The following is a 68,173-nucleotide window of genomic DNA, read 5'->3' on the forward strand; positions in this document are numbered from 1 at the left end:
CACAAACGCTGTTCTTGTAGTTCAAACCATACAATGGTACAAAGAACCAGTGTTGGAGGATGGGGGGGGAGGTGTGATTGGTTGGTTTTTGTTTTTTTAATTCCATCCCATTTACCATCTGGTGTTGGTTGTAGGCATTTTTAAACAAGAAATCATACACTGCACTTGTTATTTAGGTTATTTCCTGCTTCAGTTCTTTCTTAAATCTTGGATAAATATCTTCTGGTCCTGATGAACCTGTTTGTAAACTTTTTCTGAACTTCAGTTGAATGAAGAATCACTGAGATAATATTTATGGGGAAAAAACTGTGTTTGTGTGGTGGGAAGAAAGCACATTTCTGATGAGAGAATTTTCTGAACTCCTCTGCATTCATTGTGAACAAAAATTCATTTATCTGCTCTGGTCTTATCTTCTGAATGCCTCTTTTGTGCCTTTATAGAAAGCTTTTGGCTTTTGATGGTTCTGTAAAAGGTTTTAATATTACTTTTTTTATCTTTAGTAACTTTGTTCTTTAAACTCTTTGGCCTACCTTGTGTTTCTAACGTGACAGAGCTCATTCTCCATTATTTTCTTCATTTGAACACAATGCCAACTTTTTAAAGGTCACCTTCTCCCTTCTGAAACCTGGTCTAGAGCACATGGAACTGATCAAAGCAATGATGCAGTGAGTTAAGGTGAAGCCACTGCGGTCAGTGAAAGTTGCAGTGTTAATGAGATGTCCAGACAGGAGGGGAGGGCTGGGGGATAGTCAGTAATTGAGCTCAAGAGGACTCAGAAGTTCAAAATCTCTTTTTTGCCTCTCTATGGCAGCTCCTGCTTAGAAATCTGAACAAACTGCTGTTGCTTTTTGTTGTCCTGAATACAGTATGGAAAAAATGGCAATTTAAATGACCAGAATTGCATCAAAAAGTCTTTATTCAGTTTTTCCTCCTAATGGACCTAAGACCCTCAAAATTGGGCTATCCATTTTGGTCAAAAAAGAAAAAATATTTAAACTGTCGAGTGACATTAATGTCAAGCTTAGAAAGATGCCATACATTGCAACTGTAACACAATAGAGTGAAGGGATACAGATTTTGCCATACAATAATCTTGTATCAAGGAGAAAATGCAAATAAAACAGTGCTATGCTGTACTATTACTAATTATGTTAAGACTTGTTACTCGATATGCTGAAAAGCCTTAAAGCAGAGCACACACAATAAAAATCAACACAAAGTTCAGTTCAGCTGAGACAAATTTAAAAAACAATTCCTTTTTGCTTTTAATTCCAAAACTCTAGCAAGAGCATTTAAGAATAAAGTAGGATTTTTTTCAAGGAACAAAGTTTGACGAATCTGCAAAATGAAAACAAGCAGCTTGATGTGAAATGGCACCTGTATCTGCAGCATCTACTCTATTTTGACTCCCCTTAGGAATATATAGAGTAACATCAAGATTTTCTTTTCAAATATTTTAAAACTTGGAAATATGTACTTGCACATGCTTAGCGTAGATGGGGTGTAGCTTCACTTAAGAAAAAGAAAACAGAGTAACCAGCAATACTTCTTATACAAGCAGGGTTTGAGAGCTTGGTCTGTTACAGCCAAGAGTTGCAGTCAATTATTTCTCTGTGAACACCAATTGGCATAAAAATGCTCCATAACTCTGCTGCATACAGGGGATTTCCCGCTTTTAATTCTTTTTCCTATCACAGCTTCAGGCTGGCCTGTAAAATTCACTTCAATGTATTGTTAGGTGTGATGGGATTTACATAGATTTGAAAATCCCCTTACAATAGAGCCTGGGTGATAATTAGGTTATGTGACTCTTTGTCAATTGCCTTTATTACTTGAGAAATAGCACAGAATTTTTTATGGATCACAACTGAAATTAGATGAAACTTTGGAATTGCAGCAGTGGCATAAGATGGTGGCTATACTGTCATATAAAACACTTGTACACTCACATTATTTGTGCTCTTTTCCATCAATGTGAAACCTTTGCTTTTATAGTTCTGCTTTTTATGGCTCCTTGTAGTTTCATAGGCATAGCAGTCTCTGAGGTCATTGTTTTTAACAAAATCACTATTGATTGGTGGTGAGAGGAACAAAACAATGAAAAAATGCCATTGGGCAGCTGATGTAAAAGTATTTTTTTTGCTCCTATTACTGATGCTGTCAGGAACTAGGTCGTATTAAATATGTGGTGCCAAGTCCCCCATCGGTCATCATGGAGCTGCAGAAACTTACTGATGCCTCAAATGTCTAGAAATAAAACAAAACACTTTTGAGACAATTTTAATACAGGAAATAATAAAAAAGCTTGTCTTTAATTGGAGGCCTCCAGGGGCAGGTATGGAAAAATGCACAGACCACATAGGGCGAATACAGTTTTAAAAGTTTAGCAAATTAGCATAATTGACAAGAATTCCCAATTAGAAGCACAAGTAATGAGGTAATTCTCCCCCTTGGTTCCACCTCTTCTGGAGCCCCCCTTTCTTGCTTCTAGCTGTACTATTTTTTATGAGAAAGTGTCTTGGGAGAGTAGCTCGTCTGTGGTTCCCAGAGGAAGAAGCAAGATAGGACTGGGGCCTTTAGAAAGTATTTTCTTTCTTTCTATCTATCAGCACTGGAGTTAGCTAGGATCTATATAACTATACTGTGATATTCTACAGAGCTACAAATATATATGAAGAAAATATAAAAGCAAAAATCAGTTTGGCATCATTACAGCCTGTGGTGGGACCTTTGCTCTGCAAATCCCATAGTGTATAGCAGTGTTGTGATTAATACTGTAGGGAATTAGCGCAAAAAACTTCAGTGTAAGACACCATGGAAGGAGAGTGTGATAGCTACTTTAAACAAAACCAATCTCACTCCCTTGCACTTGGATTTCATCCTTTGCCAAGACATATACCCATGTGGCTTGGCCTGGACAAGGAGTGCTGGCTATTGCATCCTCATCTCTCTTGTATCTTTTGTGACTAGCAGCAATCAAGCATATTTTGAATGTTCATGCCCCACAGGTGTGGATGGCGTCTGGATTTATTTCAGCTCATTATTTTGCTTCAGACCTTGTAAATCTTGGTCAAAATTTTTGTGTTTCCTGGTTCTTTTTGCCTAACCTTTTCTTCATCTCTTGTCCTCTAACCATTAGGCTGGTGGCCATTCAAATGAAATCACAGAGATAGTGCTCTCTAGCAATTCATGTGTGTCACTTTCACGCTCACATTTCCATTCGTGCTTTTTCCATAGCAGTCGATATTTGTTAGAAATTCCCACTGTCTAGCTCTAGGCATCAGCTATTTCTCAGGGAATAGCAGAGCTGGAGAAACATGGCACCCCACCCAAACCTTTCCTAAGAAGGGATGCAGAGGAACTAGGGATTACAAAACCCCCGAACAACTAAGTCAGTTAAGGATTTTTCAAGCAGGAATTACCTGAAGGGCTACCACTCTGAAACTATCCTCTCGGTGTCAGTACCACTGTTGTTTAGCTTTTCTGCCAGAAACACATTCATGTTTCTACCTGCCTTTTTTTCTATTTTTAGAATAATTCTGATCAGGGCTGGGATAATTTTCCTGACACACAGACAGCTTAGTTCTGCTTCTCCCCCATGACTTCACCACCTCTCTAGCCTCTTGTAAAAATGCTGTCTCTTCCAAAATGCTGCTGTTAAATGTACATTACTTTGAAGTCCTGACTTCTGGATTTCTACCTCTCTTACAAGATTCTCTGTCTCTCCTGTCCAGGGCCTTCTCTCTCCTAACACAATTTGTAAAGTAACACTTTCTAGAAGCACAAGGAAATAATGTTTTTTAAATACAATTAAATGAACCTTTTAAGCATATTTTAAACTATATAGAGCTAAAACCTTCACCAGAACTAAACTTCACAGCTTACTGGCTCCAGCTCAGGTTACTTTTACTTCCTAGCTCTTGCAATTTCAGAAGCTGTCAGCTTGAAATCTCAGTTTGAGCTCTCTGCTGAGTTTGCTGGCCAAGTTCCCCTAAGGGTGATTGTAAGTGATGGAACAATTAATCAAAAATTTGCAAAGAAACAAAAATCAAGCAATTCAGAATGAAAATGAATACAACTGTGTATAAAATTTTCCATGTGTAGTTCCTAGGGAATCTAGACGCATTCAGATCCTGTAATAAGATACTTAATCATCAAGTGAGGTTTAAATATTTTTAAAAATCAAATAATATTTTCATCCCATATTCGTCCTTAGCTAAGCAGTTCTTGTTTTGGGAAAGCAATTGCAAAAAGCTAAAGTCAGCTCTAGTACACATTCCCAGAGCAGAAAATTAAAAACAGCAGTTATATAGAGCTATTTCTTCTAGGATCTAATCAACAAAATTAATTCTTTTAAAGGATAAAGGGGACACCATCAAGTGTGCTACTACATGCATGATTTTGATGTGTTCTGACCAGAAAAAAACCATGCAAATAGCAGCTTGGACCTGGGAATCTTAACCTGGAACCCTCTGTCTCTAAACATGAGATTTTTTAAAACAGTTTTTCTTTCAGCCTTTGTGACAAGAGAACACACTCAGAATAGAAGGCACCTGCTATTTCATTTACTGTATTATACATTGGGCTTATTTGAAAGACTGATTTATATTTATATCACTCCTCTTTAAACCTCAGCCACAGTAGAGTTCATCCTCAGGTTTCATGCAATTCTTTAATTAATATTTTTCACTCTATTGCTAAACAGATATGGATGTTATGAATTAGCTTGATTAATGGAACACAGATACTGGTCATCTTTTCTTCCATAGCTCAGCTGATACTAATATATGTAGCTTTCACATCATCAAACAGCCACAATTTCACCAGGGCTTTTTAAGCTGGAAAACTTAGGACTGCATGGTTATAACAGTTTAACAAAGGTACTCCTTTCAGTGACCTTTATAGCAAAGATGCTGCCTTCTGCCCTGGTTCTTGGCCATGTGCAGTCCTGCTGTTTCTTGGCACAGGTATTATGTGTTGATTTGACCATAGGAAATGTTTTGGCCTTTGGCTGTGTTAGACTTAAGCTGCAAAAGAGACCTCATAAAAGCCATGTGGGGCCAATACCTTAGGCAAAGCTTCCTAAGCCTTTCTACTGCTAGGATGTCAAAACTTTTTGAAAATCACCTATCAAGCCAGCAGAGTCTGCAGACAGAAATGAAGAATTCCTGTACTCCAAAAGCTGCTAGGTTATATTGTTTTGGGGTTCCAAAATTGCATAAGTCTGACATAAGTTTGTGCAGCAGCCTAAGGAACAGCTCTGCTCCTGCCCCTATCTGTAGATTACCAGAAAATGTTTTTCTATTGACTTTCTTATGCAGTAGAAATCCTGTTACAGTCACGTGATTCTTCTCCCAAACCAAAATAAAAGCAAGGCGATGGACCCCATTCATTTTTCAGCTGGTTCAGCTACCTGAGCCAGCTTAGCAGATAGTTTACAAAAGCTGTCCTGGCAGAAAGAGGAGCAGGGATAAGCACTTGAGGATTTAGTAGGCTGAGGTGTGGGGAGTCAGCTCTTTCACTAGGATAAAAATGCTTATTTTGGACAAAAGAAGCAGAGCCTTTGAAATGGTGGTTTTCATGCTTCAGTGTGGCAGTTCTGTTTCTGTATTGTTTGCTCTTCTGTCCATTCTTTCTGAATAACTTCAAAAACAAACATCTATGTGAATTATCATTGATGAGCATTCAGATGTCATGACTGTTACGATGACATTTCTGTCAGTTTTAATGGACACCTGTAAGTGAGGGCTTAGGGCCTCAGCTTAAAAAACACAGGCAGAGGTCTCCAATTTTTCAGCTGGCAGGATTTCACTTGGTTCCCTTCAGGTCTTTGGCTGGGGTGCCTATGAGCAAAGCAGGGGTATCAGTTGTGGCACTTTGCAGGGATGCTGCAGAGTGAGTCAGCTGCAGGTCAGGAAGAACTTTTTCACTAAGACTTATGAAACAGAATGCAAACAACTAATCGGTGTCAACAATTGTTTCGTTGATGCTCTGAGCAGTGAGAAGGTGAAATCTGCCAGATTGCTACAGACTCAGCTGTAATGCCTTCAGTCAGAAACTAGCAACTAGGAAATTAAATGTGTGCTGGAGAGTCTCATCAAACTCCACCCGAAAAAAGCATTTAAGTCTGCTGTAATCTCAAGCAGGGAACAGAGATGCTTGTGACCAGGGTGATAGTAGCTCCTCTTGCTGCTATACTCTGCTATTCCTTCATTCATGATGTGTCTCTGTATTTGGTCTTTGAATGTCTTCCCATGCAAAGCAGTAAACAAAACAAGTGGAAACTAAACTCAGGCTTGCAACAACACCCCCTGTAACACAGCAATGATGGTGACGCAAAACAAGAACTGTAAAAAATGTGATACAGAGCTGTATCTAAACTTTGTTTAATACATTTAAAAGGCCAATATATGCAATGGAGATTATACAACAAGGTAAACTTATGCTTTATTTCATTAGAAGAAATGCTGCATCTTAACTCTTCTTGGTTATGAAAAATCTGGGAGCCTTGGGGTTAAATCTGATGCAAAGCCACTTTTATGAGAGAGTCCAACAAGAAGATTTTCTGCTTCCAAAATACCCAACATTCTCAGGAAAAATTGGAATCAGAAGGTCATATTTTTTTCCTAAACTATAAAGAAACATCCAAACTTGTCTTAGTAAATTGTTTTTTAAAACAAGACTTCACATTTCTTTAAAATCAGGAAAGCTATGATGCTTAGTTTGCCCTTAGTGCTAACAGACCTTAGTGACACTGAATATTTTTGGGTTATTCCAGCAGATGAGAAGCAGTAGTTGGAAAGTGTTCTGACAACTGCTTTTGCTTCCCATTGGCAGCCCAGTAGGCTCCAAATGGGGGAGGCTGAGCCATGAGCCTTGTGACTGTTATTTTTTTCAGCCTTTTCCCCAACATTGAATTCTTTAGGGAAACTTATTTCATCATCTTGAGATCTCCTTTTTTTTGCAAGCCAAGAATCCTCTGAGTGGAAACCTGCACCTGGCTATTCACTTGAATGCTGGGGGAGGGAGAATCCATTTGCTCACTATGTTGTTCTCCATCCTGGACACATCCTCCCCTTGTGATATATTTGCTCTGACAGATGTGACCATCAAAAAGATAATTTGACTAAGCCGACTTAACTTCATCCCAGAGGTATCCATCCACAGCTAAAGCTCCTACTCTGCCCTTCCAAGGCTCTAATACAGAACACTTTTATCTATTTCCCTAGTAATTTTATTAGTCTTCATTAAAGAATTTTCCTTTCCTGATCCTTGCTGGTTTGCTGTCTGTAACTGAAAAATCTCTTATGCTAGCAAAGCCACAAACAGTTCGCTCCTAGTGGACATTAATAAGGGATCCAAATATTATATAACAAATACAGATATTTTAAAAAATAGTGTGATAGCTCACACTTGCAAATTATTGGTCCAGATAGTCTATAACTCAGTGACTGAATGCTGTGACAATATCTCACCTGGTGTCTCACAAGTTCTCCCAAACACCTGTCTAATATTCTCCCATCAAATTAACTTGGCTGCTGCAGAACGGTGGCTGAATGGCCTCATTCCCTCAGGATGCTCATGGGAGTGCTGGCCAGATGAGATAGTGAGCCTTGGCCTGACTTGTTCTTACAGTTTTCTGAAAGACTGGCTTTTACAATGCTGGATCGTCTTATTTATTACTCCTAGCGCAAGTTTGGGGTGTTTTGCTCTGTTCTAGAATGCTGATGGTCAAAATAAAAGTTGAGACAGCATAAAAGAAGGTGTGAGACTGCAGTGATGGAATGCTGTGTTTATACCTGAAGGAAATTTCCACTGGTGCCACATGTGTTTGTGAACTTTGAAACACAGCACTGAGGTGGGAGCTATTTCCATGCTTGGAGAGCTGGGGTTTTTTCCCCTGCAGAAAAAGCAAAATTAAAAGCTGTTTTTCTCCAGGTGATTTCTCTGCTCTGTACAGGGAGAAGAAATTTCCCTGATTTATTTAAAGAAAATCACCTGGCATGCCCATGTGCTTAGGTTTCCATCTTACTGGGGAAGTGAATTACCAGTCATCAATCCAGATGACGGATGGAAAAGAGTTTTCTTCTTATGCTTGCGTGAGCCTCTCCATTTCCAAGTCCATGAGCAGTTTATCTGCCCAGCAGATATGTGTTTGATTTACAGGCACTACTCCAAGAGTAGGAGGGAGTGAGGTTTCCACAGAGCAGGGCTCTCAACTGCGATGTTGTATTGCTGAAAACATCCTCCTGAAAAAACCCCAGTGAAATCGCCTGAGCCCCTCTGTGTAGGGGAGGAAAGTAACTTATAGCCAGTAACTAACAACTGTGATTTCTTTGCTTCTCAATGCTTCCATTATCCAAATTTACTTGCCAAATAACTGATACGAATAATGCTTGGTCTGTAGATTTTCCCAATCATTTCCAGTAATAAAGTCACTCAATTTTTAGCTCTTATTAAATACAGAGGTTGCATGGCATTCACATTCTCTCTCCAGTTGCACATAACTTTTAGAAATAGGCTGCCATTTCTAAGGTTTCTGATTACAAAACCTATTGTGCCCATCTATTCTGCTTGAAAGTAAATGTGTAACATTTGCTCCCTCTCTAGTTTGTAGTCAGGAACATTCCCAGTGTGCCATTGCCTTTGTGGGATCTCTAAGGAGCACCAACATTGCTGAGCAGAGAGCTTTAAACATTCTGAAAGATTATTCTTAAAATGTGTTTAACTGTATTTGACCATCTGGCTTCAAATGAAGGATACTATCAGAGATAAGCTGGTAGATAACTGAGCAAGGGGAAAAGAATACTGAAGTGATAATTAGCTGCTCTACTTGGAAAAGAAAAACAGAATGAACACATGCTAAGCAAAATTAGAGAATTTCTGATTCCTGCCGACCCAGCACATTGACGCAAACACCTTTGTTTCTGCCCTTTGTATTTCCAAGTTCTTCAAGGATCTCCAAGTTTTCCTACAAAATTGCAGCAGTTACTGAAGTGGGAGCTGAAGTCACAACTGCCCTGCCTCGCAGCCAGTCCCGAGCAGCTGCTGCAGTGCAGGCTGCAGGGGCTGCAGTCCCAGTCCAGCTGGGAGCATCCCTCTGCCTGAGCTTTCCGAGGTGCCTCATTTCTCACCACCTGCCTTTTCTTCAAGTCTTTAAGCAAAAGGACTTCTCCTCATATAATGCTGCATGATATTGAAGTTAAATGAATTGAAGTTATTGAATTTAAAGGACTTTATGCCACTTGAGGCATAAAACCCACTAAATGTTAAAAAATTATTTCAAGCACACAGGCATAAGTGAACCTAAAACATCAAATGCACATCAGAGAGGACATTTTGTCTAAAGTCTGTACTTTTAAAAGAAAATTAAGTCAGGTCTGTTTCTACATGGCTGAACTTCTATGTGATAAGATAGACTTTTTTTCAGTGTACAGTAAACTTTCCAGTCTGTGTACACGAGTGATTAAAATATCTACAGTATGATGAAATGTGATCTCATATCCTATTTGAGTGGCCAAGTTAAATTAGAGGCAATTAGGACTAATTTGGCTTCTTCCTGAAATCATAAATGTGCAGATGAAAGCTCTGATTAGAGGACAGGGAGTGTAGCTTTATTTGATTTTTGGCTTTGAATGGCTAATGTGTTCTTACCTTTGAAGATCTGAATTACTGAAATAACAGCAAAGTAATAAAAACATCAAAGTTAAATTGATTTTTAAAGATTAAATGGTTGAATTAAAGTGAAGAGGTATGGATTTTGCAAGCAACTTGCAAAATCTATTGGTGCTTCAAAATATCTGAATAGTAACCCTTTTGTAATTATGCTCAGTGGCATAAAATGCATGAAACAGAAAATTCCTGAAGTTTCAGGTCTTGCTCTTACAACCTGAGGAAGCAAAATAACTCTCCATTTTTAACAGGGATCTCTATAAATAAATAAGAAATTCCTTCTAGTCCTATGTCCCTGAGATTAATTGTATTTTATCCTGAAGAACACTTTCAGTCTAACTTTTTTGAGCTCTAGACTTCATGACTCTAAATTTTCAAGTGTTTGTTCATGAAACAAAATACAGACATTCCTTTATGTCTCATTTTGAATATAGATTTATAGCCTTTTAAAATAATTGTTTTTATGCTTCAAAGGCAAGTTACTCACATGTTCCCAAATAGACAATATTTGTGTATGTATACTTGTATATGTGACACTATGCCCGAGTCCTGCAGCCAGAACACAATGACATCTTGTACATGTCATCTAACCAGAGACCACAAAAAGAATGTCATATTTATAAATTAAGTCTGGCTCTTCACTGTGGAAAAAATCTGTTGTAGAAAAAAACCCCCAAACAAAACACTTACAAAGAATGTCATGGTGCAGTATCTGAGTTAAATGGCAACTTTCTGCCTTCTGAGCAGGTTAGCTGTTTAAGGTGAAAACATTTCTTTATATATTTTTTTTTTTCCAGAAACAGATTAACTGAAATTGCCCAACCCTTAGGTCTCCAGGCATTCAAATGGACTGCTGGTCTTTCTCAGAAAAGTTTGACTTGTGTCTTACCTGTCACCTCTGCCCAAGAGAACTGATGAAGAGATATATAACAAAAAATTGTGAAGACAGTCTGGCTTCAAATGCCTTTGGCATCTGGCATAAGAATACGTCTTTGTTAGACAAACTAAGAAGCAAATATAATTTATTTTTCAAAAAGAAAAAGTGCTCAATAACCCAAGCATTGTTTTAACAGGCAGGCCATGGAGCAGTGCCACAGCTTCAGAAGGCACCAGTTTGGTCCATGTTCCTTCATTACTAAAACAAGGCTGAACGTGGTCAGACTGGTGCCAGGTCTTTTAGGGAGGTTATTAATTGTGCCCAGAGACTTACCTCAGCCTAAATAGGTTCAAAACACTTATTAAACTTTCTATTTGTGATTTACCATCTCATCTGAGTTAAGAACAGTCTCCATTTATGGTAGTACATTCAGGTCATTGTAAAGGAAAGAATGTAAGGTTAGGACTGAAAGATAGGTACCTAAGCCAGTTATTTTACTTCTATGTGAATAATAAAATATGATGTTAAATATAATTTGCCTATGTCCCCTCTTTAGAAGGCAATCTAGTTTCCTTGACATTTCCTTGTAACTTTGGGGAAAGTGTCATCTTCTGAAAACTCAGAGTATGTCTTCATATGACCTTGTCATCTCAGTTTGGTCATTTTCATGATGTTTTATCTGAGCTGATTCTGACAGTTTCTGCACATGGAACCACTAGATCCATTGTTTCAGTATTTGTTTGTTCTGCTTCAGAGTAAAATTTGTGCTAACTGTAAGTCAGACACACATACCCAGTGGGTTGTGCTCGTAGATTGTTATTGCTTACTACTACATTGTACCTTCATCAGAAGCTTCCTGAGCTACTGAGCCTTCATTCATAAAATTTTCTGCAGTATTATTACTGACTGGCTGGGTAGGAGCACCAAAACCTGTATTGCTGAGTGGTATTTTGGCAAGTTGCTTTTCTCAAGTGTAACATGTTTATGTTGTCTTTTTCTGTGCCTGAGCTATTTTTAATATAAGTGTAGTAAACAGATGAGAAAATATTTATTTTCTGCCCTAATCTTTCTTAGGATCCAGAATCTTCCACCTCCTGGTCCAGCAGCATCTGCCCTGCATTTAGTCATGCTGATTTGGAAATGAATAATGTGGAAGAGAACAAAATAAACATTGCATAGATACAGAGGAAGAGGAGATGGATAAGTTGTGGATATTTCAGACAGAACACCAGTGCCTTTGAGAGGCTTGAGGTCTTTTTCCTTCGAGGTGTGATTTAATTTGTGTCATGTTACCTGAGCAGTAATGAGTCTCCTAAGGGTTAAGCACAGGGTCAAAAAATACATAAGGGATTCATACAAGGCTTAGAGTAAGTGATCCCTGAATTGGATTTGAGTGCTCGGTTAATTCCCTTCCTTTATTTTTATTTCCAACTTATGCATTTGATGCCAAAAACATGTAAGGCATGAGTAATTTTGTTTCTTAAAAATGGACCCTGAATGATCTGACTGTCTGATCTTTGCAGTGCCTTTGAGAAGCTCATACAGAAACTAGGGGTTACTTGAGATGCTTGTTGCATCATTTATCTGCGAGGAGAGCCCTAGTGCAAAAATAATGTGAACACACACTTTTTTGTTGTCTGTTGTCTTCTGGGAGTGTAAGAAGCTCTCTCTGTGTGTGTGTGTGTATGTACAGCAGATGCATAGCCCAGTCCAATTCTGAACTGTGTGTGTGAATTGCAAATATATCTCCAGAGAACAAGGAAACTTGGAAAGAATGAGGTCATTGTGCATAATAAATCCCCCATATGCTTCTCTTCTTCCCTACAGCCCACAAGAGAAACATTTCAGAAAGGGTTACTATATAATTTACATTCCTATTGTCAAAACTGGGAAATGAAGCACAGATATGGTATGAGGAATGGGTTGTTCATTTTCAGTGGAAGTAAAAAAAACTGAGATACAACTGGCTGGAAAACAAAGTTGAGGTTCATTAAATCAACTGTATTTAAAGGGGGTGAGTTCAGAGATAAGAACAAAAGAAAACTTACATACAATATATTTTTTTACTACCATTCCTAGCATCTGTGCGATATCATAGATGTTAAATTAGCCACACGAGGGCCCTCCTGTTCTTTACTTGAACAAATTTTTTTTTTCAAAACTGTGAAAGCTGCAGGGAAAAAGACCAAATTTTATATTCCTGCAACAAGAGTATTGGATATACTGCCCTGGTCCACAGGGCATAATCCGCTTGCAAGTAAATATCATTTAAAGCATGGTGTTAGCACAGTAACTTAATGCTTCTCTTTTTCGTACAAAAAGTCATTGAAATACTGTCACAAGCTCAGCTAGTTTTTGATCAGATAGGAAGCAGGGAGGACTCCAGGCTGTGAAAAATCTCTCGTGTAGCTGGGCACTGAGCATGGGCTGGTGTTTAGTCATGAGAGAACAGTAATTACAGACGGACATTTGTACGTCTGGCCCCGTGCCGGTGCAAGGATTAACCGCACGCTGACATCTGCAGCTCCGCAGCCTGGCCAGCCTGTGTTGTGGCTAAGCAACAGCCTGTTAGAGGAAGTCTGAGGAAGAGCTCTGCATGTTGGCAGCTCCTCCAGGATTTCTACTTATGAGAGGCAGATGGTCCCTGGGGTGCTGAGAGCAGCTTACTGGAGTATCTGATTGCAGTCCTGCAGTCAGGCTTGAAACAGCCTTAGGAAGTGGATGAGAAATAATAGCCTCATTTGACCAGCAATCTGAGCAGCTGGATTCAGAGGGATTAACACACTCGGGTCTAGAGTTGTGATCCAAATCTTTTGGCTGTTGCCTCCCAGCAGCAGCCTGGTCCTGGCACCACCTAAACTCACTGTTGCCTCTCCACTCTATCTGCAGTTCCAGAAATGCTGTAGGCTGTACAAATATCCTCAGTGGCCTCTGCCTGAAAAGCTAGACTCTGTAAAACCAGTAGAGGGGCATCTCTGACATCCCAAAGGGATTTTCAGATCAGAATCGTACACCCTGCTTAATGATTAACATTTTGCAACTCAGTTTTGGCCTCTGATAGTCTGCTGCTTCTCAAAGAAGACACAGAGAGGGTAGCAGGAGGGACAGCATTTGTCAGGAACTTCTCTAACAAGCAGCTTAGAGGCTCTTAGTTTTGCACTGGAGAGAGTTTAGCGCATACAAACCAAATAGGGCATTTGGTTTTAGGGCAACAAAAAGGTTTCAGAACTGCTCTGATTAGTTATATAGAAATTGATATTCGGATCCTCATAAAGAGCAGTTGAATATTTCCTGCTCAACATTTGAGCAGGAGCAGTTGTGGACTACATTTTAATCCTTCATGTTAGCCCAGTGGCTACTAAGAACACTTGTCTGTGTATAGAGGAGAGTTGAGTTCCCTTCCATCAGTCTCTTGATTTTCTCTTCCTACAGACATACCCTAATGCAAGGCTAACTTTTGCTCTTGCTGATTTTCCTTCTTGACATAGCATTTATTCTTAAAACTGTCACCATGTGAGTAAGAACATAAAATTCAGAACTTAAAGATAAGAAGGAATTTGGTTCTGCAGGCAGAGGTTAAAGCAGTCCTTTGGGGTTTGGCTTAAAGTACCACTTGGCTCTGCTTTGTTAAAGGCTGTAAAAAAATGAATTATGATACTGCCTCAGCTGAGATTGAACAGGAATGACGATCACTTTTCCCAAACAGCTTGCTGGAAGTTTTTGCTAGGGAAAGGAGTGTTTGGTTGAATATGAAACCTCTGAAGAGGGAAGAAGCTCATATGCAGTCCTGTCTTCCTTATATTGGCTGTTGGTTGGCTTCAGGGAGTTTCCTGCTCAGTGGTTTTTTGTATCCCTAACTTTTAGAGAATTCGTGTTTCTCTTGTCTTATACAGGAATGCTAGGTGTCCAGCTAAGGATTTAGAGTTCTCTTGAGGTACTTCTCAATATAGTTCAGCTTCGAAGCTTTTAGGCCTTGCAATGGTTCAAGTCATTATCTTATGGGTATAGCTGTTACGTAGAGGTTTTTTTACATAAGCACTGCATGGTTTCTGGACACTTACCTAAGAGCTGGCTTGTAATTCCCACTCTTGGTTTTGCTAAACAGAATTAGAATTATCCTCTCTTTTACAAGAATTTTCTTCATGTTACAGTGCACTTAAAAAATTTAATTCCTGAAAGATCAGAATTTGTAACACTGTCATTTCTAAATGCCTTTTTGCAGAAAAGGAGCTCATTCATTTTTAAGTGATTAGTGTGTTAAATACAGGCTGCCCCAATAGCTTCCAAATATTGTCGAAGGACTTTTATTCTGCTAATCTTGCCATCAGAAAAATCTACCATCTTTGCCTGAATCAAAAAGATGCATACTCTGAATCTTTTCATTCACCCTCCTTGTCAGGTAGCATAATTTTCACTTGTCGAAACTTGATTAGGGATCCTCTCCCTTTTCCATGTCAGCGCTTCAAAGTCCTTGCTTTCTGTAACTGTTTTCCTTGCATTAGCCAAAGCCTTAAACCACTTTTCTTCTTCATCTTCTCAGTTTCTGGTTTGCCTTAATGAGACTATTTTATTTATTGTTGCACTAAACATCCAACTCCAATCCTGCACCTTTTCCAAGACATTTGTTTTTTTAGCTTGTCTTTCATTATGTTGTATTCCTGCCTCCTAGTTGCTCAGTTGAGGTTGACCTGCTTTAGCAGTACTATTAGTCTTCCGAGGCAATCAGGCTTGGGCATAGTGTGACTGTAATGGAGGCTGTGGAGAAAAAAAGGTACGGGCAGGAGAGAATAGAAATGCTCCCTGTCTTATTTAAAGTGATATATTATGTTTCCTTTGCTGCTTCTTCTGTTCTGACTTCATGACATAAGCAATATTATTTGCTCCTAAGTGTTCATCTGGGGCAGTTTTATAGTGCTGAATCAAAATAGCCATTTTCACTGCCATACTTTTTTCTCTCAATAAACACATTTAGGGTTTCTGGCCACAGTCTTCTATAAAATGACCTGACTGCAAGTTTTAATGATGTGACGAGCTTTGTGCTTCTGAGTTATGAGGAATGGTTATTGTATAACATTCTGTTGGCTGGAGCCTAATTTTGACATTTAAGCTGCTTTTCAGAGTACTGCAATAAGAGCACCTGAAATCCTTACTTAATTTAACATAGTCTGTTACTTATGTTTTTAGTGCTGTGGGATATTCTAGCTGTCTGGATAAACCTGAGGTCCATGAAACTGCAAACCAGTTGGTGCTTGGACCACCTGCTGTTTGTGGTATGCCACACAAGCATTTATTTCCTTCTGCATCAGCTGCTTACGCACAAAACTGTAGGAAAATAAAGCTGAAAAAGGGTTTGGCAAGTTACAGAGTCTGCTGCTCTCCCACAACATTCCTGACTGTCTCTTAAAGACTTCCTGTGATGGAGATCATTTCAAAGTCATTTATTCCAGTTCTTTAGTATTCTTAGTATGAAGAAGTCTTTTGAAAGTTCAACTAGCTCTTCATTCACCTCAGGTGAATAATTTCTTGTCCTCCCTGGTACAACTATGGACAATAGGCCACTCCATTCCATTTTGAAGTGTGATAGGATGTCCGAAGACTGGAGACTCTGAAAAGACCTCAGTCTTTTCTTAGAAGAAATGATCCTACTTCTTTCTTAGGTCATGTTTTCTCATCATCTTTGGGATATTTACCCCCCCACACACACATTCTGCTCTTGACTGTAAGGGGCATTGCTGTCCCTGTAAGAGGAGAGAGTGGTAGGAAGGATCTCTTAGGGCAATACTGCCAGGCATTTTCATTGCCAACTTGATCACATTGATCTGAATGTGGGCTCATGTTCAGCTTGTGACCCAGTGTCACCCATAGGCAGCCTATGCCTACCTAGTTGGTTTGCAACCAGTGAAATCCATTTAAGTGCAAAAGCTTGCACTCATCCCAGGTCTTCAAAATCATAATTGAAAGCAGTAATGTTTTTCTTTCCAGGCTTTGCCATCTACAGATTTGTTATCCATTTTGTGTCTCTTTCTTCCTATTGATTATACAGGACATGCAGCTCAGCCATAGCTGTCCAAATTGGAGATTCCTAAAGTCAGGTAAGGCAACTCTCCCCTGAAAGATGGACAGTCGAGTTTAACCCTCCCAGGAGTAACTGAGAGCACGACTATAGCTGAACAAGTCAATGTAATGAGTACATGCCTGACCATTCCCTCCAAAAACAGTCAGGCAAAAGAGCAACATGTCAAAGTCAGCTGATGCTCTGCACTCTGTCAAGTGGAGGCAAACACTGGGATGGATCAGAGAAAATGCACTTTATTTCTTGCATAAAGTAGTCTTGAAAAGGGCAGGGACGAGGTGGGTGGCTGAGGAGATATTACAGCCCATTCGTTGTGCAGGTCAAGGGGGGAATTTCAGATTCCTCAGGAATGGCAGGGCAACAACTGCTGCTCTCATGTTGTTGTAGGGGCACTGGTAGTACCGTGTCAGACACTACAGCCTGCACTGGTTCAGTGAAAACGTAGCCTCTCCTCCCTGTGTTTCATTTCTCCAAACATGACATGGAGTTTCAGATTTCCAGCATAAATATTACATGACACTCAGAAATTATTTATAATCAGTGTATTTGAATTCAGAACCAGCTGTAAAAATAAATAAAAATAAATTTCCAGTGCTTCAGAGGCCATTTTACTTGTAGCAAATACAGATTAAATATGCATTTTGCCAATTTATCACCTCTCAAAAAACATAAGGAAAGATTGATAAATGAAATTATAAGATCCAAGCACGATATAAAATTGCCTGAGGTCTGATGACTTGTAACTGTGTATAAGTAATCAAAAGGGTGGGTGCCAAGATAAAGACTCTCACAAGGCCTCCACTTGAAAATAGCCATTTTTCAGTCTTATATTGATATGGGCCTTTGTAAAGATGACACTTTGCATAATTTGGAAGGAAGGAATTAACCAGCAAACTTTATGTTGTCAAGCTGTTCTTTTGACTATACAAATTCCTTGAGAGGGGGAAGGAAGAAGCTCAAGGAAAACAGTAAAAATTACATTTGTCTGTCTATTTAAATTCGCTACCATTCTGCCAAGGTCAGCAGGTACTGTTCCAGACTGGGAACAAGTGAGCCATGGTGCTGCAAAAACATTTAAATGCCTTAAAACCACCAAGGGCATCAAAATAGACCCTGGGGAAAACTCCTTGTATATAAGAACATCCTTTTAGACTGTGACGAAGTTGGTCACGTCTGTGGGGAGAGCACAAGTAAGAAGGGAAAAATAGGGACTGCAAGGAATAGCTTTGGGCTATTAGAGGCTGTGTAGGGCTACAAGAAGAAAAGCATGATGCAGAGTGCAGAAATAGTTTTAGATGGTTCCTGGTAAATATTGTATGTGTTCTGGTCATTTTCGTTCAAAGGTAGTTTTATGGATTTTCTGAGTATTCAGAGGAAAAGAGTCAGGAGGAACATTGACAGTTTGGGCTCTTTGTTTCATGTAAACAACCAAGACACAGTTTGCTCCATATCTTCTTGAAGAGGACTTACTGCAAGGCATTTTTTAAATTCTATCGGGATACAGTTGTTTGCAAAAATTAAAAAATACTGCTGTCAAAGCACTACCCATTAAAGCTGGAAATGCACTTCTGTTCTGGAGTCATATTCTGAGTTCATTCATCTTTGGGCACAACATTAACAGTTGGTGCCATCCTGAAGGTTTCTGGAGGAAAATGTTGTATTTGAAACTACTCTGGAAAATGGCACAAAAACTCCCAAGGGAGAAAAATGATCTCACAGTTTGGAGAAGGATCTGCATGCAAAGCTGAATTTCAGGGGAACTCTAGTTTTCATATTTAAAGTCTTGCATGGCTGAGGATGTGTACAGAGCACTTGGAGTAGTTCCAAACTGATTTCGTACAGAGAATTCATATTTCAAAATACTATCCTGTATATACTGTTCCATGCTGTGATCATCCTTTATGTAACCATCTCAAATGATGGTTCAGCTTTTATGAAGCAATTGAGAATCTCTGTTCTGCCACCAGTAATATATCTGGCCTCATTCTAGAGAAGTGTCCTCGTCATATAAAACCAGAGGCTCAGTGCCCTTCAGGAGAGACAGGACAAATGCAGAGACAGACCAGAGGGGGGAAATAACATCCAGGTTCATTGAAAACACATCTTCTGAAGGGAGCCTGAATACATTTTTAAACTAGATAAAAGTAAAAGCAGTTTAATTGCAAAGGTGTTCTGTAAAAAGAAATAAAATAAGAGAATAATTCAGATTAAGGGGGCCCTCGAGAGGTTTCTCATCCAACCTCTCCCTCAAAGCAGGGGCAATGAATTCAGACTAAGTTGCTCGGGATTTTGAACAGTCAGATCTAAAAACCTTCAAGGGGGGATAGTCTCATCCAGTCCATAATAATCTTCACAGTAAAAATATTGTCCTGCTGTACATCCAGAACCTCCCTGGTTCCTGTGTCTCTTTAATTTATGACCACTGCCTCCTGCCAAGCACCTCAGTAAAGATCCTGACTCCATCTTCTCTATAAGTTCCCCGTAGGTATTTAAAGGCTGCTATTAAGTCCTGTCCAAGCATCAACTAGCTGTTCTCTCCATCCAAGATACATAAGACTGGAAAAAATCCCCAAATGGGTTGGCAGTGGAAGGCTCAGCTTCAGCAGAAGTTCAAGTAATGAGGTTTGAGAAGGTGAATGTGGACACCCTCCTCTGTCATTGGAGGTTGCTAAGAATAAATCAGAAACATGTATGGTTATCCATCCACAGGGTGGGAATGCCAGGGGATGCTCAATGAACCCTCAAGGTGCCTTCCAGCCTTGTTTTCTGCTGTTTTGATTTCATTCTAGAAGAGCATGTGAGCACAAGCTCTAGTGGCAGCTTAGGGCCACAGAGCTACATACATCACAAGACTGAGCCCTAGGTGCATAATAAATCTCAGCACTTATTAATATTTCAGGAAGTTAGGAATGCCTGAAAAATACCAGGGAAATACAGTTATAATGGAAATAATGTTGTAGCCTGAATTACTGCAGTGGTAGCAGATGTCCATTCTGCCTATGTCTAGTCACCTGAGATAAACTGAATACAGTGCCTTTTGTTTTTTTAAAGGTCAAGGAACAGGTTTGCCAATAATGGACCTTTAAAAAAATCTGTCCCCTCTATCAGTTGACTTTAACTCTTTGTATTTAGTAATTTATTTTTAATATTGTCTTTATGACTAAATAGCTATGTGGAATAGATTGCTAATGATATTACTATAAGGTATAGTTTTACTATAGCTACAATAGGTGCAGAAACCAGGAATTAGAAAGGTTGTGAAGTGTGATGTTACTAAAACGAAGAGAAGTGAGATTTTTTTGATATCATGCTGCTCCGAACTATGCAGGAATGGGAATAGTTCCCCAGAAATCAGTGAGCCAAATTCTCAGACATTTCCCTTTGCCACTTAGGTTTTCCAGATGCAGGTGCAAAAGCCCTTGAAGTGCACCAAATTAGTGGCTGCTTCAGGGAATTTTACCTTTCAGTTGGTCTGTGCAAGGATGCTTGTCAAAGACAGCTGAGGGTTAGGGGGTAAGCCAGCCCTGAGCAGCCTAACACATCACCCACCCCACTCTCCACCAGCTAGCCTGTGTATATGTCTGAAAGCAGCATGCAGCAAAAAAAAAAAAAGCCAGGCTCTGTGTGTCTTCAGACAGCAGGGACCCCTTTCTGACCTATTCAGTGTGAAACTTTGTTCATGCACTCTATTTTTGAAAGCCTTCCTTGTTCTTTTCACATCTCCATTGTAGTCTTACAAAAGAAATGTGTTTCCTTCAACAAGGTTTTGATACCCAGCGAAAGAACACCCACCTATCCTCTGTGTTCATTTCTGCTCTGCTGCCACAACCTGCTGATTGCAGAGAGAGCATTTTGCTTCCATTGTATTTTAAATAAAATGATAGGCTGGCTACATAGGCAATCCATTAGCCTTACGCAGCCTAGTCGCTGCTAATTATAGGCTTTAGACTTCAGAAAGCTGGGTCAAAATTCTCCATTTTTCAGTGGAAAGCTATGTCATTGAAATGCTCTCTTCTGTGCACCACTCATTCACAGTTCTGCTGCTCAAAACTCAGCAGTGACTCTTCTGTGGTAAGTGAGCATCTTCTTTTTCAGTTTGTGCTCAGAACAGAACCTAAAGCAAAAACCTCATGAAGCAGAGTTCACTCTGCAGACGAGTGATTTGTTTCACAGTATGTTGGTGTGAAGTGGAAAACACCTTGTAAAGTTGAAGCTCTTAATGTTATCTAAGAGATGGAGCTGTGAAGGAGAAAGTGAGGTGGTGGAGTCAGTTTAGAAATAATGTTTATTTCAGTGTTTGAGGGTTTTTCCAGAGCAAAGCTTGAGTTTGGGAGCAGAGCCAGCAAGGGATGTTTATTGCAAATGTAAGCTTTTCAAATGGAAATGGAAATTTTATGTAAAACTGTTTAGTCAACTGTCGCTTTGTGTTAAGGTTAAAAAAAAATACAAGCACAAGGTTTTGCTTTTTAAAAATAATTTCTACCATGTAGTTCAAGGAATTGATCTGTAAAACCCTTGATGCTGCAGGTTTATCTTTTCGTGGTCTGTTGTGAATGCACCAGCCAAGGCCCTGGTTTTCCCACTTGCACACAGGGGATCCCAATCCCCCAGACGAGGGAGGGAGCCAGAGTGCACAGCCCCTGCCACCCACCCTTCCTCCAGAACGTCTGTGGAGGGAGCCTGTGCTTGTAGGAAGGATGGATCCCCTTGGCTGGCTGTGTTTGGCCAGGGAAAGTCCTTCTGACCACTGCCCTGACCAGAGCAGCTCCTAGAGCAGCTTGGGGAGCATCAAGGAGGCTCTGGTTTACACGGGACATGGATGCAGCACAGACAGCACCACTGTCTGCATCTGCCTCTCACCTCGATTCCTCCTAAGGCATGTGGCAATCACAAGGGAAGGAAAAGAGAATGCAGCACAGGGAAGCCCTGCTTTCTCCTAAGGAAACCTGAAGTCAGAATTTCTAGGACAGTCTTGAAGCTTTTATTATTGTTGTTGTTGTTGTTGGGATTATTATTTTTTACTGATAATTTTCATGTAGCATTATCCTAAACCACAAATGATTCAAGATAACAGAAGTTGTCCTTTCCTGGCAATATATAATAAAACACTTCTATCAGTGTTTTAACTGATAGAAGCAAATAATAGGAAAATTTGCTGAAGAGAATGAAGGATTCAAGTGAAATCCAGAGTACTGAAGCCATGAGAATTTTGATGGGCTGATTCTGTGTGAAACTGACTGCAGAACTTGGCAGACAAGAACTAAAGTCACTGTCGTGGCATCTTGTAATCTGTTTCTTGTTTGTTTGGGTGTTTTTCCCTTTATAATAGAACAGTAATTTTATGATAAAATGAAAAGAGGATCTCCTTACTCAGGCATTTAAGTGACAATGTTAAGGAATTTGGGTCAGATATCTGCACTATTGCCTAAACACAGTGACTTTATATCCATGTTAGACTTGGCTTCCTACTAAATTCCTCTTAGACTATTATTTGATAATGAAAGTTCAAAATAATGATAGAAGAGCGTTACAGTGAAGTAGGAGCTCAAACCTCATTCAATTTCAGTAGAACACTGCACAAGGATTTAATATTGGAAATCTTATAAGCTTCTAAGTTGGTTGGAGAATTTTAGTGATCAGTTTTTGAAGACATTGTAGCACTGCTTTTGTGGATACCTTTCTAAAATGTTCTAAAAACGGTATGTTCTCTGTTGGAGCTGAGTCAGAAAAAAATAAAATCAGAATGTAATGTGGCCATACTGTATCTGTATAAAATCCAGTCCTCTCATACATAAATTTCTAAACTTTGTGGGAAAGAAACCATCCAGGCTGTGGCAGACTGAGTGTCTAGCATGCTCTCTTCTTATGAAACAACTGATAAGTTTAAATTTTTCACTAGATCAGTGCCTCTACCTTAAGCAGTGTTTCTTTGATGGTGCCATATAAATACCAGAAGATTGAAAAAGGATGGTTTATATATGTCACTGCAGAGATAAACAGAACAGTGTTAAGGTGACTTCTCTTTATGAGTCAGTTTTAGAGTGACAACTATTTGAAAGTAATTTAACGTCGTTTCATTAAAGGTTAATGGTGTTTCTATTTTATGAGAGTTGAATACCACACAGATTTTGCTAGAAATACAATTCTAACTTTCATTTCCTTTAATTGTTCTTCTGCAGCAATTTCCTGTGAAACTATTAAGTCATAAGATAGCTTTTATTGAACAGAAGTCTGCATTAAAGCAAGCCTAACACAATTAAATTGAAAGGGTTATTTATTACCTAATGTGTCATTGTCTTTACTAAAAGTAGATTTTCATTTGTGCATTAAATTATTACTACTAAAGTTCAAAACAAGCATTATCTCACAATTTAGAAACACAGAACACTATTTCCCTTGATCCATGTGGTCACTCATCAAATCCTAATTATGGAGGTACTTCCCTCTAGTGGACAAGAAGATATTTCTATTGCAGCGTTTTTCAGACCCATTCCGAATTTGATCAAGATTTAGGGAAGAGCATGTCTTTAAAAAGGCACGGAGCAGGAGCTGAGCTGAGCAGTCCCTTCTGACAGGGAAGAGCAGGATGAGGAGGGAGATTCTGAGATGGCTCAGAACTGGTGCCACTGGGCACACCCAGCCCGTGGGCAGGGAGAGCAGGTGATCACAGGGTGCCACTGCCTGCAATTGCCACGGGTAATCAGGACAGCCAAAACAAAGCTGCCTGAGGAGCTGCAGTAGGCTCTCCTGATGCCATAAGACAGTAGGCAGGTTTCAATATTGATAGAGGCAAATCAGTGCCCTGAGTTAAAATAAACAGAAACAGTAAGTGGGGGCATTAGCCCTTACCTGTCAGGGAAAGATCCTGGAGTCACTGTGATCTTGGTGTTTGTTCTCCAGAAATATCATCAGTAGTAGAAAAGGTAAAATAAATGTTTGAAGCAATTAGAATAATGAAATTAAAAAGAAATATTGTGCACATGTGTGCAACACTTATGAGATTACAGGAGGATGGTTTGGATCACGCCCTCTCTTGGTACATAGGAGCAGCCTTATGTTCTGGTGCCCACAGCGTGAGAAGGACATGGAACTTTGAAATAAGTCCAGAGGATGGCCACAAAGTTGATGAGAGGACTGGAGCACCTTCCCTACAAAGGCTGAGAAAGTTGGGGCTGTTCAGCCTGGAGAAGAGAAGGTTATATGGAGATCTCACAGCAATCTTCCAGTATCTGAAGGGGGCCTGCAGGGAAGCTGGAGGCAGACTCTTTATCAGGAGCTGTAGCAATAGCACAAGGGCTAATGGGCACAAACTGAAAGAGGGGAAATTTAGGCTAGATTTTAAGAAATTCTTTACTGTGAGGATGGTAAGACACTTGGAACAGGATGTTGTGGATGCCCCAACCCTGGGGCAGTGTTCAAGGCCAGTTTGGATAAGGTCTTGAGCAACCTGGTCCAGTGGGAGGAGTCCCTGCCCATGGCAGCAATGGCTGGGACTAAAGGTTCTTTAACCCTAACTTGATGATCTTCCAACCCCTAAGATTCTATAGTCCCTGGGTCTTAAAAAATGGTAGAAGTATGGAACAGCTTTCACACAAGAACAGACTAAATCAGAGAGTCAAAGCCAGAAATTGAAATACAAGAGGACACTCCAGGCTGCAAAAGAGGAAGCTAGAATAACATATACTGAATATCATTAAATCTAGGCACAAGGTGAATAGGGACTATTATTCCCATTTCTCATATCAGAACGAGTAAGAGATGTTCTAATACCTTCATTATCACAAAAGGTTGAAAGTATAAACAGCCTCCGTAGAGAATTAAATGGAATTGATGGAACATAGTTATGTTGGCAGCTACTGAGTAAAACAGTCTCTTTGAAGCTTGTCTCTCAGAAAGACCCTCAGCTTCTGACTCTCAGATGCTAGCTGGGTTTGCCATGGGCAAAAACACTGTATGCCTGCTTTGGTTCCATACACTCTTCTGTCTGGGATGGGAGATGGGCTGGCAGTTTTAAATCTGTAGATGAAACATGGCCAACCTCAGTCATCCTTACTGCGCTATGTATATCTATGGGGACTTCTTTAAAATCCTATTCAAACATTTATTTATCACTTGTATTTTGAATGGATACATTGTTGAGATATCAATGTTACCAGTTCTTGAGATTTCTTTATCATAAATCTTTCTTGAATTACTTGATTAGTTTATTTTTCTGACAGCTCTAACCGCAGGTGAACTTGCAGTTGAAAGCATCTTTAAAAAGAAAAATGAACCAGAGATTTTTAAAATAATCTAACTTCAGTTTATGTAGAAAAGCTTAATGATGTGTATCCAAATCTTTGAAAAAGTAGTAAACATTAAGGAAAAAAAAAATCTGGTGATTATATTTTTTTTAAAGTTGATTTTATAAGCCTTTCCTACTAATGCATGCACTTACCAGCATACCTTTTCTATAAAAGAACTGGTAATGAAATGTTTTAACCATGTGCTATGTAAATCACATTAAAATCTTGAGCCCTTGTATATCTTGCAGGAATATGGCCTAAGCTTGGTCTATAAAGGTAATGTAATTGGTTTGTAGACAGTTTCTCTTAAGTATAATGTGCATGTGTAAAAAGTGGAGTTCTTCCCATTCCATGAGAATTTATAACAGTGGCAATAATTTAAACATCACTGTTTACCTTTTTCCCTTGCTGGCTTAATCACCAAAGCCCAAGAGCTGCTTAATGGCCCTTTGATGAATTTCTAGAAGAAATGAGGGGCCTGGAACCATAAGAGCAGTGTACATACACACATGCTGCACATCCCTTAGACACCTGATACACAAGAAAATGCTACAATTCATGAGAGGAAAAAAGGAAGCCTGGCTGGAGAACAGGGGTGTTTGTGACTGCTAAAGCATGGCAGTAAAAGGACTGAGGGTAGCTGAATGTAAGAACAGGTCCATGCAAAAATACAATTGTATGTAGAAGTTAAAAAAGGAAAAAACTACAGAACCTTTCACAGCTCAATTATTTCTAATACTATGAGGGTTGTAGCATATTTTATGTTTGAATACTTTAGACTGAAATTTTCATGTTCCATTGTAAATAATAATGATTAGTCGAACACATTATTTTCCAGTATTTTCTCTGCTAAAAATGCAAAGCAGAACATTTAACTAGCAAGCTAATTCAAGGTCCAACCAGTACTTTTAAAACTATCATTTTGTTAGCTCACCATCCCATGGGGTGGCGTGGAAGGAAATTAATTTTCAGATCTTTTTTTCTCTTGTCCATCCTTTGCTGTGTTACACCATTCCCATCCCAGAGGAAAAAGAGGATATATCTGTGCTATTCAACCTGCAGATACAGTGGAAATTAACAAATGGGTAAACTTCCATATGTAGGAAGAGGATACCCCCATGTTGCTCAGATTAGGACTGGGGAAGCTTCATGGTTCATGTGGTTTGGCTGCTCCCGAGATTTTAATTAACAGAAAAAGCCCCTTTACACTTGTTGGCAGAGGTAGCTAAGGACACTGACCATCACACAGCCATGGTATGGATGCCCTTGAAGTCGTCCAAAAATCAAAACAAGTTCTATGAGATTTTTGGACATTTTTTTACAATTTACCATGTCAGCAAGCAGATCCACTTTTTTCAAAAGTGGGAAAAGGTGGGAAAAGACATAAAGTATCTGACAACTCTAAATTATCCCCTAATATGAACTTTCCTATAGCTGGTACATATTCCCAAATGAGGATGTAAAAATGTATTATTTTTCTGTGAAAAAGTCTAAAACATATAATATTTTATTAAACTAATCCTTTGCTGTCATCAGGTGATGGCCCATAAAAGTCAGTCCCCCCAATAAAAATGCTGTTGCCCAACACTTTTACATATTCCCCATTTCTTTACTGTGTGCCAGAGGGCTTTCCTGGCTAATGCTGTTCACTGGAAGACGGTTTGCTGCTTAGAATTGCTTCTTACACCAGCTGCAAGTGTTTTAATTCATGGTGAACTGTATGGGATGGCCTGGAGCTCTGATTACAGTTCTTCGTGCCCAGGCATGGTGAATGCCACAGTTAACCAGCTGAATCACCCCTCATTCAAGCGAAGTTAAGATATAAGTAAAGAAAAATATTTATTTCTAAAAAAGCCACCAAGGATATGGAAGTTTTTCAAGGCACAAGTGGGAGAGATTAAAGATCTCTGTTGTGTCTGCTTGTGCAGAGCTCATATCTGAGCTGCAATGCTGTGCTGCTGCCAGCCTGTTCCTAATCCAGGTTGTTGGGGGATCAGCTCTCTTGCATGCTTACACTCAGTAAATAGGCTGTCAAAACACCCAGTCTCTTGTATTAAACCCTTTACTTGGAATTTCATTCAGCTTCAGTTCTTCTTTTTCTTTGGCAATTATTGATCTTCAAGATTGACAAACTTTTCTGGGAGCAGTTTTGCCCCTCTGCCTTCCACCTTCTAGAAGTGCTCATATGCCTTTGGCAGAACAATTGTGATCTGTTGTACTTGACTAAATTACTGACTGCTTGACTAAATAATTAACTGAATTAGGAAATTGTTAATTTATGAATGAGAAAATGGGAAAATCTCATTGAGAATTTTTTTTCCATACGAAGCTTACGTTTTGTATTTTTATGTAAGCCACCAACTGCTCTGAAAGAAAAATGTAAATACAGTTGATGCATGTGGCTCATTACCAGCTCTGGCTCTCATTCAAAAGCAGAAACCTGTGTGACTCACTCTTAGGAGATGAGAGTCAGCTTGGGGCAAAAGAATGTGAACAATGAATTATTTGCTTTATTCTTTAACAAAAATTGTTACCTTTGTGTCTGATGGTAAAGCCCACACCATCTTGAAGTCCTCAAACATACTAGAAATTATGGTGTTGCATAACATACCATTAGCACAAGGAACAGGGTGTTTGTCAGATGTAAAAATCACAAATAAAAAGACTTCAAGAAATAACCCAATTACGCTTTGGAAATGCCAGCAGAACCTTTAGAGCTAGGAATGATATAGAATAAAATGAAAGCATGGTAGAATGATTTCTGCTCTGTCTAGTTAATGATGGAATAATTAAGGCTTTTGCTCTTTAGCATCAGTAAAGGGAAGAAGGTCTTCAATATGACAGCACAATAACCTTCATAAGGAAGACAGGTCATGGTGTTTTTTCCACTGCTGTATTAAAATTCAAGTGATGAAATCTGATAAAGCACAAAATGTCCTTTGCTTGGAACACCATCATGTTCTATGACTTGTCTAAGACAAGTTGGAAGAGAGAAGTTGAACATGAGGTGTCAGAAAGTTACTAATACTGTTCAAATCTATGAATCATTAGCAACAGATGTAGAGTAAATGAAAAGCTGTCTGTAAATTACATGAGTAAAATTGAAGAGCCACTGTAGTGATTTTGCATTGGATTTCCATCCATGTAGCTCATGGAGAAGTAAAGTGCAAAGATGCTAAGCTCCTTAAGAAGCAATGCTTCCAAAGGAAAATTAATAAATAAATGACAACCAATAGTGAAGTAAACATAACTAAAGTTAGCTCAGGCATGTGCTTAGGGAAAATACGAGTATAGCTTTGGCTGGGATTTACAGGTTGATCTTTGTTCCAGACACTTGTAGGGCTTGACACACATATCATTACTGGTGACCTAAACCAGTTGAAAGCAACAAATCAGCACCATTGTGCCAAATGGAGTTTGCCTTGACAGAAGCAAAGGAAACTTCATTCTGAGTATGGCACAAAGGGAAAGCGTGAGAATTGCCTGCTTACCTTAGTCTACTATGCTGAAAATGCTTCAAATGCATTTAAAACAAGAAATCAAAATGCACAGTTTTCTTGAACATTATATTTTTCCTCCATATCATTATTACACACCTATTACTCTTTTACTACCGGATCATGGCATGTGCTTCCCAGAGCATATCCGAAAAGAAGCCGCATTAAAGGCTGGAGCAAACGTCTGTGGAGGAACTGAATTGCGCATGACTGGTGCCATTGTTGTGTGGCTCCCACAAAACACACCCTCCCCCTTCTCAGACAAAAACACAGAGGTGCCCTGTTAAGAATATATTGAAAACAAGCTATTTGAAGAACTCTTTTTAGAAAAAAAATAGATAAGAATGAAAACACACCTTTTAGAAACTCTGCACTGCATTTCATCTGTTTAGCATGGACACTCTGTAAAGTGCAGAAGAGGTCATTTCCCCATGGGTGTTGGAACTGATTCTCCTTTGAATTTTTGTCTGCCACTTATTTCTGGATCATCTGAATTTTCTAGTTTCTGTGAACCTACAGGGTAAACTTCCCCCTCTGCCAGTAAATGGAAACCTTTCATAATTCAATCCTCAACCACTTTCTTTGAGTGCTCTATTCTCCCTCCAAGTTCTACTGTGTAATACCACCTTTGCCATAAAGCCTTTCCCATTGAAGTTTCTTGTTGAGATGAAGGAAAAAGCAAAGTCAAGTCAGAGCAGAAAGAAAGTTCCCAGACAAGTCCTCTCACGTGACCTCTCATGTGGGGTAAGGGAAAACTGACATTATAAGAACTGAGCTGTGAAAACACACATGGATATCTAAGCTGGGTAGAGACTGAGTGTAGGTGGCAGCCTAATTCCAGCAGTTCAGCCAGATCTCTTGACATGACTCCAGGTAGCTTCAGAGTTCCGTAAGCTATATCCTGAGCTTTTAAAGTAAAATATTTTCCATGAGTGAGCTTACACATGTGTGTTTTCTGCAATTGCTGAATTTCTAGATACAAAGGAGTAGTCAAATTCAGCAAACTAAAAAAAGGGTAGGTCTAGATAGTGTATAAAGAAAAAATTCTGAAGGCAGTGGAGCAACTTGTCCAGAGAAGTGGTGAGGGCTCCCATCCCTGTACGTGTTCAAGGCTAGGCTGGATGGGGCTTTGAGCAGCCTGGTCTAGGGGAAGGTGTCCCTGCCCATTTCAGGGAGTTGTAACTGGATGATCTTTGAGGCCCCTTCCAATTCAAACCATTCTATATGAGGGACAAATTCTGGATGGTCACTAAAGCCACCAGCATTCCCTGCCCTGGAGCTGACAGGTTGAATTATTGCTGCCAAGTCTGACCTGTCTTGCATCTGGCACTGTGTGTAACAGTGGGCGATGTGTCAGCAAAACATTCTCACTGCTCCAAGACCTCAGCTGAACAAATGGTTCTGGGTTAGCCCCTTGTATGGATTTTTAATAGACTTTCCAATGTTGGTGCACTTCCAAGCCCACAAGATATTTTCCTTTCTCTTCTAGAAGTGTCATCTTGCTTGCTTTGAATTTTACTCATTTTGTAGACTTTCTTAGAAGAGAGTGTTTAATCTAGATGCTGTGCTCATTTTTGCAAATGCGTGTCTTTGGAGATACAGTTTTCTTTCCTTGAATCTTCAAATTTGACAATTTTTTGTAGCTGTTTTTTTAAGTTTGGTAACTAATTAAACTCAGGTGTTAACCTCTATCATTGTATTTGAAAATGGCAATTCTACTCGTCATCTTTTTTAATTGTTAGTTTGGATAAAATTAGGAAAAGGGAGGGAAATTCTTTAACGTACTGCTTAAAAATGACCAAAAATAGCAAAGAGATTTATAAGTCCTTTGTCTTCAAGTAAATTTTCTGCAGCTTTCTCCCTTTGATGTGTGACTTGATGGTTGGGTTTGTTGTTTGGAGTTTTTCAATCTTGTTCTATATGTTGGTTTAATACATTAGCTACCTTAATGAGGATTTGAATGATTTAGGTATCTGTGATGTCAGAAAGATACTAGATACCTATCTGTTTAGCTTTGTTAATTTATTGTGCATTAAAATGCCAAAATTCATTCTGAGCCTTACTTGGCTGTTTGGCAGCTCTTTTCATTTAAAAGTTGTACTCATTTCAAGTTTTAATAGGTTTTCTGATTTCAATTAAAAAAGAACAAAGGCAAGGACTAAAGAGAGACAGTGTTCTGGGTGGAATTTCCAAAGCCCTTAACCATCTGTCTACATGCAGTCACTCAAAAAACTACAGTGTATGATGCAGGTATCTAGGCTACTTGTATAATCATTGATGAACAAGGTTGTTTTGGTAATGTATAAATAAATAATAAATGAAATGGGAGAGGACTTTCAGTGGATAGGGACCTATCCCAAATATGATGGCATATGTTAAAACCTGTCCTAGTTTGTCCTGACCTGGTAGTACTTTAAGAACAAACTTGCCCTAGCTGTCAAATGCTTTAATTCCACAAAACAGGGGCTTGCAGCCACACAATCTAGCCAAAAGTTAATATATTTGGAGAAATAGCACTGATTTCCTCTGGCTTTGAATTAGAGTCATATTATAATTATTTCCCCAGGAAGGAAGGAAGGCATTAAGATTAAATGTTGATGCTTGGAGTAAAACATCGGCTCTGCTGTGGTTTTACCCCTGCTAAGCAGGGTTCATAATCCCTTTGTGCATACGCAGATGCACTCCTTACAGACTTCACAGATTTCATTAGAACAAGTTTCAGAGCCACTACCAGCCCCAAAACTGTCCTATTAACCATGGAAAGTGCCCAAATAGCAAGGTGATTGCCACAGAATAAGAAACCTCATATTTCCCACATACTTTTCTCAAACTATTAGGCCACTGTTTTGCACAAAACTAATTTATTCATCTTTGTGCAAATGTTTCATCACTCATCTGAGAGCAAAGGGAAGTCTGTCCTACATATTGCTTTTATACAGTTGAATATTCTGCAGTTCCCTTGTGCTTTTATGAATCCAACATAAAGACCTAGTTCCTGAGAAAGAAATGTGCACAAGGTCAGAGAAATGAATTTTGTGATATATTGCCCTGAGCCCAACGTACAAGTAGCAATTGCTACCAATGTATACCGCATGCAGAACTCTGAATTAATTTCTCTCTCCATTTTACATTCTGCTTGATTCCCCCTGCCTTTTCCACTGGAAACTTCTACCTTTCCCTTTGAATGTTACATTCCCCAGCATTCTTTTAGTTAGAATAGACCCCTGTGATGATTACTGCTTTGCTAACTGCAAGAGGCACTGCAGAGAAAAAGAGATGCTTCTCTGGCTACCTCAGAGCAGGGTCCTAGGAGGTTATTATGCCCTCCATGATCCACAGAAGTACGAACAGTGCAGGACAGAGAGGACCATCAACATGCAGAGATGCCCTCTGAGCCTCAACCACACCTTGGTACAATCTCATGGCACGCTGCAGCAGCAAGTACTGAAACTGGAGTCATGCTGAAAGCAGCAAGGCTAGATAAGCGTGGGGTTGTATCTCCTGGAAGAGAAACCTTTAGCCATGCTCTTCCCAGCTTCCTCAGTGATGAAACAACTCTGAGGTGTGTTTCTGCCCCATTCCCCCCTCTGCACAGTGGCTATGCCACTGAAATCATGTTTCCAAGAGTACAGAGGCAATTTTTCTAGAGATGTCTGTGCCTGTATTAGCAAGTAGGACAGTGCAATAGGAGCAGATCTGCAGAACAAAACACTTGGTGCTGTGGGTGGAGCGCCCACACTGCACACCTCCACATTCATGGAAATGAAAGGGGTACCTCAGACCAGCTCTTGGTCCCATCTTTCAGCTCAGCATGAATCTGGAAAGAGTCAGGTTTGGACACTCTGAGGCAGCTTCACTAGGTGAGACACAGCATAAGAAATGGGCATGGATTGGAGATTTACTGCAAAAGCTGTCCTGGTAGGATCCAAATATTAATATACACACACCTGCCATCAGTTCCCACTTCAGCACCAATATAGAAGGTACGTTCTCAAAAAACCTCAACACATGGAATGCTAAAATCATTTGAAGGTATGCTCAGTTAGTATCAGTATGTGAGTGCAGAAAGAAAACTTGGTCTCACCTAGCAGCTTAGATAGTCAGGAAAATTTAACCCTAACTGCAGCATTGGCCATCTGAATACTCAGCCCTGAAATCTTGAGGATCTGGTCTGTAAAAGATCTGGTTCAGCTGCTTATTTTTGATATGGGGTGATGTTATTTACTGATGACAGCTCTTAGCCTTTTATTGCAAACCTTGTGGTTTCATCATCCTCTGTAATTCCAGGTCCAAAAGTCACAAGACAAGCAGAACTTCTCCTTCCTCATTATGAAGAAGTATTACAGAGCATGCGTTTTTAAGGGTGGTTGTAAGTGAATCCCACTAATTGAAATTGAGTATTCTTCTACCTACCATTTGTGTACTTTTTGCTCTTTTGTGCAATGACTGACTATTTGATAAAGAGCTTACTAAAGAAGGCTAAAATAGGAGTGCATTTAGGAAAGAGTTGAATAACATTGCACTTCGCCAGCATTACCCAGGAAGAATGAAGCAAACATTGCATTCGTTCTTTCCAGGAAGCAAACCTGATGAAAGCAGGGGTTTCTTTGATAAAAACATATTTCTTCAAAAAAAAGTTCAAGGTTTCATTTCACTGTATGCAGTTGAATAAACCTGCAGCAGATTTGTTTCTTTGACCACAACTTGTAACCTGTGTGATTGTGCACTTGGCCCACAAGCCTTCTAGAAGCTCATCTTGAATCTTTCGGAGTGCTCTTCTGGTTTGCATCTTGTTTGTCTGGTTGTCTGACTTCAACCAGAAATTTGAAAAACTGAGTAGGGAATGCCAACATCTACCCACACACTTCCATGCCTACAGAAGAAGCACACACCACCATGACACTTCCCGAGAGGCCTGGCACATGCACTTAGATTTGTTACACGCAACTGAGTTTTGATGTAAAAGGTTATCTCATCAAGGAGTTTATGTCTTCCTGTTCTTTTAAATACAAACCCCAAAACACTTGTGCTCTCTTGTTTTGATATGTTTATTCCCAATTCACTGTAAGCAAAATGAAACTCAAAATGTGAGGGCATCTCTTCAGGTGTCTGAAAGGTAACCAGCTTGTTCTGAAGGAGGTTTGGAATAAGAAACAAATTGAAACAACAAGAGCCACAGCTGTGAAAATATCAAAATGAAGTTGTTTTGGCAGAAAGAGGAAGTTGAACAGCTTTCATATAGCACAAGCAGTCCCTAAGCAATACTTTTAAATGGTTTGCTAGATAGCACGTCTGCCTCATTCAGCAGAGAAGACAGATTTTTCCTGAGTAACACAACCCCTTGAATCTATTTTTTGCCTTTACATTCTCAAGATCTCTCCATACTGTGTTTCAACAAAATCCAGGCGTCCAAGGGCTTTTATTTTTTTGTCTGTAACTTTGAAAAATGACATAGCAGGGCAGACTACTAGGTAAGTATTAGATATTGCTTGAACTCTGAAAACTTCTCCCCATCAAAGGCCCAGACTATTGTATTGTCATACACACACCTTGCAGGTGGACATCTAGTTCTCTGTGCCAGAAAAAAACCCCAATTACTTCATTTACTAAAATGCTTATCTCACTTAGCAAATTAGCATCCTAAATCTAGGCTTGACCTACAGAATAATTAGTCTTTTTCCATACATTATAATAATGCATCAATTCAGCTGTCTTCACTGCACAGCCACCTTCTGCCTCATCAAGCTTGTGCCAAATCACAAAACTAATTTTAAAAACAAAACCTTTCATTTAAAAAGGGTATGCTAGAAATCTCCTGACAATTATGTGGCAGAGAAGTAGAGAATTTAAAACAAGGAGTTAAAGTGTGGCAGAATGAGGACATATCCTTTAACACAATGTTTACAATTTTTAATTAAAATGGTTCAATATAAATCAAACAGCTCTTTTTCTGTGGCACAGATTACACAGTAGTAGGAACTGTCCTTGTTAAGTCAAAAGAGTTGATTTCTGAGGAGGATGTAAGGGCTGAGAGGAATGAGGAGTGTAGAGGACGATGTCCATCTCATGGAAAGGTTTGGTAAATTTATAATTCCCAAACCTTTCTAAGGTTTATCTGAAAGAGAGGTTAAATCAAATCTATGTTGTATGGCAAATAACACAGAAGTGGAGAGTCAGACTCCACAGCAGGGTTAAGATAAATCCAAATGGGAAGATGAGTAGATGAGTTCCTCTGCTCCTGTTGAAACCTGCCAGTCACAAGCATCAATTTGTAACATATCTGTGCTGTTTTCAGACTGAAAATACCAACTAAAATGATGCCAGCTCAAATCAAGATCTCAAGATCTGGTGTTTGACTACTTTCATCCATGATGACACACACGATTTTGGCAGATATCAGTAATGAGCATGGTAGCAGCTCTCAGGCACATTATATCCTCTTTAAAAATTCTGTCTTCTGCATTATTTATTGCTAAGACAGCTAATGACCTTCCAACTTCTAGAAGCTTGTAGCAATGAATTTCTGTCATGATTTCATAGCTGTTGTTTCAGGGTATGCCAGTACTACAGGTAACGTTGAATCTTGTCATCTCTGGGAGGAGATGGCTGTGACTAGGTCAGGGACAACTGAATCCTGGGAAACCATTTATGTTTTTCCCACATGCTCCTCTAGCAATAGCCATCACCTCCTGTGACCAACCCTCTCTTTGCCCAGCAGCAGCTTGATTGGCCTTCCAGGTGGCAAAGGCAGCGTGGCCATGCTGCTCCCTACAGCATGCTATGGCATTTTTGTCTGGATGGCAGCAAAAGCACCAAAGATTCTGTTTGTGTACATCATGTTTTGCTTTCAGTAGAACAAAAGGACTGCTTTTAAGAATCCATAATAGTGAGCTGGGACCCTAAGACCAGAAGTCTTGTTATCCACTGGTAAATAAGTACAAGTGGCACTCATTCAGTACCTGAATGCCATCTTCACTGGCATGACTGTGCTTGAAAAGTGACTTTTGTCTTTTATCATAAGAGCTTTAAGCAGTACATAGCACTGACACCACTGTATGGATAGTTAAGATTTCTTTATTACTCTTCAGTCCTCTTCTTAGGGTGTGACCCTAAATATTTTTGATCTGACAGAGAGAAAATTAATCTGTTCGGTATTTAAATTAACTGGCAATAATCCATATAAATCTTGGAAGATAAATGCTTATATAGCAGTTTTCATTAAGGTACAAAGACTAGGTGAGGCCAGTTCTGACTGCCCTTAGTTCATACACATCACCCTGCCCCTGGTCTTTGCTAGCTGAGACATTCTGCCCCATGCTCCAATGCACATAACATCTGTGTCTTTGCAAAATACAGAAAGGAGAGGGAGAACTGCAGGTTTCTCTGCTTTTCTTCTGATTTTATTTGGTTCAGCATAGCCTCTTTTCCTCAAATAATTCCAACCAATGTCCTTGTCCTGTTAGAAGCTGTGCTACTTCCTGTGCAGATGTGAAAGCAATGCTGTCCTTGTCGCCATAGATCATGCAGCACTATGGACTCTGACCCATTCCAGCAGCATCTTATGCTGCCTCTGACTAATTTTTGTCTTGCCCAATGTCTGTATCTGTGCTCTGTAGGGTGATGCACATTGTATATTATGCAGTATAGGCTGCCCACACAAATGATGTTCATTAAAATGAGGTTTACGTACCTGTTCTATGGCTTTTGGCACATATGGAATCATTAAGGTTGGAGAAGACCTCTAAGATTATCAAGTCCAGCCATCAACCATCAACCTAGCACCACAACTGAGTTCACCACCAAACCATGGCCTCAATGGTTTGTTTTTTGAGCACTTCCAGGTACATTTTCTTGTGTGTACAAACTATGTCACTGTCACCTGCTTGAAATCATCTGAATATATAAGCTATGTATATTGTTAACATGGATCTAAAAATATAATGTAAACACAGTTAAACATGTCAATGTTTTCATCTTGAAAGGAATTGTTCTTTTCTCTCAAAAGCTTCAGAGACAGGTCCTATGCATGACATTCACTGTGACAAGCAGGCAGCATACGTTTAGGCTTTGACAGAACCTTTGCTGAAAAGGTGGAGAAACAAAAAAAGCAACAGATCAAAGCAATACAACAAATCTTATAAGTTTTAATTAAGCATCAGCAGCTGTGTCCTGTCTTCTCAGAAAAAGTCCCATTATTTTTGCTATGTAACATTAATGCTCACTGAATTGTAAAGCTCAAGGGAACTCAAGGCACAATTTGGAAGAGACAAACATTTGTTTTTCAGAAACAGATTCATTATCGTTTGAAGTAATGGTATAATCTAACCAGAGATCTTGTGGGAATATCTTTGAAGAGTTCTGTCTCTGCAGATAAATTTAATTTGTAAGAAAAGGAAATAAAATTACTAAAAAGGAACCAGATTAGTATTGCAAAGAGAACACTGATGGTATTTCTTCTAGGGGACATTTTACCCTTCAGAAAATCATCAGAAAAAAAACCAAACAAACCTTACTTTAAAAAGAATTTTAAATAATGGATTAAATTCTACCTCATGGAGTGCTGAAAAACATGAAAATGGAGATGGCTTTGGCCACAGTCTCCCAAAGGGGGATTTGAACTTTTGTCTTTTTAACAAAGCACTCTCAAAGTGGTTTAGAGCAATACCAGTAACAGCAAGATATTTCTCTAGAGATTCTGGCAAGAGAAGCGGCACAGACTCAGTGTAGTTCTAGTAATTCAAGCATGGCTTTGGAGCATGTGCTCACACCTAGGCTGTGTTTGCACTTGCAAGAGCTTTTTACTGCAAACACATTTTCTTTACGCAAAAATAATCATACAGGACTAAATGGGCCAGACTTCTTTTCTCAGAACTTCTGATTAGAAGATAGATTTCTTGGGTCTGATAGATTTCTGAACTGTACTTGATTCCATAATTACAACTGATGAAGAAGATGCCTTAATACAATTCATTTGTACCACTGTGAAGCCTCACCAGGGCAGAAATTTTCTAGAAACACAAAGTAGAGACAGCTCATTGTCTTCAGCCAGTGAGCACTAGCAAATAACTGGTAATTAAGGTCAGATTTATTGCCAAATATAGCTGTTCCAGTAGCACTTACATTTCAGATTTTTATGGTATTAATTTAACCACTTTCATTTTGCTCAAAGGAAATTGCAATAGATTACTCTTTGTTAGCACCTGCCTACACAGTATCAACACTTCAGGAGAGCAATGTGGCCAGGCAGCAGCACAGGATAACAAAGACAAACAGCTCTTGATGGCTGAGTCAATCAGCCATTGCTTGAATGTGAAGTATTGTGTGATGTTATTAGTCATTGTTAATTCTGGTTAATATTCTTGGCTGAGAAAAGGAAGGTGTGGAGCGTAGCACCTCAAACAGGACACAGCCTGAGCTATCTGGAGCTGTTCAGGGTGTTACTCAGAGCTTCATATTAAAAACATGCTGACTGCTTAGCACTGGCAAATCCCTGTTGGACTGCTCAGCTGAAAGTGGCTACTGGAGAGAACCAAACAACTTCAGATCCTATAACCAGCAATTAAACAGTCTGTACTATTCTCCAAAGTTGGTTTGTGCTTGAAGATACTTCTCACAGCACAGTACAACAGCTTTGAAGATCTTTCATTTCTTCCTAAAATTGTCCTAATAATTCCTATAAATAAGAAGTTTCTTCAATCTAATGAAAATATTAGTGTGACTGGTGAAAAAACTTTTGACCTTGTCTTCTTTTCAATGTCAAATTTATTGACAGAGCTGTGAGCCCACCTCATGCTGCCACTAGGAAGAACTGGCTGAAGGCAAAAATCCACCTACCACCATAGGCACAGAAAGACAGAAAAAGCTGCTAAAACTGGGCATAAAACCACAAGGAGACCTTCTTTGTGAATTGTCTTTGCATGAGAACTTCAAAATGTGGTGCATTCCCGCAAATATGATTTTGAAATGGCAAACAAATAGAAAGTATTTTTTGAATAAGAAAATCCATAAAGAAAAAAACAAATGAAAAGAAAAACATTACTATACATATGAGGGGTTAATGTTAGAAAAATTATGTTACTGTTTTTAATGTTTTAAAAAGAGAACTGCTTGGAAAAGAAGTTACAGTCTGTTGTTGTGTGTTTTTAACCATTAAAAATTTTTCTCCCAAAGAGAATTATAACAGTATCTAAGGAGGTCAAATATTTTCTGCAAAAATCTTTATGTGGACCAATGGCTAGACTTTTAACTAGAAGAAAATATGGAAAATATTCAACTGTAATAGTTGAATTTCTTTACATATCTCTAAGTAGTAAAAGATTTTCTCAGACAAAAGGAAGAAAACTAGGCTTACCTAACGTGTCCTTGCAAACACAGGTGTGTTGCATCCTAAGTTATTTGCCAGACTGCTCTCAGCAACATTGGCAATTCTCACACCTAACACTGAACTGCAAAGTCTAATTTTCACAGCTCGACTGCTAGGGAAGAAAGTCAGTCTTTGAAACAGCATAGACCTTAAGAAAACTTTTAATTTTTATTCCTTTTTCCTGATAACCAGTCTTCTTTCTGATAGTTATTTTTGCATTATTTCTGAATGTTCAACTTTTATTATTATAATGATGGAATCAAGGACCAAATAGGAACAAAGCCTGTGTATGCTAAAATTTTGCAAACACAGAGCAACTAGAAATTCTTATTCTTCCAAAGAATGCAAACTTGGAGTGGAAAGGATAGAAAATCATGCAGAAGGTGTAGATAAAGCAGTCAGTGTGACTGCAGGAGTGGTAAGCTTGTTCTTCTGATAATGACTTACTTTTTCTCTTTCTTTGAAAAAGGAGGATTTCACTGGGCTTTCAGAGGGGTTTTTCTCTTAGAGTAAGACTTTGAGGATTTTCTACCTAAGAGGAAGAAGAGTAGAAGGATGGGCAGAGCAGTGCTGGGATGAGGAAATTACACCAGTCTGGGTAAGAGAGCAAGGCCATAAATGCCCAATCAGCAGGTGGTGGAGGGTATCACCTGGGTGTTGTCCTCATTAGTTGCTTGGGGGCTGGTTCTGCTGTGGTTGCTCTTCCCTTGCTCCTGCAGGCAATATTTCCTGGTTTGGTTTCCTGCTAAAAGTCCTTCCTCGTTCCAGGAACAGCAGTGCTGGAGGAGCTTGGATATTTTTAGAGGTATGTGAAGACCTTCTGTGTTGGGTTTGGTAGTTTCCATGGGGTGATGGTGGTGACCAGCTCCACCTCACATCCTGAAAGCACAAGAGGAGCCCATCATGGGAACATGACTGCAGAATGGGGTCCCAGGACCAGGGCCTGCCAGTGCTCACCCAGGAGGGAGAGTTTAAAACTAAGTGTGACCCTGCCAAGGTAGGGCATGACATCCATGTGGGATCAGATCCAGGCAATTCTGAAGGCATCACAGTGAAACATGTGCTGTTTGTTAATCACCTGCAACTAGACTTGGAGAACTAAAAAGATGAATTTTGTCTGCTGACTGAGCATAGGGAAGGACTTTTGGATGAGCCAAAGCAAATTTCCTATCTCTACAAGTAAAGGTATTAAAACTGCATTACCTTTAAGATATTCATGCTGTGTGATATAGTGCAGCTGAAAAATTAAATTGACAGTAAATTGGGGTGCTACTTGAATTTAGTATTTATTTTCATTAGAAGCAAAAGGCTGTTGAGATTATTCTTAAAGAAATTATCATGGTGTATTTTGATATTTCTTGTATAAGATAGAAAAGCTTATGGAAACTGCATGCTTAATTTTAAGTACAGGAGTCTGATAATCTTCTGTTCTTGAAGTGTGTGGTATTTTCTTTGATAAAATACTTGGTGACGTAGGGTTTCTCTGACTGCAATTGTCAGTCTGTGCAATTGAGATTAGTGTCATTTTCTCCAAATAGTCTTTATATCTCCAGAGAGAGATATTGCTATGAACAACAGATTTCCCCCAACAGAAAAAAAATCACTTTTTTTTGGCATTATCTTATACCTTATGGAAAGGAGATGATGGAAGGAGTGAGGAATAAAAATACTTTTCTTCTAAAATCTCAAGGGAATTGTATTCTTCATATCTCCTTGGTGTCACTTGAGGTTCTTCCCTTCACAGTTTCTGTATTTAAGCTTTTTGTAACAGACTGCATAGTTATTTATATATTTTTTTTCACTATTTTAAGGGCAAGGGTAATACTCAATATTCTACTAAGAATACTTTGGGAATTACCCTAAAATATATGAGCTGGATGTTCTGGCTTAGAGCAGAAAGACAGAGACTGATAAATAGTTCTTGGATCCTTCTTCATGAAGTAATGGTTCCTGCCATGTGAGGTTTGGGGGGAGTTTGCTTGCTTACTGTTTTTTTTATTCTTACTGTGATGGGTTTTATTTATATTATTATTATTCTGTTGGTTACTAGAACATGAAGATTTCTGCCATCTTACAGAAACATCCCTATCAAGATTTCTCTTCCCAAGCTGTAATTAATCTGGTCTAGGTGCCTCACTGAATAATTACTCATCTCTTCTGGCATTTTATGAAGCTATTTAATATCTTATTCCTTCAAACAGCAAACGTTCCATAGTTGACAGGTATCATTTTTAGCTTCTTTCATAGTGCATAGATAACGCTCACTTTGGGGCATGGTAATACCACCCTGCTCACTCATTAGCTTCCCACTTATGTTCTCGCACATTCCTTCGAATTCTTCATCTGGTTGTTTGTACTGAAGAAATTAATCTACCAAAAAACAAAAAAACAAAAATTTAGAAAGGGTGCTTAATACTTATTTCAGATATTTTTATGAAGCTTTTGAGCCATAGCTATATTTCTCATCACGACCTCATTTGCCAGCTTTGGCAGCAGTGTCCAAAGGATAGGAAGGAGATGGTTGTCTCACCCAGTGTGCAGACCAGCCCTTCTTCTGAAGGATGTGGAATAAGTGTTGGGCGGGATCTGCAGAGGTGGAGAGGAGTCACCCTTGCCTTTTTATGAGCTTCTCTTGAACTGCTGAAAGCTGTTAATTTCATGATGCAGCAGAAGCCACAAGCTTGCAGAATCTCCTTCATTCCCCAGATGTGCTGGTGTTTGTACTTGACCCAATAAGCAGGACAGAAAGACACAGCACTCTGAGCTTCTGTCTCTCCCCAGCAGTGACCTTGAGGAAGCACCTAGGTACAAAAAATTGCTATTCATAAGTGGCATGTTCTGGTAGATGGCAAAATGCCTCTCTGCATTAGAGTCAACTTTTCCTGTTTGCATGCAAAGGTTATTCTTTATAGCTAATTTTTGTGTGACAAATAACCCATGCGTTATTCTTCGTGCATTAATGAAGTTTAGAACTTGTTATCAGTGTTGTTTCACTGGCTTAGAACCATGCAAGAGAAATGATCAGCCTGTATTCTGCTGGGACTGTGAAAATAAGTTTTGATTTCTTCTATAGACCTAGTAGGAAGACATGGAAGGGAGGGATTTGTTGTTCTTGACTTATTTTTTCCCTTTAAACAGAGACTGTAGCGTGTGTGCATGCACCATTCAAATGAAACAGTTAAGGTAAAAAACAAAGAAAGTGTAACAGCACTATCTCTTCCCCTGAAATCTGTTAGATACTTCATTGAAGTAGTTGAGTATTCCCCTGGAAGAGGATGAAGAACAAACCAGAGGGTGAGGACATGACACACTATGTGGCAGTGAGGGCACTCACCTGGGGGAAGGTAAACCTCTGTCTCAGCTCCTGATGTGTACTCTGTGCAAAGTGAAAGTGCATCAAGAAATGGAAAGCAAGCCACTGAGTGATCTCTAGCAGATATTTCAAGCATTTCTGTGGAACAGAAGAGAACAGGGTGAGGTTGCAGGCAGGGAAAATCTGAACACAAATTGCTGTGTTGTGAATGTAGTCCTTCAACTATATATGGGTACATACTCCAGTTAAGACTTCACGCATGCAGCAAAAGAAAGACTTAGTGTTAAGGCATGAGAATGAGCCAAAACAAGAGTAGGTTTGGAATTAGAGTCACAGAAAACTGTACACTTGAAGGGACCTCTGGACATCGTGTAGTGTAGCTTCGTTGTCTGAACAGGGCTCACTTCAACGTTAGATAAGGTTGATTTGTGTAAGTGTCCCATCTGGTATAATGAGACTTCCTCTAATCTGCTCTCATTTCCAAACCCAAAAAAATCCTAGGAAGTGCTAGAAAATGAATCATTTGCATTCACATTACTCAGGTCTAGTTCAATAAAGCATCGTATGCCAGTCATAAATGGGGTGCTGAGGTAAGGCATTGCAAGCTATGCCAAGGAGTAATAAAGAACTATGGATCTAATCTAGGAAGTGAAGAGGCTTGTGATGCATAATAAAGCAACAGAGGAAGATTAACAGAGGGAGCACAATTAAAAGAAAACATCAAATGAAACAGAAAACCTTGGCTGCTTAATAGTTTTGCCAAGTGACTTAGTAACTGCTAACATGGAACAGGAACCACAGAACAGCTTTGCAAGTCTTTCTTTTTTCTCTTTTGATTAATGATCAGGAGATTATGGTATTAGAAAAGGAAAGATTAGGATATCCACAGATTACTCCTGACATGGTTAATGTAAAGATAAAGGCTACAATAGATTATAGAGTTCAGAGTAAAAGAACTGGGAATTTTAGTATGACAACTGGAAGAAACATTTTAATGCAGATTAAATAATGGTATTTCACTGGAAGTGTAAGCAAGTGCTCAATTTGAAGTCCATGAAGATTGAAGAGAACAGTACTTAAAATTGTCAGCCACAGGAAACCTCAGAGCGTTACAGTGTCTGTTCTCAGTGTTAATTAGCTCTCAGAAAGAAAAATTATACTTTCATAAAGGGTTTTTCATGTCTTTGAGAATGGTACAGACAAAGAGTGTTTTCCTGCTTGCTAAAATCACTTTCTGGGAAGGGGAGATGAAATTATAGCAACCTGAAAGGGTTCAGTTTGATTTCCTTTCCTGATCTGCAGGTGGCCAGGCACTGTAGTCTAGGGGCAGCTGGGCAAGGAACACAGCAACGACCTACCTTCTGTTTCATGAGGTGACTTTGTGCACGTGATAGGGCTCTGCTGAACACTAGACTTAGATTCAAAGTTTGAATCTTAAACAGCATATGAGGGAGAGAAGAATGCTCGGTGAGGTGAAGCCACAGAGTGGTGTTAACTGGGGTAGCTGTGCAGCTCATGCTGCCTTTCATCACTGAGTTTGGATTTTTTGCACCCTTGCTGTTTACATAGGAAGTACCCTTCCTATGGTATGGAGATGCCATGAGGGAAAGATGTGTCCAAAGCCAATGGAGTTCCTGGATGTGGAAGTTCTGACTACATCCATGTGCCTCTGCTCACACAGGGCTCTGGTGCAGAAACATGAGAAGTGAGGGGCTGCGAGGGGAGTCACAAACTGTTCATGGAGGGGGTGTGCAAGGTGTCTTAAAACAAAAAAAAGTGGACTAAGTAAGAGAAAACCAGGTTGGCTGCAGGTCTAGATTCTGTCAATCTTGGATATGAATATTTCTTACGTTCCAAGGTAGAGTTTCTTTAAACTTCAGAAATTAGATGTTTTCATCACATAGTCAAGAGATTTACTACACAGGGTGCCTGTCTCTCTTCATATTTCAAACCATATTTCATGCTGGAATATTTTTGGACTTTGTAGACTTTTTTTGTCATTTCAATGCTTTCTTGTGATAAGAAGGTGTGTTTTCTTCTTTTGTCTTTAGTTCTTGTCTTAAATATCTGGTGCTCCTATTTCTTAAATGCAGACTCAGATAGAAATTTGTCATGTTCCAGCTGGAAAAATACAAATGCAAAGGTGATTATAAACTGGAATTCATCTGTAACTGTTTGTACAATCCTCTCTGCAGATGTTCTTATGTAGTGGTACATGATACTTTTGTGAACATGACTAAGCATTACAAAAAAATGTGAACATAAATGTGCCTATTTTACTGATAGTGTGGACTAGACATACAGGGGTTGAATTGTACAGCTGAAGTTGTTTTGTGTCAATAGTCAACATCAATCCAGTGCTGTGAAGCTGGAATAATAACAACAATAAAGAAGAAAATTAATGAGCAGTAATGTAATCAGATGAGGGAGGATTTAGAACATGTTTGGTACCTGGCCTGATTACAGATGGAAAGAGGGATGTTCAATTTGTAGGTAAATTTAGAATAACGACTCGCAGAGTATAGACTACAGTGGAAGAATAGCTGCTAATTGGAAAGGTGCTGTTGCACACTGAATAGGAGGTTGACTGGTGAGCTAATTTAGAAACATCCCCAGAAGATTTCTGCTGAACGCTCAATGGCAGAGAGCAAGGGACGTGAGGATGAGGCTGGTATTGAGGGTGAGCCAGAACCTTCTTTTTCAGATGATTTGCATACACAGGATTAGTCTGAATTGCACTGAGACCACCTTGTTTCCCTGGCTCTAGGAACCCCCTCGGTTCCAGGGGACAACATTCTTCATTTGCAGGGAAATTATTATTGCAGTTTGTGTTGAGGGATTGACAATGAACCACATACTGTGGGCTCTGTGAATTTGAGCCTCTGAAACAAAAACTGCAGAACCAAAGAAATCTCACTCTGAATAATACTTTTGCTACCTCAAGAAGATAAAATGAAAGTATTAAATATCAGGAGTGGAGAGGAAGACTTGGTCATGAGAAATGCTGTGGTTTGGGCTGATAAGATTCAGAATGTCTCTTAATGCAAACAAATACCATCCATAGTGTTTGGTGAGATTGTATTGGCAGGGCTCTGGCAAAACTGTGATGTGGTATTCCAGCTAATTGATCTAGGCCAAGAAGAGAGATTTTGTGTGAATTTCTGAGCCCGGCCTTATATCAGTCTGCCAGCTATTGCCTGTCACTGGAGCAGGACCATGCACAGGTAGTGCGATGGCAGGGCTGAGACTCATCGTGCACTCACTGATCTCTCAAAGAAAAAAGTTCTGAGATGGGGTGAGTCAAGGTTACCTCCTCTGCCTGCCTCACCTGAGGCTTGTTGGCACCCTTATTTGCCTCATGGTTATGTCCAGAGTTTTAGGGGGAAGCTGTGGTGCTTCCTTTTGAAGAGGGAGAGACAGGAGGCCTTTGCAGTATTGATCCCCAGTCCATCCACATTGTATCTAACCCAGCAAAATGTAGAGCACAAGGTGAAGGTGTTCCCTTGCCCCATGTGCTTGTGGAGCAGATGGGTGCAGTTCCCAACTGTTTTTCCAGCAACTGGAGGATTTTATTCTACAGCTCTTACTTTTTTTAAAATATAATAATGAGCTTTTAAAAACTTCCTAGTGGGAGTGTGGGTTCATCATAGCAAATACCAGCCAAGCACGAAGTGTTGCTGAGAATGAGGCTGAGACGCTGCTGTGTTGGGGGAAATGGGGCAAAAATGCTTCACTGAGCTGTGAGCTCAGAGCCTGGTGGCTAAAGCTAAAACTTAGACATTCTGCCTGCCCTCCACCTGCAACTGCACAAAGCCAGTTTCAGTGCACAGCCCACCTTAATAGCTTAGACCTTTGTTTTCTCAGGCTTTGTTTCTACCTTAGGGGAAAACCCTTGTATGTACCGCTATTCCTTTTTACCCTTCCCTCAAAAAAGGCTTTAACATAAACCCAAAAGTACTCTCAGAAGCTGACCTTTTCTTTTTTCAAAGGCAATGTGCAACAGGCTTTGTGGATTCTACTCATACACAGAATTAATGTAATGATTTGTAATGAGACAACATTATGATTAAAACACCAGCTGGTCAATGAGAGCAATAAAAGTATCAGAGGTTTTTATCTTCTGAGTATTCTGAGTTCACAGCTCACTAATAACCTTGGGTCTTAGGATGCTAATAATAACGCTTGATGTTGCTAGGGAATGGTGCTGCCTGACACATGGTGAATTCTGTGTGGTAGGATATGCCTAAGGCATGATGGCAGTTCGCAAAATCTTTTTATTATTTTATTGATCATAAATAATTTGGATGCAGTTTGCAGCATTTGCTCATATCGCTTGTCCTGATTAAGTGGCTTATTAAAACAGCATTTTACTGCAGTGTGACTATTTTCAATATTGGTTGCTGATGACAGTATTCCAGGTGTAGTAGCAGGCAGTGAGTAGAGTTTTCCAATGTTCTGACAGTTATGTGCCACTAAATTGCCACACATCTTAATGAATTGTGCACCTCCTTGTACCTTTGCTTACAAAGATGGTGCTTACCAGAAAGGAACTCATGGAAAAGTTCATTTCTTCCTCCCTTTTTATACTGCTTGCTACCCAGGATTTCCATATTTACCTGGGGCAAATACTAATTTTCAGGTTTGTAGGGTTTTTTTCTTTCAGATATGTGATTGATATTGTTATCAGAAATTGACATTTTCAGTGCAGTATAGAATTTCAGATTGACTACAATGCCTCATTTTTAAAATAGAATGTAGACCTTGTAGTACTGCTGTGCCTGGTGGCAGATACAGCTGAATCACAGTGCTCTGACAGATGAGGGTAGTGATGCAGTCGGAGCACCTCAAAGAGGTCAGTCATGATCTCAAACCAACTTGGCCACAGTGTCTGGGTCCTATGGGCCATCCCAAGTTATCCTTTCCCTCCTGCAGGGTGTTAGTGTCTTGATGCACTGAAATTGCTTCCCTTTGCTTTGGCCAAAGGACTCATCTTCAGGTCTGTTTTACTTTTTGAGGAAGGTTTACTGAAACATAGAGGTCAATTATGAAATATATGATTTAATCTACTCTCTGCCTGTAGATCCCTCTCTGATAGTGATCTAAATGTGTTTGTTGATCTCCTTCGCAATATAGAAAATTAAATTTCTGGAAATGTCTTTAAACCGATGCTTTGACAGAGTAGGAAGCTAAGAGATTTGTGCTCTTAGTGTCAGAAAAAGCAGGAGAATGCACCTGCTGTTTGTGATGTGTTGGGGCTAAATTGCCACTTGTAATCTTGTCTGTCAGACTGTTGGTAGCTCCAGATTATTTCTGTGTTGTCTATTACCTGATTAAAATATTAAAGAGGATCCAGGACAAGTGTTACCTTGAAGGGAAGGGAGGAGGTTTGACATACCAAGTGTGACTACCATGGGAGAGCAGGCATGAACAGTTCTGCTGAACACAGAGAAGCTCATCTTTAGTCTTGCCTGCATCCTTCCACACTGCCCATGAGCGTGGAGCGTCCTTTCAGGAAATATCCACTCCTAACTGGCTACTTAATAGAGATTTATTCAAATATATAACATGGATGTGATTTTGACAAATATAACCCTGGGAAAACTCACCACTGTGCACAATGAGATCCTAAGAGAGGTAACCAGCTTCCATAGGACTGTGTGTTGAAACAAATCCAGTCTTACAGTTTGAAGATCAGAGCACTGCTGTTCAATGGTCTGTCTTCCACAGGTGGTCCCTAACTTTTGCATTCTACCTGTTCAAGCAGGCACTGAGCTTATTTTCTCTCCTTCCCCTCTGTTTCAGTAATAAGATAAATTCCTGAGGTCAGCCTTGGGCAAAGTAATTGTGATGGGCACCATGCTGTAACCCTGCAAAGTACTGAGTGCTCACTGTTCCCCGTGCAAAGCTGAGCTGCAAGTGTCAGTATTCCAGTAGGGGCCACAGTCCTTCACTGGGACGGAAAACTAAGAGTTGCTTAGGGGTGCTGTAGGGCTCATTGTCAAATAAAATATTGCAGATTCTCAGCAGAGCTCCTCTTGCAGCAATGAAAATGTTTGAATGGCAGAAAGCCAAGGAGAATATCCCATCTCACCAGCCATTCTTGTTTCCCTCTCATACACCCCTGTATATGATTTCTGCTTGTTCTTGAAGCCTCATGTCACCTTTGGGTGCTCAGAAACGGTTTTTTTCTGAAACCTTGTGTTCCTTTCAAAGTGGTGGTCAGTCTTGGCATAATCTGAGGCTGCACCAATATTGGGCATTTATCACATTTAAACTAAGATATTTTGAAGATATGATTATCTTAAGTTTTCTATATTTTTGGATGGGAGAAGGACAGGTCATCATCAAGGAAAAGAAAAATATATTTACGTGAAACATTGCACCACCCAAATTCAATATCTGGGGTTAAACACAAAGGTCAATGAATCAGAAATTGTTTTCAAATCATTCCAGCTAGAAGACACAGTATAGCCACTTTAATTAATAACTGAGTTTTAAGCACCAGACAGAAAACACTGCTTTATGTTGTGTTATTAAACTCTGGAGTGTTCTGCATCATCAAAGTTCCACTAAATGGTAGAAATTAAATCATTTTCAAGTGTTCATCCCCAGACCTCTTCTTCTTAACGTCTATGTTCTTAGCATATGTTTGTCTGAGAAACACTTGTAAACAACCAACCCTCTTTACTGAGATGTCTGACTACTCTTGTTGCCTTCTGAGAGGAATAAGCTTTGCTCAGGCACAACTCTTAATGCTCTGTAATGGAAGGTTTGCCTTCTGCTGTCCAGTCCTACACTAGTATCTCCCTTGGAAATGTAATTAGCCCTCATACAATGGCAAGAATTAAAACTATTTGGATATTGACTTTGCATAGTGGTTTGGACCACTAGGGAAACATTGCAGGGAAATCCAGTGTCATAATATATATCATTCCTGTTCTTTGGATGCCATTTCCAGTTTGCTTTTATGAAACAGACTCAGAATTTCATGTCATGTGTACTGGTCTAATTTTATTAAAATCTGTAATCGTTCACTGTAAAACCTCACTCAAATTTTTTCCTCCATACTTTTTTCTCCAGTCTTCATTATGCTTAGTTGCCCTTAAGATTAGTCTCTCTGATCTCCCTTTTTTTTGTTTGTTTTGTATGCTCTGTTCTAGTGTGTTCACTCTAGTAATTTAGCCCCATGAAAGGTAAATGTGCTTGTTAGAACACCATCACGCCATTTACACTAAGAGCCAGATCAATGTAGTTTTATTTTGTTTTCTTAAAAACCTCCTGTCAAGGCAGTCAGTTCCCGTGGAACACAAATGATACAAGCTTGGCTTAAATTCAGTGAATAGTTTAATCAGCACAAGGAGGAAGAGACCTATAAGAAATTGTGCATGTGCTTCTGTGCAATGGTTTTATCCCAGAAATTCTGGAGTGGGGTTGGGTTTCCTCCTGTGTTTTGGGGAGGGGTGAGGGGTGTTTTTTGTTGTTGCTTTGGTTGGTTGGTTGGTTTTTGAGCGGGTGGGGAGAGATGGAGTGTCATTTAAAGGTTTGGAAACAGCATGTACTTTATTTCTGTTCTAAAGTTGACGCCTTCTTGAGGTTAGATTGCCTGAGATTAGTGCATTTTATTTCAAACCAAATGGACTCCTTTAAGATCAACTGAAATAGAAATGCCCCAGAATTTTTCTTAGCCCTAGCTGGCCATTGAATTAAAATGTCATTACCCTAAATTTATTTTGAGCAGATATAACAATTGCAGCAGATAAAACGAGAACCACACCTCTTTTTTCTTTTTCTTCACCCAATTCCTCTTCTGCAAGTCATAAAATAGATTTCAAACCTTTTATTACAGTATTGAAATTTAAATCCCACAGTTAATTTCTAAGAAAATTTTATTAACTAAGGATTAATAGAGTAAATCACATTTGATTGGTAACCAAAATGATACAAATAGCTACAAATAAAGGACCATTTTGCTATTCTAAAAACGGAGCTGTTGCAAGAAACAACAGAGCTTGTTCTAAATTCTACAGAAATAAAATGTGTAGTGATAAGATGATGCTCCATGGCCATTCAAGCTGCCAGATCCAATGGACTCTTCTGGCTCACAGAACCCAACTGCTCTCCACAAACACAACTCAGAAGTTGCTTGTAGTTGTTAGTGCCATCACTACTAAAAAATGCTACATTATCTTATAACAGATAACTGACCTTGTATGAGATAAAGGTGGTTTCAGAGTGAATCTAAGAAATATAGTACACAAGATTTATTCCAGTGTGTCTGACCATGAATTACACTTTTTTGTGAAAAAATTATAGCAAATACACCGTTACTTCTGCATTGTCTTCTGCACCTTCCATGTATCACTCAGGTGAAACTCTAGCCAAGACTCACATGGACTGTGATATTTTGCTTCAGTCACAGAGTTGGGTGTACTGTAATTAGTGCTGTGAGTAAATGAAAAGCACTTAGATCAAAATCAGAAATTGTAAATGGTATTATATACCAAATATAACGTTAAATCTCCAAGGATCTTTGTATCTATAGAAAAACATTATAAAATGACTGTGAGGAACTTTCAATCTTAATTATACAAGACTAGTTCTTGCTCTCTTTGCACTCTTAGGCAAAAATAGATTTTTCACATCACTCTTGTACTCCTTATTTTTGCTTCAATACGGTAAATCAAGTCTGAAAAATAAAACAAATTAGCACAAGGTGGTAGAACCAGATTCAGGCAAAGCATGTTTGTCCTTGTAGGGAGAGTCAAATGAGCCTCTTGGGTCTATGTGGTACTCAGTGCAAAATTCTGTAACTCTTTTTAATTTAAAAAACAAACAAAACCCCATACCTTTTGGTCATTGTCACAGTGTTTGGTAGGCAGTAGATTGTGAGTCTACCGTTTATAAACAGTGCTTTTGCTAAATGCTCTGGTCTCATAACAGGAAACATGGGTGAGACCTAAACCCCAGCTGTGTGACCCATCTTGCAGCCTCTAGGTTATATTATCTCTGCAGATGATCTCACCAGGCTGGTACACACCACAGATTTATGTGGATACCATAGATGGTAAAAGGACAATTTTATTATAATTGCTCTACACTTTGGTCTGTACATTGCATCCCATCAACTTTCCTGTCCTAAAAGAGCATCAGAATGGGTCACATATAGTGGTACAAATTCACAGTTAGCACCTTCATTGGCATCTTGCACAAGTTCTGTGGAGCTGCAGAGAAGTGGCCTATTACAAAGAGCTTCATAGGAAAGAAATTGCTCCCTGCTACTTGATCTTTCTGAAGGGACAGATGAAATATGGAAGGAATCTTGAGAGGGGAAAAATCTGCAGGTATTTCCTGTCAAAATCTGTAAAAATGGATAGAAACTGTGCCAGGTGTCTTGGTTTTGTGGTTTGGTTTTTGTTTATTTTTCCCCTGCTGCTCTTCACCCTAAGTCTGAATGCTTGTGTAACAGATCATTGTAACCGAAGCATAAAGAACTTTGTTATTTGAGTGGTACCACTTCCGCTTTGGTCTGGATTTTCCCATTAAGAATTAAACTTGGGCAGGTTGCTATGCAACCTACAAGTTGTGCTGATAAAATGGTGAAGAGTATGGAAAGACAATCTAAAAACGAGTTTATACCTTGTCAGAAACAAGACTTGTTCTGATTCAGCCCCAGGAGACAGGATCCGTCTGACTTACGGCAGCTTGGCAGGGCTCTTCTAGTTCTGGCCTAACACTGTGTGTCCTAGCAAAGCTGATTCTAAAAATGATAGCATATAGGATATTTGCAATTTTTCCACACAAAAATGCATGAATAGAAAACCACTTGTTTGAGACCTTTCACAAGCTCAGCTGGAGACCATCATGTCTTCAGTGTTTGCAGCTCTAGGAGAGCAGTCATGCACCTCCTCAGAGTGTAAAACTGAAACAATTATTTAATGAGAAAAGGAGTAGCAAGGCATTTTTGCCTAATGTATGTTAAAATATGATGTTTGAGAGTGCAGTAATAGTTAAACTCCAAATTGTTTAGAATGGATTTTAACATATTGGATAAAAAGTGGGGTTTTTAAGTTTTTCCTTTGTCTTATGAAGACAGATTTTGTTGAGTTTCATATAACTTCAATTTCTTCAAGCCTGTTTGTTACAGGCAAAATGTTTGTTACAGGTACTAGATTCCATTTACTTATTTATTGTTCTTCCTTGAAATATATTTTTCCAGATGTACAACTGAAAACCAGAATTATCCTTGCAGGCACTGTGTATGCACATCTGTGTGTTAGTTCTGAGAAACAAAGCACATAATTCCTCATTTGTGCACTGAGATGAGCAACTTTAAGGCTCAGTTATCAGGATCAGAAGTGGTAATAAATGATACTATAGCTATCTAGAAAAAGCTTAGCAGAAATACCTAATAAAAGCAAGGGATGTTAAAAGGGCAGTTTGGGCTTGATTGAGCATTTGAAGACTCTTATGCAGCCTGTTAAAATTTTAAGAGATTAAAAGATAAACACAGACCAGTGATCCTGATAAAATGTGTGCATCAGGTGGCCATTTGAGTTTACAGTATGCAAAAACTAGAGGACACGCACAAGTGTTCACCCAAGAGATTGTCATCTAGCGCTGCTGAACTTTGGAAACAGGGAATCTAAACCACAGAGTTGATATAATCAACGCACACACATATGCGTATATACGGAATAACCGTCTGACACATGGTCACAAGGGATGTTCCTGGTAGACCTGCTGGCATTCCACAGTGCTTTGTACAGGTGACAGCTTCATGTAGTCCTGGTGGCTTTGTTTCCAGAGAGAGCAAGTATCACTTCCCCTTTTCTCTCGCTGCCTGCTGTTGATGAGCCTGAATATCCATGAAGGCCTTTCCTTCCTTAGGCCTGTCAGGCATATGAGGCACTACAGTTTTGGAGAAAACTGCCGAGTTGAGCTCTTTGGTTGCATCCACAAAGAAAGGAATGGGTGTCATGGAAACAAGTTGGTTGTTCTATGGTCATCTGGTCTCCCTTGTTCTAGAAGAAAGAAAAATCATACTGTGTACAGGTGCATGATTACTTATTGCTTCACGCTTCCAGGAAAAGTGGCAGGAAAAGCATCTCCTGGGGATGAGGAGCAGCAAACCAGGGAGAAGGGATGACTCTAGTTAATACCAAGACCGACAGATTCTGTTTTCCCTTAGTTTGGTTTACCCAATACAACTTAAATAAAGAACATAGGATTTGAGTTTGTAAGCCAGGAAACCCATACCACAGTTTTTTTTATTGCAAGCTGTTGGTCAGTGAAATTAAAGATATGCCACACACTTGATAAATTTCCTGAAGGGCACATGTCTTTTGGAATTATTCTAGCATTTTAATACTGTCACATTTGGATATTGTGCTATGCTTACATTTTATACATGCTGCAGTAGAGAGAGATCAAATACACAGCTTCTCTGCGGGCAGGTTTGACAGGCATTACCTGTGAGGTTTTGCATAGCTGGGAATGTGTCCAAGCAAAAACTCACTCCTTTGTCTAGTGAGCCATTCTCCAGTGGCCATGGAGGGCTGTTACAGAGCTTCCGAAAGAGCTCCAGGTGAAACCTGCAAGTCTTTGAGAGCGCCAGAAATCATTCTTTTGGTTTTTTTGGAACATATGCATCTCTAAAAAGACGGTGTAAGGCTACAGTGCTACAAGATACTTGGTGTCTCCACCTTATGAACCTTACGTGGACTCCAACCTGCTTGACTGCAGAATAGGGCTTTGCTACTGGTTTTTTGTAAGAGCCTAAAGTCTAGCCTCCTGTTAATTCCACAGGGTTATGCTGCTGACAATGAGTATGATGAAGTGTGGGTTTTGTTTTGCATATGAGCAGAATTGCTTGATCAGTTCCAATTAGAAGACTAATAAATTTTCCTTAAGCTTATGCAAGAACAAGCTTTAATATGTAGCACTTGTTCTTTATGCTAGAAAAGCTGCATGTCATTAGTCTTGCTCTCCTTGCTACAAGTCAGGATCAAGCTGGTGGAATTGACATTTACAAGCTCTCCACTCCACCAAACATGTTCTCTTTGTTTCCTTCCAGAGTGCTGCTCTGCTTTTAGTTTAAAGGAAGACACGATTTGCATTTATGTAGTATTGTGGATTAGACAATGTACAGTCTTCTCTTGTGAGTAGGTAACAACTAAAGATTATACAGATGATCTTCCTCACAAGTAACAAGAACCATTCAAAAGGATAAAGGAGAAGAATGGCTTCCTGTGGTTGGAAGAACATCTGGCTACCCCTGGCAGATTGTAATGAACTCTGCTATGGATGCTGTCAGCTGTCTGCCTCAAGTGAAAGTTTTGTAATGGATGCACACTGTAATTGATGCCTAAATTTCCAATTTGGGTGCTCAAAATTAGGGCTCAGTGGTGAAAGGTATCCAAGAGGTTTGAGGTAGCACCACACCATAAATAGATAAAGCACTTTCAGCAAAATGAATGTGTGTGACTGAATTGTAAGGAAGACATGAAAGAGAGAACATAAGTACATTTGACATAACATGGCTTGAAGTGCAAGAATGTTGCAGGGAAGAAGTATTTCCTCGATTTCTTTGAAATACAGTCTGGTGCTTGCAAGCAGCGAATAATTTTGTGCCCCTATATTTGCACACCTGTAGAACAGCTTCTTCAAAGACTTCTCACTGAAGACTGTCAGTGGGTTGACAGGATCGTGTACTTGACAAAAGAGACTTCCAGGGCTTGTTCCAGCTTGCAGAGAAAAAAATACATGTGACAAATTATATGAATATGATAGGAATATTTCAGAAGTTCTCCTGAAGCCCTTAGAAGCAATTTCATTTCTTTTGTGGGACAGAATATTTAAGAAATGCTGTAAAAAAGGAAGTAACTAGAAAGATTTTCACGGTCTTCAGAATAAAACTGCGGGAGTGAGGAAGGGGGAAAAGTGAGAGTGGTATGCAGCTGATGTGAAATGAGGAAAAATACTTCCCCCTCTCTCCCACCTCCCCAGTTTTGCAGCACTGAATGCATCAGGCAAAATCATTCAGAAAAAAACACATTTTATCAGGGAGTATCATGTCTCTTTGGAGCCAGAGGATGATGGCTGCCTTCTTGTAGCCCAGATCTGGTCTGCCTACAATAGACTGAGAGAGGAAACAGACACCTAAATTCAACTTTCTTGTATTTTGAGATAATTAATGTACAAAAAAATGATTCCTTCTGTCTAGTGCTATATCCAAAAGCAGTCTGAGATCACGTGAGAAGCACCAGGAGAGAAAATCTGGTGTAAGTGAGATGCCACACTGATGCTTGACAGCGTATACCCTATTTCCTGATCCACAGGAATGCTTGCACTCCCTCTCACAGCAAATATGCTTCTGTCTCTTAGCAATCTGTGCATCACTTGCACTGCAGCTAACTGGCATTGTTTCAAATTAATGATATTTTATAAATGAAGATGCAGTTAGTACTGAATATGCAAAATGCTTAAAAGGTTGTTTATTGTGCCTACTGCTTAACAGTAATGCTTAGAATACTGGCAAATGCCTCCAACTTTCCATTTTAAAACAGAGATCAAGCTTTGGCTTCCTTGTGAAACTCTTCACTGAGGCGAAGGGCTGGAAAGGGGAGAAAATGTAGTATATTATGTCATAAAATGCAGGTATCTTGCACCTTTTTTAGAGCAGTTTAGCATGATTTTACACACAACTTAGCCCATACATGCCCATTTTTCTCTTTGTACAGAAGTATCTGGATTTTTCAAATTTTAGGATCTGCAGTGGTAATGGTTTGTGAGAGGAGTCACCAAAAGAACCCCCATCTGATCTGTGATTCTTAAAGCCTCTTGGAAGGCAGAAAGAAGGATAAAGACAGAATAAGTACCGTGTACCTGTATGCAAAGAAACGGTTCTTAAACACTCATTTTAGCTTTTTTTAAGTCTAAGATTAGACTCCCAATTTTCTAGTTTTTCATGTTTTTATTCTTTACAGTGCCTTTTAATTTGAAAGCTTTGCTTTAAGGCAAGCTCAAACAGTATGGAAATAATCAGTCCGTTGACAATTTAAAATGTTAAGGCAAAAGCCTATTGAGACTGTATGGTCACACTAAAATACTGCGGAGGAATCCTCTCCTTAACACACTTTAATTTTTAAAGCAGCTGAAAGACATATGTGCATACTATCAGCGTCTTCTCAAATGCATTTATTCTACTACTCCCACACAAAAGGTAGGGGAGGAGATCTTATTTAAAAACCATTACAAAGATATAACTGTTGAATCCAGGTTGCCAGAGAAATCATTTAAGAAGGAAAACCAGTGTCTCTCAACAATCAGATAATGTCATGGGGGATGGATGATTATCCATGAGATAATTTTGTTCCCGTGTATTCTAAAACTCAGCTGCTTTCGCTTCCAAACTCGGCACCTTGGGGTATGAGAGCTTATTATAGTTTATTCTCTAATATACATTCAAACCAAAATACTAGAGTATAAGCTAGCATTTTAAAAATGCTTTTTTTTCCCCCAGTCCTCTGTGTTGGTAGGTTGCATATTTTCTAAGACAAAACTGAGAGGGTTTTTAAATAACAAGAGCATAACACTATAAAGAAGTCGCAGTTCCCATCAGATTCTTACTTCTGGGGATGACAACTCACAATATTGAAGTAGCCTTGATGCTGCAAGTCACCTCTGGTTCTTCTTACTTAAGACTTTATTTAACAATCAGGCCAGGGTCAGACCTCTCTTTTTAGAGGTAAGGGTGTTCTTGAAGGCATAAAATGATGATTAGGTCTCTGCATCATGAATAAGTATTCAAAACACTTGGACCCTCTTGAATTGTCACAGAAGTCTGGCATCAGTATTTTAAAATAGATATATTTTAGAGGTTTTTTTCTCTAGGAAGAAAAAAGATTTATCATGTTGCAATTTCTTCATGATGATCTCAAAACAAATTGAGGAAGGGGGCAAGATTTTGCTGCCACAGACTAATGTGGTTACAGCTTGGAAGCTTTCCTGTTTTTCAGAGCACTTTGCTGAGGGAACACAGAAATGCAGTCTGCCCTTTCTCTCAGACCTGGAGCTGTACTCAGTGGCTGCAGACAAGCCTCTTTGTTCTTTAACCCCCAACTGAACCAGGGGTGTGAATCTCACAAGCTGAAGCAGAACTCTCATCCTGCTTACTGGGTCAGCTTTTGTGAGAAGGGCAAAGTGAAAATAGTTTTTCAAAATCCAGACACTCGGGGGGAGTGTGGGAGGAGGGGGGGAGAGGTGCAATGGAATATGTAGTCTCTGTTTATTTGCAAGATCTGATGGGTGGTTTTTGCCCCTTTGGCACGTGTTCTTAGCTGGTGACAAAGAGCTGGAAAAAGCGAAACCCAGGGCAATTCTGCTATCCATGGCTCCAGCCATGACCTCTAACTGCAGGACATAAACCCAGTGTCCTAGCTGAGCTCCTTGCAGCAAGCTGGGCTGTCATCCCTTCCACGAGGGTATTCCCACTGGCAAATGAGCTGTGGGATAACAGCTTGGTTATTTTATCCACATCTGCTTTAGCAACAAGCAGAAAGTTGTTACCCTCTAGATGAGCGCTAAAAATAGCTGGTTTAAAACAAGAAGCCCACCACAAAACCAAAAAAAGAAAAACCTGAACCCACCCCTCCAATAAACCAAAACCAAATCAGAAAACTAAGTGCATGGAAATACTCTGAGCAAAGCTCAGCTTCATGAAAATCTACCTGTCAAGTTTATGTGCAAAATATCCTTTATTAGAAAATTCTTGTAGGCAGTGCTTGATAGATGGTATGTAGGAAAGACAGACAACAACCTACTGTGCTGTTTTCTCTTTCTCTCTTATTTTCTTTCATTTTTTCTTTTCTGTTTTGTAATATTTAACAGCCTACAGCACAAGATTTAGTGCCATGGAAGCATGGGCTATTGAGAAAATATTTTATCAGTAGAGGCAACACAACTGTCAATTCCTGCAGAATTTATTCTCTGCTGTTTTTTGACTCCTGCTGTCCTTACAAAATTATTTTTCATTGAGTTAAATCACTCCCATCCTAAAATACCAACACTGACTGAAACCTGAGATCACAGTACAAGCACCTATCTTCTTTCCTATGAAACAGCCATAAGGCTTTGATGTAACTTAACTGGAAAAAAATCAGAATGTTTTTGGTAAAAGATTGAAAAAAAGCAGTTTTGTTTTCCCTTATCAACTATTTTTCTTATTTACTTTGAAGGTTGTTTCTGCACAGTTCTGGGAGAGATGGGTCTTTAGAGCAGCCAGCAAATCAGTGTTCAGGGGCAGAGGAGAAGCTATGAAATTAGAGGATGCTTTTTGTGAAGCCTTGTATGGAACTTGCAGTTCACGGCTATGCTATTACAAGGGAAAGGGAATACATAAAGGGTTTTATTGGCTTGTCTCTCTTCCATCCACAGAGCAAAGAAAATGTGTGTGAATGTGTGTACATAAACAGCTATCTGCAGGCACTGAAAATAATAAGCAGCTGAGTTATGACAGTGACCTGCTTCACCAAAAATTATAGTTAAACACACATGAGGTGTGAGAGAGGGTTTTAAGAGATTTACCATCTCAAAAAGATGATGATAAGATAGCTGAATCAATTTTCTGATTTGAGATCTACAAGCTGAACTTAGAAGTGTACCAATATGTTTATTTCATGACCAGGAGTGCTGAAATGGTCTGAAACGTTCGAGACTTGCCTATTTTAGTATTCATGTAGTTATCTTTATTGCATGATAATACAGTTTGACAAAGGAAAGTCCAAAAACTGGTGTAACTGATGCTACAATAATGGTGCACTCTGCTGCATACAGTGATGCTAAAGTTATGGAATAAATCCACTTTAAATGCTCCAGGCAGACAAGCCCTTTGTCCTACCACCAGAGGTGGTATATTACTAAATAATATATCAGCAGTTGGAAAAGTTCCATTGCCAGCTACTTACATAAAATGACCTGAATAGGACGGAAACAGTATGCTATAACAATTAAATTATTTGCTTTTAGTGTTTTGGAAACTAGCAGAATCCTTCCACTAAGGAATGTGGTGCACAATCCACAAATTACTTGTTCTGTCCTCTCTCTAACTTTGTTTAAGTTGGGGGAGGGAAGGAAGGAAAAGCTTAACTTTCTCCAACTGTTCATAAACTGCAAGACAAGAAAAGCTACAACCATATGTTAAAATTGTGTATTTCTCTGTTTATATGGGTTTTTCAGAATACATAAGGCAACCGATTTAAAAACATTTTCTCCAAGAAATCTGATCTGAATAATGAACCCTATGTGATTACAGGGAACAGATTTAAGTGCAAAGAGGTACACGCAGGAGATCTGTCAGAGGAGTGCTGCGAGTCCCATGAGGTGTGGCTCATTTATTTTTTGGCTGTGAGGCAATGTACAGTGCTACCAGACAGTAGATAGTTCCTCCTATTGTCAGAGCCATCGTGGTCCGATAGAGCATCTTATCTGGAACTCCTCGCTTCAGGTGTACTGGTAGCCCATCTGATCTCTGTGGGAAGAGTTGAAGGAGAAAACAAGCAAAAAAGAGATCAACACCCATACTGAGGTCATTAAGGAATATGCTACCTTGGTTAAATTAAGAGACTTCCAAGAGGGAAACCTCCTGACAATTAGGCTCACTACAACCAAGTGTATTATGTGTGTTTTATCTAGCAAGACAAATGCGAAGGCAAGTTAATTTTGTTAGCCAAAGCTGTTAAGTGCAAGTGGAAAGAATATATCTTGAAATATTTCTCAAGAGGACCTGGACGGGAAAAGTGTCACTAACAACAGAATGTGGAAAGATACGTATAAAAAATTATTCACCAAGTCAGACTGACACATTCCAAATGGAAGTGGCATGTAAGAGAGAAAAGGAAACATTATATAAAGCACATTCTTGATGCTTAAAAAAAAACCTTAACTAATTTGTTTTAAGAAAAGTCCTACTACATTTAGAAATTGCATAGCTAACAAACTGGCTTTGAAAACTTTACTGTGCTACTCTTATACTGCACTATAAACAGCTTCAGCAACATTCAAATTATTATACACAAAACAATAATGACTTGCTTTGCCCCTGCACATCTGCTTTAAGGCATACACTTGGATTCCCAGAAAGAAAGTGCTTCCAAATAGTCAAATAATACAACAATTTCTGAAGTCAGCAAAAAACAATGTTACTGCATTTATCCACTTTCAGTATTTATCTCCTATACAAGGCACATACTTTGTAGTACAGTACAAGTACACAGGTTATACTGTACTTGACAGTTTCTTAACTAGACTTTACAGAATTTAGGTATTGTAGAATGGCAAAAGCTATGTTAAAATAAGGACAGATATGTCCCACTCTCCAGTTTAAGTTACTCTCAAAGTTGTCATTACCTGAAAAACTTTCTGTAGGTCTGGCACCTTGTTTTTACCCAAGAAAGACTCAGCTGCTGGTAAATCTGAAGGAGGTTTACTTGTCCCAAAAATCAGAGCTGGGGATTCAGTGGGAACTAATGGTTTGAGTCCCTGCATAAATAAAGATTAAAATAACAAAGTATATCACACTTGCAAATGTACCAATTGTCACATTAGGCAGGCACACTGCCAGTCATTACAAGGATACATTACAAGGAGTATTTATCTGGTATGAAGACTTGTGACAATGACCTACAAACACATTGTTGGCCCACTGATATCTCAGTGACAACTTTGGGTCAGAGCTTAGCAAGGAAAATAGAAGCCTCCTTTCCAATTTCCTCATGCATGAATTTATAGCTGTTATTTTTCTGTGCTGGTAGTTGGTCCAAATTACTGCTTCTATTTTGTACACAGAATATCTAGGACTCTCTCTGAGCAGTAGGATTAGGATCAAGAATCTCTGATGCTAGGGTCAGAGTGAGGAATGAACTCCACCTCCTGAATGCTGCCAACAGTAGCCGTAAATAATTGTGCCTTAAATAATTTGGATGTATAGTTTTGGGGATTCAAAAAAAGAAAAGGATGGAGGATCATTTGGGTCATACAGAAGTTGTAAGCGGTGTTCAAAGCCCTTCAGAGACCCTGATACAGTGGATATTTTATGCAGGTGTAACTATATCCTAAAATTCAGATGAAACTATCAAATCCTTTAAATTCAGATGCAACTTCCCACACCTCAGTGTACTCCCCATGAGCAGCACAGCTCAACTTCCTTTCGGTTCACATGGTTGTACTTTGCATTTGCCATAATTAGAAACGACATAATTCAGTTCTATGATTAAGGGCACAAAGTCACAGCCAACATGAGGTGGCCTCCTTGTCTTTATTACACTAGTTAGATTTAACAGTTATGTCTACACATGTGGCAGTGATGTTTTACATTATGGCTCTCAAAATAGCCGCAATTTTTTTTTTCTCTAACTTTCCACAGAAATTAAAAGCATTGTACAGTTAGTTTAATGCAACAGGTTTTTACTACAAACAGAAGCAGTCATGGGTCAAGTTAAGACTGCACTGAAATTCTGGTTTCTGTTCAAAGAACTAGTTGATGCATTTTGTATTGAAGAGAGCTGTCTGACAGTATCTGGAGCTGGAAGCAGACTGGCAATCTTTCTTTTGTGCCAGCCATAGACCAGATGTGTTTTCCATACGTAAATTCTCTGCTACAACAGGCATCTTCAGCAGAAAAAACGGGTTTCTCAGCTTCCCAAAATAGCCTATGGAATGGTCATCAGTGATCTACCCTGAAGATGTGGGTTCAGCTTCCCACTCTTCTAGTGCCTAAATGAATAGTAGAATCCATTTATGACCTTTCTGGTTATGTTTAGAAAGGCAGCAGCAAAACTGAAGTTTTTGGCACATTCAGTAACTACTGCCTTCCTCCTGAGCAGGCTTGCACAGAAGGTAAGCACTGAATTATTTAAGACCAGTGGCCAGTTCTGGCCACACTGCTATGAAGGAAGCATTTAGGGAACTATTATTAGCCAGGGGAGGTTACTAACTGTATGTTCAAGGCTAAGTACCAGCTACATCAAAGGCCTTGAAGAAAGCAATTTTGGACAAGTATTTTTGTCTACAGGAACTTTGATTAATTTATTAGATTTGTCTTTGAAAGTTGGTGATTTGACAAAAATAACTAAAGAATAATGAATATACAGGTGACTATAATATAATGAATGTACAGGTGACTTTTCTCCAAAGCTTTTCTTGCCTTCTTTATTGTTAGTATCACAGCAAATGTGAAAATGCACATCTTTCCTCTGCCTTAGTTTCCAGTTCTGAATCTCCCCTTTGCCTTCACAAGAGCTCAGAGTTTTCAGGAGCAGTGCCATCTATTAACTACAACAGTTAGTAAATCACTGCAATTCCTGCTTGTTCTGCTCATATACTTTATTTCATGAGCTATCTGTACTGTGTAAATATTGAGCAATGGAGTAAGGTGCAAACTACTTCCAACAGTTTCATGATAAAGATTCTTCTTTCATCGTTTCTAAACTCAGGGATAGGAGGCAATGCCTATCATTTGTGATTAGCACTAAAACTCCTGCCTCTATAGGAGACTGGATGCAATATTCAGGGATTACTATAGTAATAGTTTAATCAGTGTCAACAACTGTAGGTTACTGCATACTTTTTCAGCCTTTAGAAATAGATTCCTGTTCTGATAGTTGTAAGATCCCCTTCTGTAGGAGCCATAGCAGAGTCAGACCTGATTCAAGCGACAAACTTCATCACGAAATCAAATGGAACCAGTTCAGAAAACTCACATAATCATCAGTGTACTGGTGTAAATTACTTCCAAAGCAGCATGGCACCACTTCAGAACATCACATAGCAATTTAAATAAAAAACTCTGATGTAGCTCACTGGCTTCAGGAAAGAGTACAACACAACACATGCTGCAGAAGGGAGACAGTTCAGTTTGCTTAACCCCGACATTGCATTAATTAGGGTTCCTCACCCCAACGTAAAATTTTGCTTGAATTCCATCCATGAATTGTGAGTCTTGGCTAACTCCAACCAAGCTCAGTTAAATTAGTGCAAATGCCTGCCTGTTCCAACTTGGTACTTCTCTGTGGTTATCGAGAGAAAGTGGCAAGTGCTTTATCTCACACCCAGCTTACTAAGCTTAGCATGACTGAAGAGAAATTCAGAGTGTAATGTAAAGGCTGAATTTCACTGCAGATCATTTTTAAGTAAGAACTGACACACCTTAAATGACCCTTGGTCACTGTATTTAACATTACTAAAACCATGGGTTTATTTAATGACATCAGTGTCTCACTACACTCAGGATAGTACTGAGGACTTAATGCCTCTACACATTTGACCTATGCTTCATTAAAACAAAAAAAGTTATACATTGATAATTCCTCTTCTGATATTACAGTGTTAATCTTTCATGTCTAATCACTGTGACATGATTTTTTTCAAATTCTTGGACAAAGTACAACAGATGTGGTTATGCAGAAGAGTCAACAACAGCTGATTTCATCAGCATGCTACAGCAATGACTTTTTCAAATGCTGAAGTCATTGAAAGGTCAAGACGTGTAGCTAATCCAAAAGAGCAAACAGAATTCTCTGCCTACCCTTCTGTAGAGTGTGTTTGTTTTCCTATCAGAGGTCTGAAGATCTTAGGACCCAACGTCTCTGTTGGTTGGCCATGAGGCTCAAAGTTAAAACAAATTTACATCTTGCTAGTACAAATTTGCAAGTTAGATTTACATTTTCCTGACAGCAAAAAGAGTTAAGGATTTGGAACATAATTTAATGGAGATAGCACCACTCTTAAGTTTTTAAATGTAAGGGGAGTTGCTCAAACAGATCAGAGAATGAGAAAGGAGAGAAAACTGAGGTAAGGGCCAAAGAGAAGATGGGAATGGGGAAGTTACTCTGAGAATCATTATTTCAGAACATGCATTGAAATAACTTTTATGAACCTACTGAACCTAGACACTTCTAAACTAAGTATCAGGTCCTTCACAGTAGAACACACCTCACTGTATAAGGTTAAATATATTTGTTATCACTAACACAAGGCTTTTAAGTAACATCACTTGAGTCTTTGTGCTGGGATGATGATTCAGTGACAGTGATTCCGTGTATATATTAAGTACCACCTAGGGCATAGAAGGTTACATATTATATATTCTCAACAAACTCTAAGCAATTCATCTTGGCTTAAATCAAAGTATCTGTGGGTCACAAGGGCTTTAAATAGCTACAAGCAAAATAAGTTGTATCAAGTGAGATAGGGGAGTACAAATAAATTTCTACTAAGATCACGTTCAGTAGAAGAACTAAGGAAAAGTTTATGTAGTTGTCCTTATCTGACACCATTTGAAACTGATCCCACTGCTTGTACTTTAAACATAAGCTAACTCTTTGAATTAATATCTTTTATTAAATTTGTAATGGTCATGGCAGTCATTATCCTCCTAAATATGAGTAGTTTTTAAACTATTTCACTCCTCAACTAGCTAAGGAAGTTCCCATTTATTCAAACAAGATAAATTGTTCCGACTACTTTATACAACTTTGTTAAATACAAAATTAAGTCTTCTAAGAACACTAAGTCTGAGACGCAAAGAACAATATAGATTTCAAACTCATTATTTTTTTGTTAGTATAAGCTGTTAGTTATGTTACTGTCAGCAAAAGAATTTCTGAAATACATTTGAACTGGATATTTTGCTAGCCCAAAGTAAACTTAAACCTGCAGCAAAACAGTACTCCATTGGGAAACACCAGAATGTAACAGCACAGAATAAAGAGAATTATTATACTGCATATTTTACTAAGGAAAATTTGAATTGCAGAATGTCTTCACTTGTCTAGAAACATCAAAATAAATAGAAGCATAAAAAGCAAACCATTTTACATGCTGAGCTATAGTTTTATTAAATGGAGCAATTAAATCAATAGGAAAAAATTTACTTTGTTTTGGACTTAACGACATACTCATGGGATTACCCTTATACTTCAATTGCTGTTTATTGAAAATAGTTTTAGCAGACTGATGCATCTAAATGTGTGACCTGGGAATTCAGTCAAACTTCAGGGGGAAAAAAAAGGAAATTCTACCAAAAAGCTGGCTTAATAACACTGCAAAAAGGGATTGAAAGTTAACTTTTAAAAAAGTTAACTTTTGCCCTCCCACCATGGGCCACTTCCAGAAAGGAGGCTCTTTACTGTTTAGGCTTGAAGCCCTTTCCCATTCCTCCCCCAAGCCTTTGCTCTCCACTGTAGAAATGAAGTGTCAATGTTTATTCTTTGAACATGACTTTGTCTAGAAGAGGTAAGAAGTGCCTAAGTCACTGCAATAGTGCTGGATATATTGCTAATGAACAGACATACTAGAACATGCTATTTATTCTCCTGTTTTCCCTGTTTCTTACACCCCTGTCCTCCAGTAGCTATCCAGAAAGCCTTCCAAAGTGATCGGGAAAGATGAGGACAAAAAACCATCTTGGGATGGAAACTGCCACATCAGAAACTCAGTGTTACCTCAATGTTTACTTAAGATCCTAGGGTAATTCAGGATGGAAGGGCCCCCTAGTGCTCTTTAGCCTCGAGCAAGGTGACACCAGGTTGCTGAGGGTTTTTTCTGGCCTGGCCTTGAAAGCCTCTGAGGACAGAGTGCACAATCCTCCTCCCTGGGCAGCCACTCCACTGCCTGACTCTTCCCACCATGAACATGTCTTTCCTTCTAGCCAGTCTGAACCTCTCTTGTTGCAGTTTATGCCTCGTGTCTTTTGCCCTCCCACCATGGGCCACTGTGCAAAGCCTGGCTCAGCTGGCTGCTGACCTCTGCTGAACTTGCTCCAGCTGCCATTCCCACAGCAGGAGGCCCACAACTGGACACAGCACCTGGATGTGATCCAGTAAGTGTTGAGCAGGGGAGAGTGTTGCTTTCCTCAACCAACAGCTCACAGGGTGATAGAGCTGGCTTCCTGCCTGGCAGTGTCTCCAGGGGCTCTACCACAAAGCTCCTGCCACCAGCCCCTCAGTTGCCACCCTGTAACCATGCAGGGGCTCTTCCTTCCTACATGAGCAACTTTGCCTTTTTCCCATCATGAAGTTCACAGCATTCCTGTCAGATCATTCCCATCCTCTTGATATGTCCTTCTGAATGAATGGCAGCTCTACTTCAAACATTTTGGGGCCACTTCCCTGGTGTCTTCTGTAAACTTTACAAGAGTGCACTCTATTGCCTGCTGCAGGGAACTGATAAAGTCCTCCAGCAACCTGCAGCATTCCACTTGTTACAGGGATACTGGTGGAGTATGAACCATTAACCACTCTACCCAGTCTGGTCATCAAGTTCTCTTAACTTCAAAAAAAATTTAAAAATAAAAAGCTCTGTAGTTGTTCTAGGCCCCTTGAAATAATCTGAGATCTTACAGCTGCTTAATACAATATTCTTGCATGCAGCAAGTGACTGGATTTTCCAAGTAAAACTCTCACAGTCAAGGACACCCAGGAAAGCAGAACTGTAAAATAGGTTGCAAACAGAATTAACAGGCTAAGAATGAAATAAGAGTTGTGTATCACAACAATCCACATTAGTCCACAAAAGAATGTGGTGACTTTAACTAATTTCAGTTACTTTTTATTAATGAAATTAATAATAATAAATAATATTATTATAAATAATAATAAATAAATAATAAATGAATTTGGGAAAAAGACCAACCATAACTTTGATTCCGTGTGTATGTGCACACGTATCTACTTTTTTTCCTTACGACTTGTATTGTTTAATCAGATGTTTGCTCTCTGGAGGCAGTTCTTTGAAAGGCTGATTTTTTTAAAAATCATTTGTACAACTCTTAACCTCCAGATGATGTTTTTTTGTTGGTTTGGGGTTTTTTTTAAGCTGTAAGAATTTTCTATTTTTCAAATTTTACTCAGAAAACTGAACACGGTGTAACAACCACGCTGCATTTGTCCCATGATAAAATCACATTACAAATCTTCCTAATATTATTTAGGAATTTATGCTGATGTACAGAAAAGCAAACTATTTCTGTGATTTATTTTCACCAATATGCAACTCTCCATGTCTTGAAATGACTGATGTACTTGGGATTCATTGTCCCCTCACTCAGATTTGCTTTGCTCCTGAAGAATTAACCGTGTACTTTACTACACAGTGTGAAAAGTGTAAGCTTATTTAATGCCACCTTTAACCTCTATACACTTAGTTACTAAGTTGGTGTCACACAGAGGAAAATTGAGTTTTCATTTTGAGTGAATTTGAGCTTCGTTGCGTTAAACTAACTTTTCTGGATTGGTGTCCTCCCTGGTAAGGGTTTTAATGCTTTCAGTACTTGGGGGTTTTTGTTGCATGCATGGACCAGAGAGTCCAGAGAGCAGTGTTGTTCCCATTTGCCAGCTGCAATTTACAGTACAATGTCCTGTTCTGGGACCCTCGTTTCAGAAATGACATTGAGGCACTGGAGCAGGTACAGAGAAGGGCAATGGAGCTGGGGAAGGGTCTGAAGCCCGAGTCTGATGAGGAGCAGCTGAGGGTGCTTAGCCTGGAGAAAAGAAGGCTCAGGGGTGATCACTCTCTACAGCTGCCTGAAAGGAGGCTGTAGCCAGGTGGGGGTCAGTCTATTCTCCAGAGCAACTAAAGGCAAAATGAGAAGAAATGGCCTCAAACTACACCAGGGGAGGTTTAGGTTGGACATCAGCAGGAATTTCTTCCCAGAAGGGGTGATTAGACATTGGAATGGGCTGCCCAGGGAGGTGGTGGAGGCGCTTCCCTGGAGGTGTTTAAGGAAAGACTGGACGTGGCACTCGGTGCCACGGTCCATCTGACAAAGAGGCGTTCGGCCACAGGCTGGACTGGATGACCTCGGAGGGCTTGTCCTGCCTAACTGATCCTGTGATTCGGTGATTTTAAACCCCGCCAGGCACTGCTCAACTCTGCGGCCGCCCTCTATGATGAAAGCGCGCTAATTTCTTGCTATAACCCTCAGCCCATCCCAAAACTGACTCAAAGGCTGCAGGGCTGAGCGCGGAGTCCCGTCCCGCCCAAGGTCACGCGAGGGGCCGGATACGTTCGGTGCCCGTGGGGGCGGCCGATCCCTCCCC

General features: G+C 39.4%; 1 protein-coding gene and 1 long non-coding RNA gene across 2 annotated transcripts; both read right to left on the reverse strand.

Moving 5' to 3' along the window:
- Positions 1-38,539: 38,539 nt before the first annotated feature.
- Positions 38,540-42,989, reverse strand: LOC108449220. The gene is made up of 3 exons (XR_001865344.1): positions 42,102-42,989; positions 41,298-41,568; positions 38,540-41,137 (listed from the first exon to the last, which is right to left on the reverse strand). It is a non-coding gene; the product is annotated as an uncharacterized LOC108449220 (long non-coding RNA).
- Positions 42,990-58,802: 15,813 nt separating this feature from the next.
- LOC103622713 (cytochrome c oxidase subunit 7A-related protein, mitochondrial) lies at positions 58,803-60,655 on the reverse strand. Its single transcript, XM_008641700.2, has 2 exons — positions 60,486-60,655; positions 58,803-59,607 (listed from the first exon to the last, which is right to left on the reverse strand). The coding sequence occupies exons 1-2, from the start codon at positions 60,621-60,623 to the stop codon at positions 59,467-59,469; spliced, it is 279 nt and encodes a 92-aa protein (XP_008639922.1). The 5' UTR covers positions 60,624-60,655; the 3' UTR covers positions 58,803-59,466.
- Positions 60,656-68,173: the final 7,518 nt, after the last annotated feature.

This window comes from Corvus brachyrhynchos, unplaced genomic scaffold, assembly GCF_000691975.1.
Source record: "Corvus brachyrhynchos isolate BGI_N302 unplaced genomic scaffold, ASM69197v1 scaffold258, whole genome shotgun sequence".
NCBI classification, from domain to species: domain Eukaryota; kingdom Metazoa; phylum Chordata; class Aves; order Passeriformes; family Corvidae; genus Corvus; species Corvus brachyrhynchos.

Bases quoted from the DNA above. Each gene is read 5' to 3' on its own strand.
- LOC103622713 (XM_008641700.2), bottom strand. From the start codon at position 60,623: ATGCAGGGACTCAAACCATTAGTTCCCACTGAATCCCCAGCTCTGATT. The intron at 59,608-60,485 runs GTAATGACAACT...CTCTTCCCACAG, and splicing joins ACCTACAGAAAGTTTTTCAG to AGATCAGATGGGCTACCAGT.